At 35.1% G+C, this 72,089-nt stretch overlaps 1 protein-coding gene and 1 pseudogene across 4 annotated transcripts; both read right to left on the bottom strand.

Annotated features, from left to right (window-relative positions):
* Positions 1 to 17,512: 17,512 nt before the first annotated feature.
* LOC141697242 (uncharacterized) lies at positions 17,513 to 27,112 on the bottom strand. 4 transcript variants are annotated; one of them, XM_074501522.1, is made up of 12 exons: positions 26,855 to 27,111; positions 24,783 to 24,986; positions 24,516 to 24,697; positions 23,707 to 23,833; positions 22,974 to 23,171; positions 20,823 to 22,373; positions 20,403 to 20,476; positions 19,681 to 19,732; positions 19,472 to 19,552; positions 19,345 to 19,385; positions 18,399 to 18,485; positions 17,513 to 18,274 (listed from the first exon to the last, which is right to left on the bottom strand). In XM_074501522.1, the coding sequence occupies exons 1-12, from the start codon at positions 26,945 to 26,947 to the stop codon at positions 17,842 to 17,844; spliced, it is 3,123 nt and encodes a 1,040-aa protein (XP_074357623.1). In that variant the 5' UTR covers positions 26,948 to 27,111; the 3' UTR covers positions 17,513 to 17,841. The 4 variants fall into 4 exon arrangements, with proteins under 4 accessions (XP_074357623.1, XP_074357625.1, XP_074357624.1 ...); XM_074501524.1 differs by having other exon boundaries at positions 22,977 to 23,171; XM_074501523.1 differs by having other exon boundaries at positions 17,513 to 18,271; positions 26,855 to 27,110.
* Positions 27,113 to 46,843: 19,731 nt separating this feature from the next.
* On the bottom strand, positions 46,844 to 65,055 carry LOC141696202 (glyceraldehyde-3-phosphate dehydrogenase B, chloroplastic-like; annotated as a pseudogene).
* Positions 65,056 to 72,089: the final 7,034 nt, after the last annotated feature.

Raw genomic sequence — 72,089 nt, 5'->3', positions numbered from 1 at the left:
ATGCACTCTTGACATCCATCTGATAGACTTTGAAATTGGCATTAGCTGCATAGGCTAGAAAGATTCTGATGGCTTCAAGTCTTGCAACTGGAGCAAATGTTTCATCAAAATCTATTCCCTCTTGTTGAGAATAGCCTTTAGCAACCAATCTGGCTTTATTCCTTATGACAATGCCATTTTCATCCATCTTGTTTCTGAATACCCATTTTGTGTCAATGGAACTCTTGTTCTTTGGCTTGGGTACCAGCTTCCAAACTTTGTTTCTCTCAAATTGGTTCAGCTCTTCCTGCATAGCTAATATCCAATCTGGATCCATTAAGGCTTCTTCCACTTTCTTAGGTTCCTCCTGAGATAGAAAACTACTATACAGACATTCATTTTGAGTAGCTTTTCTTGTTTGCACTTTAGATGATGCATCACCAATGATCAGTTCAAAGGGATGATTCTTGGTCCATTTCCTTTGAGGTGGAAGATGTGCTCTAGATGAGGTGGCCTCAGTATTGTCGTGATGTGAGACAGAGTGTTGATCAGTTGAAACTCCCCCTGAGTTGTTGGTCCTTTGCAGGAAACTTGGAGTTCTATCAACTGATGATGTAAATCGATTATCCGTTGATGAACTATGATCAACGGATGCTTCATTATGTACTTCAACGGATGATGCACTATGTCTTTCAACGGATACTGCATTGCCTCTTACAACGGATGCAGAATTCTGTGCATTATCCAAGGGCATATCTTGAATCCCTTTTGAAGTGTCATCTCCATCAATCTCCTCTTCACTATCATCACAATATATCTCAATGTTGTCAAATTTGAGTCTTTCATGGTGTCCCTCATCTGTTAGTCCATCAATCTTTTTATCATCAAACACAACATGCACAGATTCCATAACAATGTTGGTTCTTAGATTGTAGACCCTATAAGATTTTCCAGCTGAGTAACCAACAAATATCCCTTCATCGGCCTTTGCATCAAACTTCCCTTTATGGTCAGATTGATTTCTCAGTATAAAGCATTTACATCCAAAGACATGAAGAAAATTTAGAGTTGGTTTTCTTCTCTTGAACAACTGATAAGGAGTCATGCCTTTAGCTTGATTGATCAAAGAAATATTCTGAGTGTAGCAGGCACAATTAACAGCTTCAGCCCAGAAATATGTTGCTAACTTTGATTCTTCAAGCATTGTTCTAGCAACCTCAATTAAAGATCTGTTCTTTCTTTCAACTACCCCATTTTGCTGAGGTGTTCTTGGAGCTGAGAACTCATGCATGATTCCATTTTCTTCACAGAACAGCCTCATTGTCAAATTCTTGAACTCAGTTCCATTGTCACTCCTGATATTCCTAACCTTCAAGTCAGGATGATTATTGACTTGCCTGATGTGATTGATAATGATTTCACTTGCTTCATCCTTTGATCCAAGAAAATAGACCCATGAAAACTTTGAGAAATCATCTACAATCACCAAGCAATATCTTTTTCTTGCAATTGACAATACATTGACTGGTCCAAACAAATCCATATGTAGCAGCTGTAATGGTTCATCAATTGTTATTTCAAGCTTCTTTTTGAATGATGCTTTCCTTTGTTTGCCTTTCTGACAAGCATCACACAAACCATCCCTTGAGAATTCAACAAGAGGAATTCCTCTAACTAAGTCCTTTTTGACTAGATCATTCATTGTCTTAAAATTCAAATGGGATAGCTTCTTGTGCCATAGCCAACTTTCAGCTGAACTTGCTTTGCTGAAGAGACAAGTAATAGATTCTGCATCTGTAGAGTTGAAGTCAGCTAAGTACACATTTCCTTTTCTAACTCCAGTTAGAACCACTTTGTTGTCTTTCTTACTGGTGACAACACAGGCTTCTGAATTGAAGGAAATTGTATTCCCTCTATCACATAGTTGACTGATGCTCAGTAAGTTGTGCTTGAGACCATCAACTAATGCAACTTCATCAATTATGACATTCCTTGTTGAAATCAAGCCATATCCCATAGTAAACCCTTTGCTGTCATCTCCAAAGGTTATGCTAGGGCCAGCTCTCTCCTTAAACTCTGTGAGCAGGGAGAAATCTCCTGTCATGTGTCTTGAACAGCCACTGTCCAAGTACCATAGATTTCTTCTTTTTCCCTGCACACCATAAAATCAATCAAGTTGATTTTGGTACCCAAGTTTCCTTGGGTCCATTCTTGTTAGCCTTTCTCCTAGACTTCATTCCTCTTGCATCTTTAGACTTAGGTAACTTTGAGTCAACCTTGATCTTAGATGTAGTTGGTTGAGGTGTAGGGTTAGTCACAAAATCATTTAGCACATTTGGAATTTGATAAGGCATGGATTGTGCAAGCATGTTATTCCATATTGGCATATTGTATGGCATTTGAGGCATACTAAATGCAGCAAGATAAGGATTATTAAAATATGGCATGTTTGCAAAATGTGCATAAGGATTCTGTTGAGACATAACAGGCATAGCATGCAGAGGTGATGCAGACATATTAGGCATGGAAGAGGGCACAGGTATGGGAGTTTTCTTAATAGATTTGCAATTAGCAGATAGATGATTAACACTACTACAATGCACACAGCTTTTTCTAGGAGCATACTTATCAGGTGTGTAATTGTTATGTTTGTTAACCCCTACCTTCCCATTTCTATTAGATTTCCTTTTAGTTTCCTTTTTATCCTCAACCACTTTGAGCCTATTCTTTAACTGTTCTAAGGTCATGTGTCCTATATTCACCTTACTGAAATCTTTGGATGTGCTTGCTTCTTCTTTGACAAAGTTCTTGGAAGTTGAACCAAACTTTTTGTTGAGTTTCTTTAGATTTTCACTTTTAAAAACATCTGCCTGTTTTAATTGAGGAACCTTCAACGGATGCTCCTTTTCTTCCTTCAACGGATAATTTTCATCATCCGTTGATTCCACATCCGTTGACAGCCCATCAATTAATTCCATTTTCTTTTTGTTTTTATCCCAGGCAGTCTCACAAAATGATTCAATTCCTTGGACCTTGACAATTTGAGCACTAATATCCCTAGATGTCTTCCAGGCTTTAATCACCTCTTGCTCTCTCTCTAATTGATTGGAAAGTATTTCTACTTTCTTAACAGATTCAGCTAGTTCATTTTCAACAGATATACAATGTAGCTTAGTTTTCTCTAGGTCAATCAACTTATCTTCTAACACAGCATTTCTATTACTTAAAAACAGATTGTTCTCTTTAATCCTACTATTTTCTTTAGCAAGAGATTTAAGAGACACACGTAAATGATACAATTCAGTAGACATATCATTAAAAGCATCATTGCACTCTTCTTTAGTAAGCTGTGTTAAATCAGTAGTGATTACATGGTTGCTTGATGAACTAACTTCATTTTCCTCAGAATCAGCCATGAGAGCCAAGTTGACATATTCCACATCTTCATCCTCTTCTTCTCCATCAGCTGCCCAGTCTTTTTCTTGAGTAATGAAAGCCCTCTCCTTTTGCTTGAGCAGATCAAAATATTTCTTTTTGTAATCTACTTGGTCAAATTTCTTCTTTTCAGAAGTTGGCTTTCTGCACTCACTTGCAAAGTGTCCACTTATACCACAATTGAAACACTTGAACTTGGATTTGTCCACCATATTCTTATGAGGTTTAGTGGCTCTAGTGTTTTTCCTAAATTTCATCTTTGCAAATCTTCTGGACAGAAATGCAAGATGCTCATCAATACCATCAGAGTCATCTTGGCTGGAGTTGTCTTCATTCTCAGCAACTTGCTCCTTACCCTTGCTTGATTCTGATTTGCTTGTGCCATCTTTGGAGTTTAATGTTGATCTCACAGTTTCTTGTCTGCATTCTTTCTCATTTTCAGCTACCAAGGCAACTGAACCTCCTTTCTTTCTTCCCTTCTCCAATACCTCATCCTGTTCCAGCTCTAGTTCATAAGTCTTCAAGATTCCATATAATCTTTCAAGAGTGAAGTCCTTATAATCTTGAGAGTTTCTCAAGGAGACAGTCATGGGTTTCCATTCCTTTGGCAAGGATCTTAAAAATTTAAGATTTGAATCCTTCACCTGGTACACTCTACCATACAGCTTCAGTCCATTCAACAGCTTTTGGAATCTATTGAATGTGTCATTTAAAGATTCATTTTCTTCAAAATGAAAATACTCATACTGTTGAATGAGAAGCTGCATTTTGTTTTCTTTTACTTGTTCTGTACCTTCACACAGTAGCTGAACTGTGTCCCAAACCTCTTTGGCAGTTGTGCAATTTATCACATTATCAAACATATCCTTGTCAAGACCATTAAACAAAATGTTCATAGCCTTCTTATCCTTGTGGACTTCTTCTGTGTCTTCCATTGTCCATTCTGCTCTAGGTTTTGGAATGGATTGACCAACAGCAATTGTGGCCGTAGCAACTGTGGCTACTTTGTGGGGAATGTGAGGACCATTCTCAATGCAGTTTACATAACCTTCATCTTGGGAGAGTAGATGAAGGTGCATTTTCACCTTCCAATGGTGATAACTGTCTTTGTCAAGAACTGGGATTTTTACTCCAATATCCTTCTTACTCATCTTTGTTAGTTTCCAAGATCTTTAAACTCTTTGTGTGTCAAGAGCCTGCTCTGATACCAATTATTATTCCTAATGAACTAACAATGAGATTTACAGAAGGGGGGTTGAATATAAATCTCAAAACTTTTTCAAGTTTTGAGCAGTTTCAAAGGCTATGTGTTTAAGATAAACAAGTGTATGAATTGCTTTAAGCTAATACTGACAGATATATATTCAAACACTAATGTAAAGAACACAACAGACCTTAAAAACTTTTCTGGTGGATTGTTGTTCCACCAGAGATGGTATTTCAGAAAATCTGTGATTCAAGAAGTTGATCACAGCTGCGTCCTAGTACAAACTAGATAATTTTTCTCTCAAGATTTTTCTAAACAGCTCTGGAAAAATTCTCTTCTAATTACTAGCTGCTACTTGGTTTATATATCACCAAGTTTACAAGTGAAGACAAAGATAAAAAGTACAATAATAAAATAAGTTCTCCACTTGTTTCTTCTCCATTTTACTCCAGTGCATTGTTGACTATTGCCTCTTTATACTAGAGTAGAACAGCTGCTTTTTCTGATGTTCCTGAAATAGGCTACCACATCTCAGTTGTCTCTGTCAACCCATGTGCCTCTGTTTGTAGGTACAACTACCACTTGTCAACTGCTATTTAACAGAACATCCGTTGAAGCCTTCATCCGTTGATGGCTTTATCCGTTGATGTGTTAGCAGTTGAAGCTCTATCCGTTGATGCACTCATCCGTTGAAGGATGTTATCCGTTGAAGCTTTAGAGACATCCGTTGAAGCTTTGTTTCTCATCCGTTGAAGGTCTTTAAGTTATCCGTTGACACCATTTCATTTATACAAAATTACAAGGCATGAAATACTTACAATTGGCCTTCCTATCTGCATATCCTCTAGAAGTCAACATGACTTATAATTTCCCTCAACATTTAAGAATTTATATCTCAAATTCATAGACTGAAATGTGCTACAACACTAGACTTATTTCTAAGTAAAGCTACACCATCAACGGATAGCCAAAATGGTCTTATCCGTTGAGGCTACAAACACTAGATTTCTACTTAAGTGTTTTGTTAAACATATCATCAAACTAATGCACATATATTCCTAACAGGGACTTAGAAAGGAATTGAGTTATCTATGTGATGTAGTTACTAAGGTATTCTCTGGTAAAATCAGTAATTTTAATTCTGTCAATATCTCTATGCTTAACATGCTTTACATGCTTGTAACTGATAAGTTCTTTAACTTCAGTGATCTTGTTTTATTTGAGTTGGGATTTAAGTTAGGTGAGTTAAATAAGAGGGGTAAAAATATTTACTATGCTAAATTTTTCATGATGTTAGCTAACCACCTCTCTGAGGGAATTGTGCTTGAGAACCCAACCAACAAACTAGATTGTTGGGTTCAAGAGAGAAGAATTATTGCAGATTTGAACAGGGAAAACCATCACAGAGAGGTGTCACTCTTCTATTTCCCTGTAATGGAAGCACCTCAGGTAAGTGAGGTAAGTTCATCTGTCTCTACTATTCCAACCTCACAAATTTCTTAGCATTCTAGTATAGCCATGGTAACTGTGTCAATGACCCAACAGTTGCCTACACAAGCTACCAAATCCAAAATTTCTAAATCCAAGTCAAGGAAAGCCCCCTCCTGTATCTCTCAAAAGATGCCAGTTGCAAAATTCACCAAATCTAGAGAGGGGAGTGTGAAGGTGGGTAAGGTAGGTGAGGGACAGGGTGAACATAAAAGAAACCCTAAGGATAAGGTTGGAGAGGTGAGTGCTTCCCAGCCCAGCCACACTACAGTTTACCAATAGACTGTAGTGCTTAATAAGGAAATTAGCTCATTACTAGTTGCATCCTCCCAAAAGGATGTGACTATTGAACAAAGCTCTCAGCCAAGAGCACATGCCAAAAGGGTAAGGGACACAAGCTCATCCTAAACCTATACTAGAAAGAAGAAACCAAAAACCCTTGGGGATGCACAGGGTTCACACACTGTGCAAACTGGTGCTAAAGACACAGTCACTGCATATTTTCAAAGTCAGTTTGATGTGGCTCCAATAAATGTGGAGTCATAGCCAAAATCTTTAGTTATAGAAGCACCCCAAACACCAAATTCTCCCACAAACTCTCTGGATGTGGATATGATCAACACATCAATTCCTGATTCCCCTTCTTTAACTATGTTGGGGAAGCCAAAATCTAGTGCAAGTGAGCATCATCTTTTGGATGATTTGTTGGCTCACTTGCCAATTCTTTCAGGAACTGTTGAGACATTTGTGCCAAAATTTTCATCAATCTGCACAGAGTCCACAATAGTTTCCACTCCTAACTCATTTATTCCTACTCTCTCGATGGATATTGTTCATCCGTCGAGTAGTGATTGTATCCCGGTGGATAAGCTTAACAGCAGTTATCCGTCAGATAGTCAAACTGCCCGACGGATATCCCTTATCCGTCGAGTGTCTCTGTACAACTTCAAATTTCATCAATTATTTTAAGTGCAGAAGACTTAGTAGTAGTACAATCACTCCTAGGATTGAGGGAAGAGAGTGTTATAAGTGAGAGTCTGGGTTGCTCCCAGGAAAAAGGAGAGGAAAAGAGTGAAAATATACAATTCAGTTCTTCAGGATTGGCAAAAGAGAGTGTGTGGAGTCCCACCTTAGACGGTGAAGGTGAGGGTGTGAGGGTGGGGAGCCAAGGTGAGACCTTGATGCAACAAAAGAGAGATTATGAGAGAAATGCAGGTACAGGAGCTATAAGGGTGGATGTCATTGCAAGTGAGTTAATGAATGTTCAGGATGCAGATAGGGAGGGAGTATCTCAGCAACCTCAAGTTGTTATAGATTCTACCTCCCTTGATGCTGAGACATTTACTCACCCTGTTCCGGCATATCAAATTCTAACTGAACAGGGCAATGACAATGCAGAAAGGATACTCAACTTGGTGCACACCACACAGTCAATGCTAAGAGCTAAGGATGTCATCACAGTTTTGCCCTCTACAGCTGGTGATGTTGATTATGAGACTGGTGGTTCAGAAGAATTCTTTGGAGGTAAAGGTGGAGATAGTGAAGAAGAGCCATTGGACATATGGGGAGAAGTAGGCTCTAGTTCAAGATCAGGCATGCCATCTTGGGCATTTTCAAAGCACTGTGATGAACACTACTTCAAGACAACCCTGATCCAACTCATCAATCAGACAAATTCTGCTCTTCAAACCATCACAAATGCCAACACCAAAAAGCTCCTTCAAGCACATCTTGCTTCTCTGCAACTACAACAAATTCAAGGTTTTCAACATGCTCGAGATGTCAACCCTATCAAAGGTGATATTGATGAGATAAAAAAGGCCATTTCTAACAAGATGGACTCTAAACTTCCAGAAGCTACAATGCTTGACATTAAGAGACAACTCAGGAAAAATTATGATCTTGCCATAAAGATAGATGTCTTAGATACAAGAATGACAGCAATGGAAGCATCTCTTACAGCAATTCATCTACACCAAGCTCAACAGACAGACTTGCTTCAAAAACTGGTGGTTGCACAAACCTCATTTACTCAAATTGCTGATAACAAAAGGGGGAGAAAGAGAATTCTAGGAGTGAGGGGGAGCAAAAAGTGCTCAACATTGAAGTTAGCAAAGTAATTGTGCCTTCAATTACTTTCACCAAGCCACCAACCAAAAATAACATTGATCTGATAAATGAAGCAGCAACCAATTTAAGAGCAGCTGAAAAGGAGCAGTTGAAACCAATCAACTGGGAGAAGATTGATGAGGACATTCAGAAGAATTTTGGGCTAGCAAAGAAGCCATAAAAGTCAGCCATTCATCACTCTCAAGTCAGGAAAATCTCTGCGAATGAAATGAGCATGAACCATCTGGAAAGAGGACAGCCATCCTGCATCAAATCTTCAAAGGCTGAAGTACTTTTGAAGCCAAGGGTGAACTATCCAAAATCTTCTCTAAAGAACCCTTTGGATACAGTGTATGAGACACCAAAGCCTGATGAGAAGAAACTGTTGTCAAGATCCATTGCCTTCTACAAGGATCCAGTTGATTCAGCTTTAAAAAGGAGAATTGTTAAAGTTTTTAGGAATGGTAAAGAGATTTGTGTGGTGGCTGGACATCCTCAATTTGCTGAAGCAAAGAGAGAAGAAAAGGCAAGATTGAAGCAAGAAAAGAAGCAAGCTGCTCTAGATGCTAAAAAGGATAAACAAAAGAAAGAGCAAGCTGCTATCTTGGCCAAGCTACAAGCTGTGAATCCAACACAACAAATTCCTGCTCAGCCATCTGAAATCACTGAATCTCAAGATCCAAAGAAGCAAGTTGAACCTCAACAGAAGAAATCTCAAAGATACAAGAAATTGGCCAAAAGAACCAAAAGGAAATTGAACTTTGTTGGTAAGGAATTGGGGGATCAGTTTTCCAAGGAATCCACTCCAACTACAACTCAAGCATCAAAACCCTCTGTGATATTTGAAGACATTAAGGTGGTGGATCCTTACAGGAACATTCATGGTGAACCTATTGTGCCTAAGGATGAACCAATAGACTGGGAAAGTCTACCAATTCCTGACTTCAATTTGTCAATCCTTAACAAGCCAAAGAGAACAAAGTCTAGAGCAGTCAAGAAAGTGAAATTGTCCCCTCTCAAATCCAAATCTCTAATCAAAGCTCAATCCAAAGTCAACAAGGGAGATTACATGTACTTATGTGACATCAAGGAATTCTCTGATCTAAATCTCTATCTAGATGAACTGGAAGAAGTGAAAGAGATTGATGCCTACAGGAATCTACCTGAAAGGTTAGTTTTCAAGTATAAGGGAGGAAGGGAGATTCAATGGCCACTTCACAAGATCCTTTAAGAAAGCCAATCTGTGCTGATAAAGGTTTATTCATCATTCAAGAAGAACTTTGGATTCAATGTAACTGCAAGAAGACTGGTTCTAAAGAAGATTGAAGAACGGAGGAGTATTAGAGCTAAAGATGCACTCCCAAAAACTCTAACTATTCCTTATACAGGGATAGGAGTGCATCTAAGGCCCTACTGGCTGATGGAGTTCATGGATGACAAAAGAGTTAGAAGATTTTTCAGATTAGAAGACCAATTAAGCATCTCTAGCAATGAGACTCTTTTGGAGATGCAAGAAAAGCTAAATCTATCAGAATCTGATGAACTGGAATTCCACAGACAGCTCCAAAATCAGATAGAAGAAAACAACAGAAAGCTTGGAAAGAGATCCAGACCCTCAAGGAACTAGATAAATCTGCTCAGGCTAGAGGAGCACCTTGAAAATGACTGTGAGCTAATCTTTGTATATTTTGTTATTTGAAGCACTTTACAGTTTTATCTACATACTTTTGAAGTTGTATTTTTAGGGTGTTTTGTTATCATCAAGTTTCTCTTAATTTATGGCTACAATTCCAGTAGACATAAATTGGGGGAGATTGTTGTGGATATGTTGTGAACTTGATGATTTCATTAACAAAACACTTTAGTAGATTTTACTTAGTGAAAAATGTAGCACTCGACGGATAAGGAATATTGTCCCAACGGATTACTCAATATAGTCCTGATGGATGATAACTAATTATCCATCGAGTGAGTAGCTTATGTAATAATGAGTCTGTTGCACATTTCTGCATACACCTTGTTTAGATTCTGTAGTAGCACTCAAATCATGTTGACTTTAATTAGATATGCAGAATAGGTTGATTAATTGTACATAGATGATGTCTTGTAATTCTGTATAAATGAAATGAAGTCGAGTGCCAGATTGCTACCCGACGGATAAATAACAATGCCACTCGACGGATGATCAACAAGGCACCCCGACGAATGATCATGTACCCGGCGGATAATCAATTCAAACATCAGTTGACAGTGACAACACAGTCACATGCGTCGAGTGTATGCAAAAGGAATGTGGAAGCCTATTCAACTGGGTTTTAGAGTACAAAGAAGCATTGCCATTTCCATGCTATTATGAAGATATTCAAAGATACTGGAATAGAGTAATGAAGCAACATAGTTTTAGATTTGATAGGTTTTGTTTTATTATCTTGTCTTATTACTTTGTAATCTTGGTAATATATAAACCAAGAAGTAGCAAATAGAACAACAAGAACACTAAGCAAGAAAATTCTCAGAGAAACATTTGTAAGCTGTATTCTTAGCATTTCTCTGCAAACTTAGTTGTTGATATTTGTAAGCAGCTGTGAGCAAATCTTGCTACACAGAATTCTCTTGATATAATATATATCTCTGGTGGATACATTCAAATCCACCAGAAATGTTTTAAAGACTTATGTTTTTAATTACTTGTGTTTTGATTTTACTAACTTCTTATTCCGCACTTTGCAAATCAAACACTTATATATTATTAAGATAAAACATTTTATAAATTTGTAAAAAAGTTTCAAGAATTCCATTCAACCCCCTTTCTGTAATTCTTGTTGCATTGTTAGGGACTAACAAGGGGTATGCCTGATGATTGAAGGCCTCCTCCTGTATTGAACGGGTGTCCTCGTTGGGGATGCGGGGTTAATTTTGGTGTGTGTTTTGAGAACTTTGTTCTTGTATTCAACGGGTGTCTTAGTTGGAGAACTTTGGAGTCATCCTGCACTTTGCACCCAAGAGCTTGAGATCACCTGTCCTGCTATCTAGTGGGTTATCCTCATTCGGGGGACAGGGACGCGTCTGGTATTTGGGGTGAACCGTGGTTATACCTGTGTTTGTAATTCAAGGGAGATAGATGTAGCGGAATATTATTCTTGCGCAGGGAGATATATTATCCATGAAGTTCTGTGATTATAAACGAGCCTTGGGCCTTCACGGTTGTGTCTCATAGGTGGACATTCCTAAAGCTAGCGGAAGATGGATTCTGGACCGGGCCTAGGAATAAGAAGTTTAAGCCCATTAGATTTCTTGTTCCCAAGAACTACGTGGGCTTGATTCCCTATAAATAGGGATACGTAGGCAAATTGTAAGGGGTCGGAAGCGACAGTCATAAGGAGCCATCACCAACCCTAAGCAATCTCAGCCCCCAATTTATCATAACCACCACACTGCGCTCACTTTTCAGGAGAAAAACCACCATCGTGGATCTTGATTCCGACGACGAACCTCAAACTTTGTTGATACCAAATTCTTCCGTCAACACTTGTAAATTTGCTAAATTCTTGATCAGAAGATATCAGATCCAGTGGAAGGGTTGTAAAGAATCTCGTAATCTGCACCCAAACTGTAATGTATATTTATATATGTTTCCTAACTACCGCCTGATATTTTTCTCTGTCACAAATCAGTATCTCAACCAATTACTTCCAATTTCTTAAATATGTAACCATGGTCTTAAGACAATACGCTTAGTAATAACATGATAACAAAGACAACCGGGAAAAATTTTAAAAACATAACAAAACCCATGACCAAAACCAATGTAAATGACAAACATTGTTGCCAGATAGTCTGGTGGAGTCTAGCCTAGGGCTGAGCACAAAAACGAATTAAAACCGAAACCGAATTGCAGAATGAGGGTATTGAGTAACACAATTGCAGAACGCCAGAAGCACCCTCCTCTTCTAACTTGTCTTATTCATGAACTACTCGACCTCCATCGACAGTTGTTCAATCTCAAAACAAAAAGTTCGAGAATGTGACTCCTCAACTTCATCAGTCCCAGCACCATTTCATTGGTGGTGGTGGTAACATTTCAGAAAACGGTGAAACCATTAATTTCTTAAAATAAGGATTTACTATATATTCTTTACTTATCATCGCGGGTTAATGTTTTTTGTTCTTTTTCTTGGATTTGAGAACTTGTAATGGCTAGAAGGGATGCTGCACTAGCACAAGAGTGGAGAAAATATGAATTAATGATGACGACAAGTAACTCTGCTACTACTATCAGTGCACAAAGAGTGAATAATGAGATAAGGTTTCCTCAGGAATGGACCTATTAATCGATCAAAAATACCATGACGGGTCTATGTTCCAGGATATCACATCATCACTATATTTTCAAATTATTATAAGATAAACGCATCAATTTCTTCAGCGTTTATCTTAGTTCCGGAGTGTGTTGCTTTGGTTACATGGTCTTGGATACATCTGTTGTTGCTCCTTTGTTATTATATTGACAAACACTTTCTTAAAGTGATTAAAAAATAGAACAATGATCAGACTGTGAACCTAATTAAACATAACAGGCATGTTATCCTGCCACTCATATTTCCAGCCTTAGTAAACAATGTGCATAGCCACCAAAACCAGGCTGTTCTTAACCAACTCTCAACATGACAAAAATGTTCTCAGAGATGGATGATGAGCTGTTTCTACTCTGTCATTCTAGTTTCATGGGGGAACAACTCAGACCAACATCACAGACAGAAAAGCTGAAAGAAGCATGGAAGCACCTTAATAATGTAGCTAGTCGGCGACCAATAACTGGAAACACAGCTGTTTTGGTAACCCTTGGTAATCTAGGTCATCTTTTAAAGAATTTACCTTTTTTGTTATGTCAAGCCACATAACTTGTCTTATTCATAAACTACTCAACCTCCAACTAAAGTATTCAATCTCAAAACAAGATGTTTGAAAATGTGACTCCAACTTCAGTCCCAACGCCATTTCATAGGTAGTGGTGGTCACATTTCAGGGAACTGTGAAACAATAATTTCTTAAAATAATGATTTACTATTTATATTCTTTACTCATTTATCGTTGCTTACTGTTCTTTTTCCTTCTTTTTTTCTGGATTCAGAACTTGTATTGGCTAGAGGGGATGCTGCACTAGCACAAGTAATTCTGCCACTATTACCGGTGCAGAAAGAGTGATAATGGGATAAGGATTTCTCAGGAATGGACCTATTAATTGATCAAAATACCAAGACGGATCTGTTCAGGAATATCAACTTCATCAAGATATTATTCGAAAAATTGAAGATAAACGCAACACTTTTTCTGCATTTATCTTTGCTCTAGAATATCTTACTTGGTTACATGGTCTTGGATACTTCTGAAGTTGCTCATTTCTTATTATATTGAGAAACACTTTTTATAGGCTCAATTTTTTTCGTCTGAGGTGGCTGAGAGAAAAACTTTTCCTCTGGAATAATGATCAGATTATGAACCTAATTGCCCATACAGACATGTTATCCTACCACTCATACATATTTCCAGCCTTACTAAATAATTTGCATTCTAGGTTCATGGAGGAACATACCATTCTGTTCTTAACCAACTCTCAACATGAGAAAAAATGTTCTCGGAGATGGATGATGAGCTATTTTCAATCTTTCATTCTAGGTTCATGGAGGAACAATTCAGACTAACATTGGAAACAGAAAAGCTGAAAGGCGCGTGGAAGCACCTTGAGAGTGCAGCTAGTCGACAACCAATAACTGGAAACACAGTTGTTATGGTAACCCTTAGCAATCTAAGTTATCTTTTAAAGAATTACCTTTTCTAGTGTGTCAAACCACATAAATGGAAGAACGCGCATCTCTTACATGATTAGGTTAGTACTTTTTGCTTGATTACCTTTTAGAATTGTTTGGCTCAATTCTTGTCAACTTAAATGCTATTCAGTTTCCAGTAAAGAGCTATCTGAAAGCGGGTTAACAAACCGACATCCTTTGGTATAGATCTCAGTAAGAAATTTTAGAATCCCTGAAATTAACAGTAGCTATATGTAAACTAAATGAAAAGTGCAGGATTGCCAAATCAAAAGCAACAAAACTGGAATTTTCATAAACCTGAAAGACTGGAGAAAGACAGATAAGAAAAAGAAAATGCTGGTAAATTTGCCAACTTCTTGATTAGCAGATACTAGAGCCAGTGGTAGGGTTCTAAAGAATAGGATAATTTCCACCTAAACTTTCATTTATATTATATATATTTTCGAAATACCACCTCATATTTTTGTGTCATAAAACAACCGGGAAAAATTAAAAAAACACAACAAAACTCATAACCAAAACCAATGTAAATGACAAATGTTGTTATTAGGATAGTCTGATAGAGTCTAGCTAATGACTCTTTGTATTAAACCAGAAAAAGAGGGGGTGAGCCACACAATTGCAGAACCCCAAAAGCACCCTCCTGGCCTCCTCTTCTAACTTGTCTTCTTCATAAACTACTCAACCTCCACCAAGAGTTGTTCAGTCTCAAAACATAAAGTTTGAGAATGTGACTCCTCAACTTCAGTCCCAACACCATTCCATTGTTAGTGGTGGTCACATTTCAGAAAACTGTAGAAACAATAATTTTATAAAATTAAGATTTACTATATATTCTTTACTCATCTCATCGTTGCTTAGTGCTTTTTTGTTCTTTTCCTGGATTCAGAACTTGTAATGGTTAGAAGGGATGTTGCACTAGCACAAGAGTGGAGAAATTATGAATCACTGAGGACGACAAGTAACTCTGCTACTACTGCCGGTGCAAAAATAGTGAATAATGAGATAAGGCTTCTTCAGGAATGGACCTATTAATTGATCAAAATACATGTTATTATATTTCAAACCTTTGGAAACATTGTGCATAGCCACTGGAACCATTATGTTCTTAACTAACACTCAAATAAGAAAATATTCTCAGACATGGATGAAGAGCTGTTTTTAATCTGTCATTCTAGTTTCATGGAGGAACAACTCAGACTAACATTACAGACAGAAAGCTGAAAGAAGCATGGAAGCACCTTGAAAGCGCAACTAGTCGGCAACCAATGACTGGAAACACAGCTATTATGGTACCTCTTTTGCCGTGTCAAGCCACATAAGATGGAAAAACGCACATCTCTTACGTGTTTAGGTTGTACTCTTTGCTTGATTACCTTGCTTGATTGTTTGGCTCAATTCTTGTCAACTGAAGTGCTATCCAATTTCCAGTTAAGATTGATCTTAAAGTGGTATAAGAAACTGACATCCTTTGGTAGCTTGGGTGATTGTTTTTTATCACTCTGATTTGAATTCACAAAGAGAGTTTTGTTTTTTTATATAGGGCACACATTTGTCAAAAATTAGTTATTTTTTCAAAAGTAGTAATCTTTTTCAGTTCCAAGTAAATAAAAGGATTTTGTCATTTGCCCTTCAGTAAGATTTTTTTTGTTAATTGATTACACACGCGCACGCCGGAAGTCACACTCCTGACCTCCCGCAAGGGGTATAAAAACTCAACCACCGCAACAACACCTTGTTGGCATCAGTAAAAATTTTAGAAACCCTGAAGTTAATAATAGGTTTATATCAACTAAATGAAAATTGCAGGATTGCCAACTCAAAAGCAACGCAAGTTGAATTTTCATAAACCTGAAAGACTGGAGAAAGACAAATAAGAAAAATAAAATTCTTGTATATTTGCTAAATTCTTGATTAGCAGATATTAGAGGCAGTGGTAGGGTTCTAACATAACTGACATGTGATCCTGCCACTCATATTTTTAGTTTTAGAAAACTTTGTACATAGCGACTGGAACTCTCAACGTGAGAGTTAGTACATTTTGCTGGATTACCTATAAGAATTGTCTGCCCCAATTCTTGTCAACTGAAGTGCTATTCAGTTTCCAGTTAGGAGCAATAACAAAACGGGTTAAGAAACTGATATCCTTTGGTAGCTTGGCTGATACGCCTAGAGTCTAACCCTCTACCACTTTTGAAAAAACCCCTGCACGACCACACCAAACCTTTGTTGATTTCAACAAACATTTATATGTCAAACATTAGTCATCCCTCACAAAATAGTAATCTTAATAAAAGGTTTCTGGCATTTCCCCTTCAATTTCAATTTCAAGTATTTAATATGTTAATATAATCATCCAAATACTTCTTTAATTTCGTAGAATAAAAGTCTTATACAGGAATATATATTGAGACATAAATATTTACAACCTTATTCGGTGTTGACCCAAAATGTCACTTTCTGGAGTCAAGACCCTTAATGTCACTTTTTAAATTATTGACCTTAAATGTCACTTGAAAATGGAGTTTCGGTTGAAATTTTTCAAAATAGACGAAAAACGCAGTCTCGTGTTGAGTTTTTCTATAACATTTTTTTTTAATTTTTTTTAAATAAAAAAAAAACGCAGTTTCGTTTCGTGTTTTTATGTAAAAACGTGGTTTCAGACTGTGTTTTTGATGAAAACGCAATTTCAGAAATTGTTTCAGTAAAAAACGCATTCTCGTCTTGAGTTTATGGATATAAAAACAGCGTTTCAAACCGAGTTTTTTGTAAAAACGCAATTTCTAACAGAGTTTTTCTCAGGATGCAAAAAAAAATAATTCAAAACGCAGATTCAAAATGAGTTAATATGAAAAACTCAATCTGAGATTACGTTTTGCCCCCATAAACATGAATTTATGGATATAAAAACAGCATTTCAAACTGAGTTTTTCGTAAAAACGCAGTTTCTAACCGAGTTTTTCTCAGGATGCAAAAAAAATAATTCAAAACGCAGATCCAAAATGAGTTAATATGAAAAACTCAATCTGAGATTACGTTTTGCCCCCATAAACATGAATTGAAATTGCGTTTTCAATTTTATTTTTGAAAAAAAAATCAATTTTCAATTTTATTTTTGAAAAAAAAAATCAAAACGGAACACGCAACTCCGTTTTTTATTAAAAAAAACTTCACCCGAAACTCCGTTTTAGAGAGACATTTGGAGTCAATTATTCAGAAAATGACATTGAGGCCATTTGAATCAAAAAAGTGACATTTGAGGCCTTTATTCCCTAATTCTTCCTTCGAAAATTTGTTAATTTTCGCACCGCAGAAGATATATCTACATCCTTTTTGGTTAAAAACAGCAACAATTACATACAACTAGACATACAATAAAATCAACACTGGAAATTAATTAAAGAAAAAACAAAAAAGAAAACAGCATATGTAAGCTCCCTAGCTGAAACTTTTTCAACTCATAATCTGATCTTCAACATGTCTATTAAGTTATAAAAACAAAACATAGCTATCCTTGGTTTTTGCTAAACCCTACCTATAGTTCTTCCTAGTCCAAAAGTTTTTAAATATTAAAGATACATATCTCCAACTGAAACAATAATATACTTGACTGCCATACTCCTACATCCATAAACTTGATAGATGGTAACCACCAAGCAAAACTATTACTGACTAGGAGTAAGCACACGATCACCAAATACAATAGTACACTACAGGTATATCGTCGTTTAAACTAAGATACAGACATCTGCAAAAGATGGGCAACAAGATAAATACAGAGTAGCTGCACCAGCCTCAACCATATAATCCTCTTAACCGTTTCTTTCCACTCTTTCCCCCACTTTTTCTAGCCTTGGATGTATTGGCTGACTTCCCTTCGGTGGTTTCTGGTGCTTTGCCAGAGCCAGATAACTTTTCCTTCAAATTACTACTTTCTTTTGGCTTTGACAAACTAGAATTTGCTTTCCCCGTGCCCTTAGCTGAGTTGCCACTTTGGGGTGATTTACCCTTGCTCTTGGTAACAGATTTTGGAGTTTCAGGCTTAGACTTGGCTTTGATCTCAATCTCTTTTGATTTACTAGCTGGCCCCGGCCCATCATCCATAGATCGATAATCACTTTCCGAGTTGTCTTCAGATCCACCAGTGGTCTTAAATTTACTATCATCTTTTCCACCAGATTTAGTAACTTTGCGCTTTTCAGTGTTCGTAGCAGCAGCTTCATGTCTGCTACAAAAAACCGCAGTTACATATTTAAAGCACATGTCAATCTTATCTTTAACTAACGGCATAATAGAATACAAATTCAAAATGATTATGATGACGAACAAACATTCTAGGTGATCCACCCAACCTTCTAGATGATGCACCCATTTGTTTTTTCTTTGATGATTGCTTTGATGATTGCTCCGGATTCCTTTTAGCTTTCTTCAAACTACGTCTGGTCGCAAGAGAAAGGACATAATTAATACAAAATTAAAAATGTAACTGTATTCACGAAGGCAGAAACAAACACACTCTTACGAACCACACAGAGTCAAGAGCATCGACAAAACAACAGCATTTGTGGACGTTTCTAAAATATATCTGCTTAGCAAAAGCAACACCATTCGGAAAAGGTCTGGAGAATATATAACACACGCGAAAAATTAAAAAAAAAAAAAACCAATCCACCTACAGTTCATGTTCTACTGTGGCAGTCATAAGGATCTACTAGTCAGCTACTCTCCCAAGTCCTATCAATAAATAAGTCAGAGGCTATAGAAAGCTGCTTCAATGTTATTAAATATTTACTTGAAAAGGAGAAAATCTACATAAAGCAGATTAAACAGAAAAAGTTAATTGAACGTCTATATATGCCAAGAGGCCCAGGACTAATAATACTAATAGTATTTGAATTACCTATTTACCCATAAAGGCCCGTTTCTAGTGGTGGTGAACCTCATATTAGCCTTTGCTAATAGGTTTACTTTGTGTTGAGAACGTAATAAACCACGAACTCTTACATATTTCTTTGTATTAACAGTTTATTTTACAAAAGCAACATCGTGTTGTCACAGGTTAGTCAGAAGAACAATGCAAACAGTAAAAATAACTGTTCATAAGCTGATTAATCCTGGTTACTTCTCATATAAATAGCCTGCTTTATGTTTAGACCTGCTGGGTAGCACCAATAAGTAAACACTGAAGAAAAATCAATAGCACAGACGCAATCTGGACTGTAAGCACTCAGATTCAACTAATATCCCTGATAAGCAAAATACTAAAGTTTATAAGTTAGCTAACAATGAAATACTTACAATTTCGCAGAAGAACTATTAGAATCTTCAGTCGCTTCCTCCTGCCATGTAGTCCACCATTAAAGTTTTGTAGCCATAAATTTAAAAAATAAAAATAAAACAACACATGTAATATCCACTAAATCACCTGCACTGTTGCATCATCAGCAAATTCCCACTTCTCCTTTTGCAAAAATAGCACTTCTTCGTCGCCATCAGTATATGATACCTATATTAGGATAATTTTTATAAAAGGAAAGGAACGAGTAACCAGTCAACGTAAACCAGACAAAAAGGCAACTTCAAGAAAACATGGTAATAAACCAAACAGCTCAAATTCATTTACTGGACTCTTACCTTGTGTTTCTTCTTCTTAATATCAAATGATTCAATAATACCTTCATAGTACCTGCACAAATATTAATTAGCCGTTTTGTACATGGTGATATGGACAATCATTTCTGATAGTAGTTATGAGAACCAAATTGGTAGGTGTAAGTATATAGATGAACCTACTAATTCGGTTCATCTACATAGTTACACCTACATACTCAGCCTTATCTTTCCTAGATAGATGAACCTACTCATTCAGTTCATCTACATAGTTACACCCACATACTCGGTTTTTTTTCCTAGAGACCTGCATACTTAGCTTTAAGTCAAACAAATAATTCCAACTTTCAGAAACGGCAGTCGTATGAATTCATTTGCAGAAATAATAAATCCAAGGATGTAATGAGTCAGGTTGTATCTCCATACATATATGATGCAAGTTGTCTCAAAAAAAAATAATAACATAAGTTGGATTTATCGCACTGCAATCTAGTAAACATATGTGTACAAACATCTGCACCGCATACTGTATTCATTCCAATTAATTAACAAAATAGCCTGTTTTTATTTTTCTTAAAGAAACTACTAGGCACTGTCAGAGGTCGTTGGAGATTAATTTCATCCCTGCTCGAGGAGTAAGTCCTAAGGTCAAGTTAGGTTATAGGTGTAGGACAAGGAAACTAAAATTGAAGGCAATATACTTTGCTAATAATGTACCTGTTTTACTACAAAAGTTAATTACTTACTGTTTGTCGTCTGGCCACCATATTTTCACTTTCGAACCAACTAGGTTGGCACCATATTCTATGTCTCCGGAAACCTAAATGAAACCAGAACGGGGGATTATTTAGCAGAAGAACTGACAAAGCATTTTAAACAGACATCAAGATCGAGAAAACCATTTATATAGCCTGAAAGATCAAGAAAACCATTTCCATAGCCGACACGTACAGTAGCATGGAAAAAATACTTTTTCCTTATCAGGAAATAGGCCCAAGAGCTACTGGTAAGCAGAAAAAACTGAAAATAAAAGGTTAACTGGAAAGATACACCGGACGAAAAAACGATTAAATGGTTTAGTTTCAGTTTTTATTCAAAACAAAAACAAAATTAACAGAACCTCTATACCATATATTATATAACATATGATAGCTTTGAAGGAGGACCTTTTCTTGAGGTGTTCGCTTCCTCTTGGAGTGCACAGTCCTTTTGCTATAATCATTCTGTGGAGAATCTTTTTTCACATTGGTTTTGTCTTCCTTCTTACCTGAAAGCTTCGCCTCTGACACATGCCCCTTACCCAACTTTTTCAGGGGTTGTCCCACGGGTATGCTGGTATCCTCCTTGCCTGATTGCAGCAATGCCTTTGTCTCGGAGCCGCTTTCATTCTCATCTGCCTGCAAGTCGCTTCCATTTCCCTCGTTGGTTGTTTCATGCTTTTTATTTGACAGGTTTGTCTCCCGCACATCCACCTTATCAGACTTCTTCGGTGCTCCCCTGCGGCCACTTGTTATCTCCTTACCTGATTGCACTAAAGGCTTTGTCCCTGACTCGCGAAAATCCCCCTCCTCGGAAGACTGTGTCGGTTCTTCCTCTTTGTCACTATTCTCCTCGGCAGCAATTTTGGATTTACCTTTTCCCTTGAGCACATCCCCCTTCATAACGGAAGAAGTTGCCTTCTTGGTACGAAGAGCTTTTTTTCCAGGTCGCCTTCTTGGTTTATCTTTAAAATCACTGAGTTCATCATCTACCTTCGGCGAAACAGGTTCTACATCTTGCAATAAATTTACTTTTTCCTTACCAGACTGCTTATCCGAATCACCACTTCTATCTGATAATTTTGGGGAAATAACTTCCTCAGAAAGTTCATCTTCTTGGCCTGAATCCCCTTTATTTTTCATAGGAAGCTCTTCGGCATTAATTTCCAAATCACTGTCCCCGTCTGCCGCTGCTGCGCGTATATTCTTAGATGACTCATGTTCTTGACTAAAGTTTTCTTTCTTTTCGGGTGGCTTAATTTCTGAGTCAGTGTTAACATCAGCTGCCTCTGCTGGAGCACTGTCCATTGACAGTGAATCTTCTTGAGCCAAATTCAGTTTTTTCTTTTCCGGGTGCCTTTCCGGTTCAATTTCCATACCGTTCGTTCCATCAATTGCTTTTTCAAGAGCAGAATCCACTGATGCAAGTTCTTGAGCCAAGGCATCTTTCTCCATTGACACACCAGCCATCTTTGAAGGACTCTTTTCAGGGACACTGTTGTTTGGAGACAAGGAAGATACATTAACTTCACCATCCAACATTTCAGGTGAAGGAAGTGGTGGCTCTTCTTTATCTAGAGACGCACGTGAATCCCCATCCAACAGATCATGGGTATCCTTGCGAAGGACTGGTAACCCATCAGTTTCTTTGTCACTTGCCTTCTGACAGATATCCTCAGCTTCTTTGTCACTGTCAATACAAGAAGGTTCAGAAGCTTTTGTAGAGCAAGGTTTGCTTTCTCCTCTCTTTGCAGTTCCTTCTTGCTTAGCATCTACTTTGACCAAGCTTTCAGTATCTAAATCATCCTTGTCCACCTTCTCCGTATTCATATCCAAAGGCTTCGCACTGAGACTGCCCTCGTCGGGCTTCTTTAGCATGTCAGAAGCATTTAAACTTTCTCCATCAGTATCTGTCACTCCATTACTATTAATTGACTTCACAGAGACATCTTGAGGAACCTGCATTATCACATTAGAAGATGTAGTAGTTAATTTTATCTCTCCAGCCTGAAAGATGAATTTCAGGTATTGAATTATCTGTGCATGTGTAGACATACAGATGCAGACAGATTGAAATGGAAGGATGTAGGAAATGACATCATCCAATAGGGATGAGTTCTAAGTAATGACATTTCTCAACCCAGTAAAACAAATTAGGAAAAAAGCAGCAATGTATTTTGAATTTTTGATCCAGGGCCACTTTGATCTCATCATTCTAAAAGCGGCAACACAACTATACACACTGAATAATGCTACCACACCCAGCCGGCCCCTCAATTCAACTGTAACCTAAATTAACTCTTTAACACCCCACCCATAGACAAAAAAAACATGAAAACCCAACAAATTAGAAGAAAGAATTGGGCATAGAGATGCAAGAATATATATTACAAACAACTGCAATTACAGCCCAACTACATATAATCCTTCATTTTTAGAACCCACGATAATAGAAAGTAAAAAATGACAAGAAAACTTGCCTAGACAATAAATTCAAAATAAGATAGAGTCTATTTCGAGAGGATTTTATATTAAATAGAAACTGCATTAAATACAAACCACCTGGTCTTCTGAAACATTGACATTGTCGAGCTCAACCTCACCATTTGATCCATTGCATATGGTAGCAACAATTTTACTATAACCATCTAAAGAAAGACCCGAGAATTCTACAGCTTGTTGAAGAAAAGACTTAAGCTTGACTGCACACTTTGCGAACACACCCTCCCCCAACTTACGAGCAATGGTTGGAATTTCCTACAAGAAAAAAGTATGATAATTAGCGATTGTCAGTAGAAATGCATAGATCACAAGCATCCATTTAAATTCTACTAATATTTATAAGCTGAGTTATTTTAACATCTACATATATATTTACATCTATCACATATTGCTTTTTATTGCAATTTTTCTTTATGAGCTGTATCACTTTTAGCACCTATACATTATGTGTACATGTGTTGAGACTTGATAAATTATGGGTTTTGCTTCAATGAAGCATGCAGGTCGCATTTGTGCGCAGCGCTTATGTTTCCAGATGGCTCTATGTGCTTCACTGCAAAATGCGCGTCTAATAACCAAGAGTGTAACAGTCTGAAAAACACACTTTAACTAACTTCAACTATCAATTTAAATTCATTTCCCAATTTATATAATCTTTAAAAAAGGATAATGCAGATGTCGCGATGTCCGAAACAACATGGAGAACATTCCTTACAAGGTGAAGCAGGAATAGATAATTTCGTCGCAGATCTTCATATTAAATTTTAAGATGCATCAAATAGTTGCTTACCTCATTTTCCTTTCTTAGACTAGTCAGTATAGGCATCAAAAGCTCAACGGGAACATCTTCACTTTCTTCAAGTACCACTGTCATTATTGTTTCCATGGATTCGAAGATAATTTTCGGATGATCATCCCTGAAATAATTAGTGAAAACAATTGTAAGCCTAAGCTGTCAAAGAAAGTGAACAACATATACCCTTATCAACTTTTAGCTAATGTGCTGCTATACCGGTCAAATTTTACATTGTAAATTGACACTTGACAGTAAGGAGCTTTATTACTTCAAGTCACCATCAGAGCATGCGCAGTTCATTATAACAACCATGTCAGAAAAAAGTCTAACAAAAGAAAGGAAGTTCAAAAGCCAAAGGTGTAATGGATACTCAAGTGTAGACAAAATCTAGGTGGATATATTACATATAAAAAAATACAAACTCACAATATCAATATTAATATCAAAATTAACAATAATATTGGAAATCGTTTATTTATTTCATTGTCAAACATGTTGATAACAAACAAGAGTTTTAACGCCCGTAGTATCGAATCACATAGGCACGTGTAGCTTTGGTTAACGTTTTTGGTGAATGGCATTAAAAAATCATTAAAACTCAAGCTGAATATATTAACATTTTTGATGCTGATAACTAAGATTATATATAGCAATGAAATAAAGAGGTGATCATAAAAATGACCAATGCAATACTGTAGTTAACAAAGCAGCTCCAAGTATGGCAAGTGTAGTATTATGACCCTAATGGCACTATCATCTATACCTAGAGACCTTTGCCAGGGGACTTTGATAAGCACAAATACCTTATGGAGCTTATGAAGTGCTGAAACATCTCAGCGATAAGCCTATCACATTCCAGGTCTAGCATAACAACACATGACCTGATTTTCGCAACTGTTTCAAGAATAGAGGCCCGTTTGTCATACGATCGGCTTGCCTTGTTAGACAAGTCTGCAAATGACGATACAATCAGCTGAAATACTTCCTGCATGCCATAAACATAAAGGGCCTAAGAATTAGGAATGTGATGAACATAGAACCACAGAAGAATTTTAGAAAAATGTAGATACCTTCATCTGGTCATCTCCATATGGGGCTTCTGGGGCAGTTATTCTAGTAATCTCACTGATGCACGATGCAACTGAAACCTGAACATCAGCATCCGTGTGTTTTAGGAGTCTTTCAGCCAGCAGCGCTTTCATTAATTTAGAATAACCATCTTGTATCGATTCTGAAGGCGACTGATCTACCTTTTCAAGTAGATTCTCAATTTCCTAAAGGAACGTAAGAACCGTATAAAGCATTAGACAAATTAACGATATAAGCATGTTTGAAGTGTCAGGGAAATTTGATTGAGCTCGGAACAAAGAAGGAATATGCATTAGAGTTTCTGTTATATTTTGAGATACTTTTAACTGCTTTCTAATTCTTTCATAATTATCTATGCCGGCAGATCAGAATACAAAAGTGACACCGCATAGATCATGAAATTATGCTTGCAAATGAAATGAGATAAAGAAGTTGGTGTATAGTACACATTAATATACGCATATACATACATACATACATAAATACATATGTACTAAAAAGTTTACAATCGAGAAACTGCCTATATGTTTCTTGGGTGGTGCCTTTGATTCAATAGGGCAGAGCAAAAGTCCTTGAAAACCCTGACAAGTTAAGGTAGTAGACGACCTCATTGGCATATGGGGGTCAACGACAATTTAAATATACATCAGTGACCGGAATCCACTGGCATAATAATCAAAAAGAATGTATGATCAAAAATCAAGTGTCTCTAGTATCCACAATTCCTTATTTCACCTCCTATCTCCGTGTGACCGTTTCCGACAGTCAAACATGGATTTGGACACTTAAGACACTATTTTGGGAGGCAAATTAAAATATTGCTGAGTCCAACAATTGCACGTGTCCCGGTTGGACATGTTCAACAAAGTCTGGGTAAAAATAGAGCATGTGTAGACAACACATCTCCCAGAATAAAATATACTGGTTTAATCATCTAGATAACAAAAGGAGAAAGTACCAATAAAAGTAAAAGATACTAACCCAAAAAAATATAATTAAAGTTGCACAAATAAAAAATCTCTATCTGTATCAGTTAAAAAAAACAAAAAGGAGAAACCCTACCCATTTTGTCCAAAGAACTTAAAGATGGAGGTAGTAACACAGAAAAATCCCAACTACTGAAAATTCAAAGGACATTGCAACAAAAATAAATCAAAGCATATTTAAAATAACCAAAAGTTACGTACCATATCCATATATTATATGAACAAAAATAAGAGTTGAATCATTCAGAAGTAAATCTAGGGCTTAAAACCAAGTTGAAAGATCTAGATAAAGAATTAATAATCCCCAAACTTACTAAGGTAATTCAAACAACAAAAAGATTGGGATAGTAAAACAACAATATCCGAAAGGAGAAACAAGATCTTCAAAATTTAAAGGACATAAACAGTTGACTGATTAGATATATAGTGGCTAGTGAAACAACAGTTTAACATACACATATGGAAATAAACAAAAAGAGCGAAATAATTAAAAACTTAAGTGGTTAATAAGACCAAGTTTTCCAAAATCAGTATATCAGCCCGTCCTCAACAAGTAGTAGGCATTTAGGGCATAAATTATGCAAGTACCAATAAAAATATCAGTATAGAACAAAAAAACCCCAATTAAAACAGCGCAGACAAATCTTTCTATATACATCAATTCATACTCCCAAAACCTAATCATATAATTCAAAGATAACGGATAGTAGCTCACAAAATTTCTACATAAATTCACATCACACACAAATCATATCTTAACAAAAGCAATTCACATAAACCAATACACACACACATAGACATACATAAATATAGTGAAACAGTTAAATAAGTCATATTACGACACACATACAGACATAGTGTAACAACAGCTGAACAATTCCACACACACACACACATAGTGAAACAAGAGCTAAACAATTCAAATTGATGCAATTATACATACACAAAACATCAAATTATTCAAATTGAAACAAGCAAACACACAGTTAAACAAACAATTAAAATACATGAATATAAACAAAACAAACATAAAGCTTGAAAATTGAGTAGATCTAGAAGAATTTTACGTCGAGAAGAGACAGAAGCTGATCGACATCAGTCGAACAGCGCTCCAGCTTATTTCCAGCTTCTCGAAGCTTCTGAGCGAGCTCCTTCTCCATGGAAACGTATAATGATTTGCGGACTCTAATTGTGAATAATTGTAGATCTGCTACTTAAATTATGAAAATCACTCACTTAATTGAGTGAATTGAAGACTGTTTAAAACCCTAGAGAAATGAGAGTGTGAAATTTGGGAATTTCAGTGAGTGACAGTTATGACCTGACAGCTGACGGTGGTGACTCATTTTTATATGCTGGATTGACTTGTTTTGGTGGACGTGTAACCTTACACGTGTACACCCCCTCTGTTTTACGTCCTCGTTGTCATATTTACCTTTTACTGTTATAAACCGCGGGAGCATAAATGTAAAACGGTCTTTTTTAATGTGTGCTCAAAAATATATAATAAATATTAAATTTTATGATTTTTGTATATTTTTATTGATGGAATTGTTACGAGGTACATTTAATAGAAAATCGATTTAAATTCCCCAAACTCGAGGAGTTAAGTGCTTAATCTAAAAAGGAATGTAAGTTGAGGATTTTTGTTATAAAATATAAAACTTTTCCATGATATTATAGTATAATTTTTATTTAAATTATAATTATAATATTATATCATTTTTATGAAAAGTAACATCTAATATATAAATTGTCGCACTGAATATGATTTAATCCTTCCTTTATCTGTATAATATACCAACATTAGTATAAAATTCGTAAGATATTTTATTCAGTTGTAATGATTAATTTGCCCTTATATCTAAAATTTAGTTAAAAAATGTGTTGTTGATTGAAATCAAACTCGAGCATGTACATTCACAAATACATATTCATGTATATATACCATATTGTCACGTATGTTATTAATAATACACATAATATGTGAGTGTCGTATATAATAAGTCATTTTATTTTTCACTTCAAACATAATTAGTAGATAATTTGAATAGTTAATTATAAAAAAATCATTTATCATGCTATCTATTTATATATCTATTCTTCGTACATCCACGTGTATCAATGTGTTAAAAAAATTTATAAGGCCAAATCAATAAATAACGTATATTAAAATTGCTAACTGACCCGATTTTTCAAAAGTACTCGGTATTTTGTCCAGATTATCGCACGATCGAGTAAATTAACGGGCTTTGTATCCACCCAACTTTTTTTTCCAAATTCCGCTTTGTTAAAATAATTTGTACATGAATATCAAAATTTAAACAATGTGAAAATGACTTTTTTTATTAACGGTGAATTTTTAAAGAGCAAATTTTAAATTCTAATTTATTTTTCATACAAAATTAGTTTTTTTTTATTTTATAAAAAAAATCTAGCAGATAAATAATTTGAAAAATGTATTGATTTATATCAATAATTTATTTAAAATGTAAATTGAATATTTTTCATATAATTAAAATTATATATATATATATATTATAGTATGTGAATGAAACACAGTATTTCTTGTAATTATTTATTTGGTAAGAAACAGTTTAATGGTGAATTTCAATATATGAATAAAACTTTTGTAAATACTAATAATATGATTTTATTCGATCTATTATAAGTTAAAAATAAAAAAATAATTATTTTTATCAAAGAAATTATCGTACTATTTATTTCATAATAACATTAAAAGATTATAAATTTAATTACTAATATTTATGAATTTATTTCGAATTTAAAAAAGTTTGGCATATAAATTCAATACATAATTTTTGAATTTGTATATGAAAAAAGGTTGAAATCATTCACGGACAAAATGAATAACAATTAAAATAACACTACATTACTGTCTATATTACAAAATAATATGTGATCTAACACCAACACCACTCATGCACACAATGACATATTGTAAAGTGTATGTCTCATGCATAAATAAATAGTAGTAAATAGTAGGTATGACTATATTTGCTAAATAAACATTGTCGTGTGGAATTTAAAAACATAATATTGATACTTCAACATGAGAAATTTGGTTGAAACATCTTTTACTTCCTATGCAAAAAAAATTCATCGCATATTGGAATACACAACAATATATTTAACTCACATATCACATACAATAAAAATATATATTATCACCAGAATGGTCAAATCCTGAAAAAATAAGGTGAATAAATGTATCACAATAAACCATCAGTTAAGCGTCTAAATAATTATCGAGCCTAAACTACTTCCATTGCTATTTTTTTGTTCACTTTAGTTTAATAATTAGGAATTACATATGTTACTTTTTAACCGCAAAAAGCTAACATTTCAAGAATTTTATATACCGCTCTGATATTGCTAAAAAAAGGTCTGTGTCTCGCACGTGTTATTATGCTAGTTATATTTAAATATGCCAAATAATATATTTATAGTTGTATGATTGCATGAGTTGTTATATTATTAGTTTTTAGTTTATTTTAGTATTAAATAATCGGTTAATGGAACATGCAACAATCACATATTTAGTAAAAATTTAATATTTATTTAAAAAGCTACGAATAAATTAATAGTAAATGAAAATATTGATAATTTAAAATTTCTAGTATTTTATATTTTTATATTTTAAAAGTTATAATTAAATTCTTGTTATATTTATTTTATAATTGAATATCAACCACGTATGTGCACGTGCCCTCATGTAGAAAAGTAATGTTATTTTAAAATATATATTTTCGCTAGTATGATATAATTTATTTATTTACACTATAATTATAATTCTATATTAGAATGCATCATTTTTATAAAAAGTAACATTGTAGTAGATATTGCATAAATTGTCACATTCGGGATGATTTAATTCTCTTCAAATTTCAAATATGTGAAATAAGGTATTTGTAGTTTTATATTATTGCATGAATTGTTATGTTATTAGTTTTGTTGTAGTGTTAAATAACTAGATTAAACTAGAATAATAACTTGTGCGAGGCACGGGTCATTTTATAGAGTTTTTTGTGCATTGCAATTATGATATTTTTGGTTATTTAATTGGTAAATATTGTACATGTGGAACGTATATCAATTACAAGTTGATTGTTTATCAATGTATATTATTTTTATAAAAGACATTATTAACTTACACAATGTAGCTCATTATGCAAATTATATTTTTTCTTGTTTGTGTCGTGTAATTTATATCTACTGAAGAATACAAGCAAGTTAGTCAGTGTACGTTTGTAATGAAAAGTTTAAATTTAATCTGGAGAATGTCGTTAACATGTTCACAAAAAGTAAACTAAAAATCAATATATACGTTGAATGCAGAGTTGAGCAAAAATTTTGAATTTTGGTTAAGTAAACTATGAGTAATGAGCTATTATATTACTGAAGTCACTACTAACTTAAAAATAACATGCTCACTTTAAAAGATTAAAATGGGTAACTAAAGTTGCAAAAACTTGCAATCGGAATATTCAACAAAGTAAAATTTGCACTACTGTTAATATAAGTTGATTTTAGTGAAAAAATGATAGTTTTTCAAAGTTAAAGTTAGGTTGATATTATATCATTGTCAATGTAATAATTCATTATGTCATTTGTTTACCGATATCCTTTGTTTATAATCTATTGAACAAAGTGTTAGTTTTATAAGATATCAATACTTGTCAATATCATAATTCGTCAATATGAATTGGCCTAATTCACCTATTTTTATAACACACTGAAAAAAGATTCAAATTCAATTGATCATTTTCACTTTTAACACATAAAAAAACTCATGCTATTTTTTTCTAGTGTATCAATGAATGCGAATACAACATTAACATTGAGTTCAATTTCCACTACCAACATTTTTTATATAAATATTAAAACAGGAATAAGTTAGTACTTTCAATACATGAATAAAATGTCGCACTAATTTATATCCATGTTGGGCTATTATATAGAAGGATGCAACATGCAAAAATCACATATTTTATTGAAAAATTAATATTTATTTAAAAAAGCTACGAGTAAATTAATAATAAATAAATATTATGATAATTTAATATTTCTAGTATTTTATCTTCTTTTTTTGAATTTATAATTAAAACCTTGTTATAATTTTTTTAGAGAACTATTATATTATGTTAGGCTATTTGCACATATTTCGGATTAAATTAAGAATGCGTGTATGATGTAAATCTAATATTTATATAAAGAGTTGTATTTTACATCTATTAGATTTGTCCCAAAATTAATATTGTATACCTATTTTTAAAAATTGCAGTTTGCATCCCTCTACCCGATACAAATAACACTGCTTCTGCCTAATTTCGTTCATTGGACATAGAAAAAATAGGAATGTTGGATTGAAAAGTTAATCAACATATATTTTATATGTTTTAAATTGTATTAAAAATTGAATTATTTACTTATTTATTTGAATTTTTGAGTCATACTAGTAATTTCAATTTTAATTTTTATTATATGGTGTTAATTCCAAAAAAATTATAATTCCACTCAAATTAATTTTTATAATATATATATTTAAATATTAATTTTAATTGTGTATAAAATTTTAGTATTAAATTTGTTGTACCATTTTTTTAATTATTTGACGTTAATATTATTTTAGTGTATATTTTAGGGGAGAATACATTATTATAAATATTTTTAGCTTTTCTTGAATTATAGTTACAAAATTTATTTTCATTTTATATTTAAATAATTATTTTACCCCTCATTATTTTAGTTGTAATTATCAAAGGGGTACATTTTGCATACGAACTGAAAGATAAGGATATTAACTACAATTTTTGAGAACAGGTATATATTATTGATTTTGGCTCAAAGCGGATGTAAAATGCAATTGTCTCATTTCTTTAGTAACGGGATATCGACCATGTATGTACATGTCAATAGTACTTTTAGTTTTTTAGTGATAGTCATTCTCTCGTTAACTGACCAAAAACCAACTTCATGAACTAGCCAAGCTCTCTAGCCCGCTATAAAGTTATTTGACACAGCCATTATCCTGCTAATTAAATCATGTGAATTAGTTAATACAAATGAGCTAATTTCTTTATGAAGAAAATACTCATACTCAACTGTCCAAAATACCCTTAGTTTGAATAACGGTCCAAAATTGGGGGATATATATCATGTTGAGACACAATTCACTATTTCTCGTATTACATGTACACGTTGCATTACCTACATTAGTCAAATCTATTAAAAATTACTTCCAAACCAAGAATTAAAAATTACTCCCTCCGTCTCATAGATATCTCTATATATCAATTGGGCACAGAGGATGGAGTAGCTATTAAAATATTGAATCAGTGGAACAAAGCTGAATTAAATATAATACAATTATAGATTAGCTTTTGGGGGGAAGTGATTAGAAAACCCCGCCTAAACTAAATTAAAGTATCAACTCATTCCCTCTTTTTTGTCAACTATTGTACAAAAAATAAATACTAAATGGACAACCCTATACAAACATTTCTATTAGATATAATTGATGATATCTGGACAAGAAACTATCAGAAGTTCATATCTGGACTTATACCAGTATTTACTGAAGAGTGACATCATCAGTACTTATATCAGTACTTGATGATCAACAAATGATGTCATTAGGATTTGTCACTTCAGTTGATATTCGAGAAGGAAAAGGAAAGCAGGAATTCAAGGTGGTGAAGGACTTTTATCTCAGAAGAAATCATACATGGATCGGTTTCCTTATTGTAATAGTATAGGATTCCTTATTGATTGTGTAGTTGTGCTCTATATAAAGCACATATTAGGTTCATGCTATAAGTATTGTGAACATTGTTATATCATTCACATAACCTAACAGCTCTCAAGGATATTTGTTCATCCTTTTGAGAGAGTACTTTTGTGATCATTTTTTATCTGTCAATATAAAAACTGTTGATTCTGTTGAAACTTTGTCGAATTGATTGCATAAACTGTATTCACCCCCTTCTACAGTTAAATACGGACCTAACAATTGGTATCAGAGCTTGTTGTTGACGAACAAACAGTTAAAGATCTGAAAATCAATCCTTAATGGAAAACAAAGAAGAACCACAGAATCCACCACCACACCCCCCCAGCCACATCACAAATTAGTAGCAACATGAGTAGGTATGAAGCCATCAAGGTGCCAATCCTGAAGATAGATGAATATCCAATCTGGAAAGTCAGGATGGTCATGTGCTTGGAAGCCACAGATCCTGAATATCTAAGCAGGATTTATGATGGTCCTCATAAACCAATGAAGGTAGTTGTTTCCATTGTAGAGGAACCAGAAAAGATGGTTGACAAAGAAAGGAAGGACTACTGTCCTGAAGATCTTTCATCTATTATGAAGGATGCAAAAGTCAGACACATCTTGCACAACAGTCTTGATAGTGTTATGTCCAATAGGGTTATTAGATGTAAGACAACAAAAGAGATATGGGATGCTTTAGAAGTAAAGTGTCAAGGCACAACTGCTATCAAGAAGAACAGGAGGACGGTACTTACTCAAGAATATGAGCACTTTGACTAAAGAGATAATGAGTCATTAACTGAGATCTATGACAGATTTCAGAAGCTTCTGAATGGCTTGTCTCTTGTCGACAAGGACTATGATTTAGAGAACTCAAACTTGAAGTTCCTACTTGCTCTCCTGGAAAAGTGGGACTTTAAAGTCACATCAATAAGGGATAACTATTAACTTAATGACACACCTCTAGATGAGATCTATGGATTACTGAAAACTCATGAACTAGAGATGGAACAAAGAAGCAAGAGGAAAAAATCCAAGTCTAGAGCAGTAGCACTCAAATTTGAAGAGAAGCCAAAGGAGAAAGCTAGGAAAAAAGGTTATCCAAAGGAAAAATTATGATTGCGAAGGGAGATACCGAATCATCAAACTCTGATGATGACTCAAATACTAATATTGAAACAGATACTGATAGTGATCATGATAACAATGAAGACATGGAATAAATGGCTGCTCTATTGGTTAAAGGCTTCAAGAAGATGGTCTACAAGAACTTCAAGAAAAGGAAGAATATTTTCTCGAAAGGGTTCCAGTTCCTTAAACTCTGATAAGAGGAATAATAGAAGAAGTAAAATCTGGAAAAATTTGACAAGTCAAAGGAAATATGCTACAACTGTGATGGAATTGGACACTTTGCAGCTAACTGCAGAAAACACAAAGTTGAGAAGAAACAAACCTTGATCTCAAAGAAGAAAACTGAGATGATTCATTAGATTCAGATGATGGGATCAATTATGTGAAAGGAATATGTCCTAAGTCCAATCATGTATTAGGATTTAGGAATAACTTCCTGTGTAATCTGTTTTGATTTCATTGATATTAATAAAAGACTTGTTTTATTTTTATTACAGGCTTTATCTATTTAAGTGTTTAAATAAGATATACCATAGTTTAGAGTAAAGCTTTTTATGGATTATGATGAGATCATAATAGTGAGACCTAAAAGATGATAACTCTAAACTTAAATAGTTCCTAGTCGTAGGATTACTAACTGGTAATTAATAATCCGCAGAGATCGGTACATACTATGCTTGCTTCTTTTCTGAAGGATGTCTGTTCTCATAGACATTTGTGTGGTGACACTATAGCTAGTATGTAGGTGCTTATTATAGAATAAGTTCACTGAACATGACTCGCCCAGCTGAACAACTGATGGAGTTCACTCACGTGTCAGCAGTTGTTCACATAGTGATAGTTGTACAAGTATCCTTAGACTTGAGGTCATCATAGTCATCTTGTGTACACTGAACTATGCTTTGGTTTAGTTCTTAGTCTCCAGAGATAATTATTAGGGCTCTACTGGGTATAGGAATTTGTACACGAAGATAGTGTATGATCAATAAAGGATCTACCCCTTCCAGTGAAGGAAGCGAATGTTCAAGGCTGATCCACTTATGCTAGTTCAGGAATCTCTGGCCAGAGTAAATGAAATTAGAAAGGAGTTTCTAATTTGCATAGAACTAAGCATAGTAAATGGTAAGCAAGTGATTAAATTAGATAGGCTTGACACGAGATCCATGTCTTGTATTTAATCGGGACATTGTAGGGTAGAAGGAGTTTATTGTACGGTAACTATTCACTGAATAGGTTCTTGGTATTCTAAGCAGTGAATTCATATTATCCGGATAGTCGCGATATGCTGAAAAGTATCCCTCACGATGTAGAATAAATGTGATTAATTAATTAATCATATTTAATAAATTAGAGAATTTATATAAATAATAATAAAATAGTTTTATTATTATTTATTTCTATTACCGGCTTAATATTGAACCTACAGGGTCACACCATAAAAAGAAAATGATTTAATGGTGGAGGAATTAATTAATAATGGCTAATAATTAATTATTTATGAAATAAATAATTAATTGGCAAATTTAATAATTGATTAAATGAGATTTAATTGATTATAAATTAATTAGGAAAAGTTCTTAATATTATTAATTAAAGGATTTAATTTTTGAAAATTAAATCAAGAGAGAGAATTATTTCTAAAGTGTTTAGAAAAAAGATTAATAATTAAAAGGTGTTTTAATTATTAATGAGAATAATAAATGGGATAATAATAATAATATTTATGGGAAAATTTTAGCTGAAAATTTTGCCTATAAATATACTGTTATAAACCCTATTTTCATTCTAACCCAAAACCCAAAAGTTTTTAGAAAAACCTAATTCTCTCCACCTCCTCCTCCTCCTTAACGTCGTTTTCTTGGTGGATACCGGTGGAGTGCTTCACGTTTGAGGAGCAGCTGCTAAGGATCTCCGATCGATACTCTTGGATCGCATATTAAAGGTTAGTAATCGATCCCTATATTTTTACCACGATTTACATGCTTTTATTTGGATTTTATGTGTGTAAAAGTGTTTTACCATGCCTCCGCTGCGTTTAAAATACAACAATATGCTCTCATGGAAAATGCTGATACAGAGGCTGACAATGCTGAATTAAAGGTACCTCAGACTACTCCTACTTTTGATACTGATGATATCTGTGAATTAAGATTATTTCTTAAATCTCTCATGTTATTTATAGGGATCAAACTTTAGAGAATACTATAATTAAGAGTGAAAACTCTGAGTTAAAGAAAAGGAATGATCACCTAGAAATTGAGTTGTTTTCCATGCTAGAAATTCAAAAAGAAAGAGATAATATTGTTTATGTTAAAGAAAAATTGTTAGAAAAGCATGCTTATCTAGAAAAGGAGTTAGCTAAAGAGAGAGAGGTCATTAAACTTTGGACTAACTCAGGAAATTTTAGAGAATGGATATTGTGGATCAGGATTAGGATATGCTAATAGATCTAATCTTGATAAGAAAATTGAAAAAGAAACTGAGAAAAATAAACAAGTACATACTGATACAAAGGTCAAACTGTACAAGGTTCAGTTGAAGACCGTTAAGTTTAATCAAAGTGCTGATGTTGTTAAATCGGTTAATGAGGTAGGATCAACCTCAACACCTAGATCAAACTTATTTGCTGAAGAGAGTGAACAAGTTCACATAAAATCAGTAAATTTTGGTTTAATGACTCAGAAACAGCTTAAGCAAAAGCTGAAGGATTTACACATGAAAGAAAAGGAGAAAAGGCCTAGGAAAAATAGAAATGGCAAGGTAGGTGTTAATAAGAATGGAAATTATATAACTCCTCCCAATGCACCCAGAAAGGCATGTTTGAACTGTGGTAGTACTAATTATCTTGCTAATTCTTGCAGGAAGAATAAAGAGAAAAATATTGTTCCTTCTAAATCAGAGTTTAGGAATAGAACAGTTAGATATAAACCACAGAGTCCTTGTTTTTATTGTGGTAGTGTTTGACATTCTATTTATACATTCAAAGAGTATCACAGTTTGTATTATGATTATTATAAACTGAAACCCTCTTTAAATAAAGCAAAATCTGTTTCTGCATGTATAAATACTGATAGTAAGGATGTTAACATAACTCTGATAAGAAGTCTTCTGCTACGTATGTTAACAGACTTAAAAAGGCCAAATGATCCAAGTAAGTCCGGGTCCTTAAAAATACTAACTGATTTCAAATACTGATTGCAGGGTAACAGGAGGAATACTCTAGGCTTGGACAGTGGATGCTCAGGCCATATGACTGGTTATAAATCCCTGCTATCGGAATTTGAGGAGAAAGCTGGACCAAGTGTTTCTTATGGAGATGGCAACTTAGGAAAAATCTTGGGATATGGAAAAATAAAAATTGGAAATGTCATCATTGTGAATGTAGCTCTGGTTGCAGGACTCAAGCATAATCTGATCAGTGTGAATCAAATCTATGACAGAGGTTACCATGTGAACTTCGATGAGGAGCATTGTGAAATTGTCAGTAAGACTGATGGCAAGATAGTAATGACTGGTGTAAGACATGGTAATTTGTATGAAGCGAGGGTCTCCATAAGTACTGATGGATCAGAAGTTTGTCTACTTAGTAGAGCATCTATAAAAGACAGCTGGAACCGGCATAAAAGACTTTCTCATCTCAATTTCATAACAATGGGAACACTGATTCATGGGGAGTATCGGGACATGATAGTGGTACTAGTCAAAGAAATAACAGAGAGTTCATGGATCAAGGGGGAGGTTCTTCTTCAAGGAGTCAACTTCCATCTACAAGAAAATGGTTTAAGTCACACACGCCTGACTTAATCATTGGAAACCCTGATAGTGGTGTAAGAACCAGAATAGCCACTCAAAATGAATGTCTCTACCATCCTTTTCTATCTCAAACTGAACCCAAGTAAGTAGAAGAAGCTCTTCAAGATGCTGAATGGATTATAGCAATGCAAAAGGAGCTTAATGAATTTTAAAGGAAAAAAGTCTGGACTCTTGTGCTAAGACCAAAGAATAGATCAGTTGTTGATACAAAATGGGTGTTTAGAAATAAACCTGACAGTGAGGGCATTGTTACAAGAAACAAATCAAGACTGGTTGCAAAGGGCTATTCACAGCAAAAAGGCATTGATTATGATGAGACTTTTGCTCCAGTTGCAAGGCTTGAGGTAATAAGAATTTTTCTAGCCTATGCTGCTCACAAGAAGTTTAAGGTGTTCCAAATGGATGTAAATAGTGCATTTCTAAATGGAGAACTTGAAGAGGAAGTTTATGTTGAACAACCTCCAGGGTTCATTGATCCAAAGTATCCAGATCATGTCTACTTACGGGATAAAGAACTCTATGGATTGAAACAAGCTCCAAGGGCCTGGTATGAAACACTTGATCTATTTCTATTAGAAAGTGGTTTCACAAGAGGTACAATTGACAAAACTCTCTTTTATAAATACCATGGCAAGGACTTGTTATTATTACAAATATATATGTCGATGATATCATTTTTAAATCTACTAATGATAAACTGTGTGAGAGATTTGCAAAGCTAATGCAATCTAGGTATCGAATGAGTATGATTGGAGAACTGGGTTATTTTCCGGGGTTACAAGTAAAACAAACCGATGAAGGAATCTTCATAAATCAATCCAAATACACCAGGAATTTGCTCAAAAGATTTGGAATGCAGGATTGCTCAACTACATCAACTCACATGGCCACTGCAGCCCAGTTAGATTTAAATATTGGTTCTTCAGTAAATATAACTAGCTACAGAGGTATGATTGGCTCACTCCTATATTTGACTACTAGTAGACCTGATATCATGTATGCTACCTGTCTCTGTGCAAGGTTCCAATCCGATCCAAGGGAAACTCATCTGTTAGCTGTGAAAAGAATTTTTAAATATCTCAAAGGCACCATGAATCTGGGATTATAATATCCTAGAGATTCAGACTTTAAGCTAACTGTATATTCAGATGCTGATTTTGCAAGATGCAAAATAGACAGGAAAAGCACTTCTAGAAACTGCCAATTTCTTGGTGGTAAATTGGTTTCTTGGTATAGTAAGATACAAAAGTCAATTTCCACATCAACTGCAGAAGCTGAATATATTGTTGCAAGAAGTTGTTGTGCTCAGATTCTATGGATGAAGAATCAGTTACTGGATTATGGGTTAGACTATTCAGCTATTCCTATATATAGTGATAATCAAAGTGTTATTACAATGACAGGAAATTCAGTGTAGCATTCAATGACTAAACACATCAACATCAGGTACCATTTCATAAGAGAATATGTGGAAGAAGGTACAGTGGAATTGGTCTTTGTTCCAACAGATCAGCAATTAGCCGATATATATTCACCAAACCTCTCTGTGAAGCTACTTTCACAAGATTGGTGAATGAATTGGGAATGATATCTGGACATTTCTCAAACTCTGATAATTAAGAAATAAAATAACTACTGATAGTTGAAGCATGGTATCTTATTACATGTCAGTACTTGTTAGATACTGATTATTGTGTTAAACTCTGATGCCATGATAACATGCGATTAACTTCTATGAATCCTAACTGATAGCTGCATGTTAAACTACTGATTATGCGTATATGCTCTGATATTAGTTAAACTTATTTTGACTAATAGATCCTGACAATAGTTGTTAAATTCTGATATTGGTCAAACTAGTGTTGACTGATAAATCCTGATAGTTGTGATTAAATACTGATAATGGTCAAACTTTGATTGAATATTTAAGATATTCAAATATTCCTTTGATCGATATTGTAATTATAGGTTTGAAGTTAGCCACAAGTGGGGTACTCATTGCCTCTTCTTAAATATTAATGAAAATATCTTTTGTCTTCCTTGCTTTCATATTTGTATGACTGTTACATGTTTTGTGTGCCTAATCTTCGAATAACTGTTCATATTCTAATTGGTACTGAATGCTTAATTTCAGAAATTTTTCAATAATGCATGTGTTCAACTAATCCTTGTTTGAGTTGCATATGTTTACTTCAGTACAGATTAAGCAAATCATTACAGGAAGAAACTGATTTCACGGAAGAAATTAAGAAAAGGTTTTAATTCTAAAATGAGAAAAATTATGATCTTTGAGTGTACTTATCTATCTAAAATGTCTATTTAGGACATACTTTTGAAACTTTCTTTTTCTGTCCAAGAAAGTTGTCCACACTCAATCTCAAAATCACATATCTTATATCTTAATTTTCTTCTTACAACTGAAACACTTGAATCTATTTCTCAAATGTTGCCAAAATCAAGTAACATAGTTCTTGATATTATGCTCACCACTCAGAAACAACATTTAGTTGGTAAGAGACTACATGCTGAGGTAGATCTTTATAACACCAACAGAAATACAAAGGTTTCTTTAGTTTTTTCTGAAGACCCTGTGAAAGCTTTTAATAATACATTCAAGTGTCGGTTCTTTGCAAGAAGAACAAGGTTTGAGATCATGGTACATGACAATAACCTGATCAAATCCTCTCCAATTCAAATGGAGGTTCTCATGATTGGTGAACAACAATTGTCATAACCACAGTGTTAACTGTGAGTCCAATTGTGACTTCAGATTCACAAGGTATAAATACTGTTTTTACTTTATCAGTATTTAATTTAAATCTGATTTGGTATTTTCAGCATTTATTTTTCATGTTATAAATTTTGTTGGTATGATTATTTCAAAACTTTATTTAAGGACTACATTTAGTTGTATGACCACAGATAACCCTTCTTTAGCCACCTCTTATTTCTGTAGGACAAATTGTTAGGAGCAATTGATGATATCAAACAGAAACTATCAGAAGCATCGACGGATGATGACTGCATCAACGGATGATTATGACATCGATAAATGATGACTGCATCGACGGATGATGATGACATCGACGGATGTTGATAATCGATGGATAATGATATCAACGGATGATGATGTCAACGGATGATAAAATCAGTATTTGTCACATCAGTTGATCTTTGAGAAGGAAAAGAAAACAGGAACTCAAGGCGGTGAAGGACTTTATCTCAAAAGCAATTGTATAGGTTTCCTTGTTGTTAATAGAATATGATTCCTTATACATTGGTAGATGTGCTCTATATAAAGCACATATTAGGTTCATGCTATAAGCATTGCAACATTATTATATATTTCACATAACCTAGCAGCTCTCAAGGATATTTGTTCATTCTTTCGAGATAGTACGATTGTAATAAGTTTTTATGATCCTGTTGAAGCTTTGTCGAATTGATTGTATTAACTGTATTCACCCCCCCTCTAAAGTTAATTAAGGGCCTAACAATTGGTATCAGAGCTTGTTGTTAACATACAAACAGTTTAAGATCCGAAAATCAATTAACCATGTTAGACAAAGGAGAAGAAGAAACACAGAATCCGAATTCGAAGCCACCACCTCCAGCCATATCACAGATAAGCAGCAACATGAGTAGTATGAAGTAATCAAGGTGCCTATCCTGAAAATACATGAATATCCAATCTGGAAAGTCAGGATGGCCATGTGCTTGGAAGCCACAGATCCTAAATATCTGAACAGGATCTATTATGGTCCTCACCGACCAATGAAGGTAGTTGTTTCGCTTGCAGGAGAACCAGAGAAGATGATAGACAAAGACATGAAGGACTACTCTCCTGAAGATATCTCATCTATCATGAAGGATGCTAAGGTCAGACACATCCTACACAATAGTCTTGATATTGTTATGTCCAATAGAGTCATTGGATGAAAGACAGCAAAATAGATATGGGATGCTTTAGAAGTAAAGTGTCAAGGTACAACTACTATCAAGAAGAACAGGAGGACAGTACTTACTCAAGAATACGAGCACTTTGACTCAAGGGACAATGAGTCCTTAACTGAGATCTATGACAGATTCCAGAAGTTTCTGAATGACTTATCCCTTGTCGACAAAGAATATGATTTGGAGGACTCAAACCTGAAGTTACTACTTGCTTTCCCTGAAAAGTGGGACTATAAAGTCACTTCAATAAGGGATAACTATCAACTTGACATCACACCTCTAGATGAGATCTATGGAGTTCTGAAAACTCATGAACTAGAGTTGGAGCAAAGAATCAAGAGGAAAAGATCAAAAGTTAAACCAGTTGCACTCAAGGTTGAAGAGAAGCCAAAGGAGAAAGCTAGGAGAAAAAGCTACTCCAAAGGGAAAGCCATGATTGCAAAGTCAGATACTAAATCATCAAACTCTGATGATGACTTAAATACTGATACTGAATCAGATACTGAAAGTGATTATAATAACAATGAAGATATGGATCAAATGGCTGCACTACTGGTTAAAAGCTTCAAGAAGATGGTCTACAAGAACTTCAGGAAATGGAGAAGATTTTCCGGAAAAGGCTTCAGTTCCTCAAACTCTGATAAGAGGAACAATAGGAGAAATACTGACGGGAAGGAATCAAGATCTGGAAAACTTGACAAGTCAAAAGAGAGATGTTACAACTGTGATGAAATTGAACACTTTGCAGCTGAATGTAGAGAACCCGGAGCTGAGAACAAACAAGCCTTGATCTCAAGGAAGAGAAACTGGGATGATTCATCAGATTCAGATAATGGAGTCAATAATGCTCTCATGGAAAAAGCTGATGCTGAGGCTGACAATGCTGAATTAAAGACACCTCAGACTGCTCTTGCTTTTGATACTAATGATATCTATGAATTAAGATTATTTCTGAAGTCCTGCATGTTAGTTTTAGGGATCAAAACTTAGAGAATAATAGAATCAAGAGTGAAAACTTTGTGTTAAAAGAAAATGAATGATCACCTAGAAACTGAGTTGCTTTCCATGATAGAAATTCAAAAAGAAAGAGACAATGATGTTTATGTCAAAGAAAAATTGCTAGAAAAACATGCTTATCTAGAGAAAAGGAGCTAGCAAAAGAAAGAGAAGTCATTAAACTTTGGACTAACTCAGGAAAATCAACTCTAGAAATTCTAGAGAATGTTTGTTGGGGATCAGGATTAGGATATTCAGCTAGATCTAATTCTTATAAGAAAAATGGAAAAGAAACTGAGATAACAGAACCAATAAAAACTGATAGCAAGGTCAAAATGAACAAGGTTCAAATAAAGACCATTAAATTTAATCCTAGTGTTTATACCCTTAAGTCAATTCATAAGGAAGGTACTACCTCAGCACCTAGATCAAACTTAATTACTGAAAAGAGTGAACAAGTTCACACAAATTCAGTAAATATTGATTCAATGACTCAGAAACTGCTTAAGCAAAAGCTGAATGATCTACACATGAAAGATAAGAGGAAAAGGTCTAGGAAAAATAGGAATGGCAAGGTAGGTGTTAGTAAGAATGAAAATTATGTAACCCCACCTAATGCACCTAGAAAGACCTGTTCAAACTGTGATAGCACTAATCATCTTGCTAATTCTTACAAGAAGAATAACAAGATAAATGTTGTTTCTTCCAAATCATATTTTAGGAATAAAACAGTTAGATATAAACCACAAAGTCCTTGTTTTCATTGTGGAAGTGTATGTCATTCTATTTATACATGTAAAGAGTATCACAGTTTGTATTATGATTATTATAAAGTGAAACCCTCTTTAATTAAAGTAAAATCTTTTTCTGCATGTATAAATACTGATAGTAAGGATGCTAACATAAACTCTGATAAAAAGTCATATGTTGCATATGTTAACAAACTTAAAAAGACCAAAGGATCCAAGCAAGTCTGTGTCCTTAAAATCACTACTGATTCAAATTACTGATTGCAGGGTGACAGGAGGAATACTCTAGTCTTGGACAATGGATGCTCAGGACATATGACTGGTTATAAATCCCTGCTATCAGAATTTGAGGAGAAGGTTGGCCCAAGCGTTTCTTATGGAGATGGCAACTTAGGAAAAATCTTAGGATATGGCAAAATCACAATTGGAAATGTCATCATTGAAAATGTAGCTCTAGTTGTAGGACTCAAGCATAATCTGATTAGTGTGAGTCAAATCTGTGACAGAGGTTACCATGTCAACTTTTATAAGGATCATTGTGAAATTTTTAGTAAGACATATGGCAAGATCACATTGACTGGTGTGAGACATGGTGGTTTATATGAAGCCAGGGTTTCCACAAGTATTGATAATTCAAAAGTTTGTCTACTGAGTAGAGCATCTGTGGAAGACAACTGGAACGGGCATAAAAGACTTTCTCACCTCAATTTCAACAATATCAATAAACTTGTGAGGAAAGATCTTGTTAGAGGATTGCTCAATGCAGTTTTTACTCCTGATAAATTATGTGACTCATGCCAAAAAGCCAAGCAAAGGAAAACTTCTTTCAAGAGTAAAACTGAATCCTCAATTTTTGAACCATATAATCTACTTCATGTTGATCTCTTTGGTCTAGTGAATGTTATGTCAATTGCCAAAAAGAGGTATGCACTCGTAATTGTTGATGAATATACAAGATACACATGAGTGTATTTTCTGCACACCAAGGATAAATCTCCATCCATTCTTCTTGATCATGTGAGGGAGCTGGAAAAAGGATCAACATACAAAGTGAAGATCATCAGAAGTGATAATGGAACTGAATTCAAGAATAGCTCTATGGAAGAGTTCTGCAAACTCAAGGGGATAAAACAAGAGTTTTCTCCTCCTGGAACTCCACAACAAAATGGAGTTGTTGAAAGAAAGAACCGAACTCTGATAGAAGCTGCAAGAACCATGCTAGAGGAAACAAGATTGCCTACCAACTTCTGGGTTGAGGCTGTGCAAACTGCTTGCTTTACAGAAAATGCAACATTGATCAACAAGTATGTAAAAACACCATTTGATATGGTGAAAGGAAAGAAGCCAAATTTAAAGTTCTTTCATATTTTTGGTTGTAAGTGTTTTGTTCTCAAAACTCATCCGGAGCAGCTGACCAAGTTTGATCTGAAAGCTGATGAAGGAATATTTGTGGGTTATCCATTGACTACAAAAGCCTTCAGAGTTTACAATCTGAGAACAAGAACAGTCATGGATTCCATACATGTATCTTTTGATGACAAAAAGATAACAGGTCTAGAAGATGCAGATGACCAATGGCAAATTGAGATTTGAAAATGAAGTACCTTATACTAAACTTCTAAATCCTGACTCTGATACAGTATGTTTTGATATCACTTAAAGCTTTGAGATTCCACAGGACAGTGGAAATTCTTCTGACACTGAAGCATATGTTGAGGGGAAGCAACATAAATCAAATCCAGAGACTACAACAAGTGATTCATATCAAGAGACATTAGTAGAAAGATCATCAGACTCATCCTCTTTAAATTTGGATGAGTCAAATACTGATAACAATGGGAACACTGATTCAGGGGGAGCATCAGGAAATAATAGTAGTACTAATAAAAGAAATAACAGGGAGTTCATGGATCAAGGGGGAGGTTCATCTTCAAGGAGTCAACTTCCATCTGCAAGAAAATGGTCTATGTTAGGTAATGAATCACACACAGAAGGAGGTGAATGTATTTTTCTGATTTTAGGCTTTTCTTGAAAGATAATGGTTGAACAAAGTAAATTAAATCTTGTATAGAAAGGTGTTCATGCAGAAATTAAACTTGCATAAAATAAAAACACAGATCTTCAAAACTCACTTAATTTTTGTATTAAAAATTAAGATGCTTTGCTACAAAATTTCTAAGCTCTTTGAAGTTAAAGAGCTCAGCTTCTTCTCAAGAGTGTTACAAGAATTTTTGGTCTAAATTGTTACCTCTAACTAGAGGACCAGTGTTAACTTTATAGCTCAGTTAACTGCTGGTTTGCACAGTACATAATAAACATGCTATTAGCTTTTCTAAATTGTCACTTGTCATTTCTATTTATAGAAAAGCAAATCTTTCATTTCTGGCTTAGCATATCTTCAGCATCCCGTGTTTACTTTAATCTTCCTCTGTCAGTTAATCTTTACCATTGATCTTGCACACTCTTCAAGCTGCTTTTTGTAGACTTGTCAATCTAGCTGTTGGATTGTTTGTTAATTTTTTATCTTGGATATTAAACTGATCTGCAATTTTGTACTTTGAGACTGTACTTCGAGATCTCCAGTTTAATTCATTTGAACACTTGATATCTCGATAAGTATTAAGGCTTATCGAGATCTCTAGTACTCCATAATGAGTTTGGCTTGTAGAGGTATTCAGCTCATCGAGATCTCTAGTCTTTATAACTTCACTTGACTTGTAGATATCTCTGAGTTCTCGAATGGATATAGACATGTCGATAACTCTGAGTTCTCTAGTGAAGGAATGACTTGTCGATATCTTTTTGAGTTTTCGAGTAGCTTTCCTGACTTCTCTACTCCCGGTGGATATTGCTTATCCGTTGAATATATATTGCTTATCCGTCGAGTAGATGTTGCCCATCCGTTGAGTAGATATTGCTCATCCGTCGAGTAGATGTTATTCATCCATCGAGTGGATATATAGCTCATCCGTCGAGTAGATGTTGCTTATCCGTCGGAACTCTCTGGAGTTTGAATGACTTCTCGATAAGTCATTCTGGAGTTCTCTAATGACTTCTCTATAACATTAAATCTGTGACATGTAGAGATCTTGACTTAGAATATTTTTCTCCAAACATATTTATTCAACTCCAAACTTCTTCAAAATTCTTATGAGGCATGATCTTCTTGATCTTCTTCCAGATAGAATCCTTAGGCTTGATACTGTTTTAGGAAAAAGACTCCAGTCTACTCCTTTGTATTTTTACAGACTTTAAGGGTTACAAGTACAGAATACAAATTTAGAGGTAGAAAGTCAGATTCTTTGAAGCAATTACAGATGGCCCTTTCAGTGACTTCCACTTCCTTTACAGGCTTGACTTTCTTAGACTTTCTTCCCACAGATTTGAGATTAAATTTTAGTGAAGGTTTGGCTAAAGGTAGGGTTGTTATTTTCTTGAAGTTTGTGAGGCTTGAGGTGATTGGAATTTTTAGGAAGGAGTTGACAGTGTGTCTGTAAAGAAATTTTGGCTTAGGTGTTTGGGAAGATTTGATGTTAGAGATAATTGATGTTGTGAGTTGACCTGAGGTTTGAGGTGGTTGCGTTTGGATATTTAGGGTTGTTTGAGTTTTTGAGTGATCATGAGGTTTTCTTCTCTTCCTTTCCCTTTTTTTTCTTCATATCTTCATCTTTCTTGTCATCCTTCTTCTTCTCTCCACCCCTGCTTCCAGATGGCTTAGTAGACTGACTTGAATTTAAGCCAAAAGAATTTTGATCATCTTTCTTCTGCTCATCATCATCCAAATCATCTTTGTTGATTTTTGTTTTAGGCAAGTTTGCTTCTGCATTATCCAGATATCTTCTCAACAGTTTTATCATCTCCTCATCTTCAACAGTCTTGTTCCTTTTTACTTTCAGCTCAGTTTCAAGAGTCATGATGAGCCTTTTGTTTACCATGACACATTGTTTAGGAACTTAAAAATGTTTGAAATGTTTGGTAGTAGAACAAATGTATGCCACTCCCTTGCTAGGCTGTAGATAAGCTTCTGGGAAAGCAACTACTTGTGCATTCTTCAATTCTCTTAGCAAGAGAGTATCTTCATGAATCACAATTTTGACTTTGCTTATCAAAATATCTAATTCAGATGCCCTCCTAGAGATAAGATAGTAATGGGACACCTGCATACATCTGTCTACCCATAAGTCATTGATGTTGACCACTATCCTTCTTTCCTTGAAATTGTCTTTAGTTACCAAGATCACTCTTATTGAGTTTATTGTCATGTCCAATGTTTTCTTTTAGGTGAAGAAATTGTTATTGAGAGAAACTCGGAGTGCCTTAAGCAGTTCATCAAATTCTCTGCTTTGACTGGGACCCTCAGCTGCTTTAAGAAGTCTCTCCATTCCAATATCAATTTTTCAATTTAAACTCACTTCAGCACTTTGGACTTGTTGAGATGACCTTGAATGTGCCAACCTAGCCTCTATCTCCCCCTTAGTCTTGTTGACAGACATGAGAAGGGGAGTAGGGATTTCAGGTCTTACTTGTTCAGGCAAAGAAAGTAGTGGTATGTTGAGTTTACCCATGATGGCTCCTAAAGCTATGGAATTTTGCATTTGAAGATGCTTATGGGAGTCCACCAGAGTTTTGATGTCTGTTTGTTAGCTCTTGACAAGAGATGTCAAAGCCTGAACTTGTACAGTGAGAGAGGAGTTGGAGTCTTGCAATGCTGTGACTTGATCTTGTAGAGACTGAATTTGCAGATTTGTTGAGGTGGATCCAGGCTGATAAGAGCTGCTAGATGTGCCAAAGTGTTCTCCTACAGCCTCTTTGATCCCTTCCATCAGCAATGCTGAAGGTTTATATCTGCTCTGGTGAAGTTGATCCAGGTCTCATTTGAGTGAGTAATTTGTTGCTGGATCACTGTATGGAGATTTGTGAAGGATAGTTTGAGATTTTTGACTTCCTTCTCAATAGCGGCAAGGTCCATCCTAGCCATTTGCTCAAAAAAATGCTTGAATTTTGAAGAGATCTGCTCTTGAGATTGTATGATCATGTCCATTTTCTCATTCAACAGTTTTCTGATTCTATCTTCATGACTAGTGAGCTTGATTTCAAGAGCCTTACCAAACAGATGAAATGCTTTGAGCTGAGCTTTGTATATATCTGTAATGGCATCATAGACAGCTTTTGGACTCAAGTATTTTGCATTACTGCCCAGAATAGTAACATACTCTTCTCTAAATCTGGCCAAAACTTGATTCATTTCCAAGGCAAAGTCCTCAGACAACCATGCATCCACATTCCCATCTGGCTCCGCATCATTGACAATTTTCTCCTTTTGCTCCTCAACTTCTTCATTATAAGCAAGAAAAATGGCTTGATAATCTTGGTTGCTCATGTTTGAAGTTAAAAGATGCTGTGAAATGTTTGCCAGTCCCGTGTTTACTTTAATCTTCCTCTGTCAGTTAATCTTTGCCATTGATCTTGCACACTCTTCAAGCTGCTTTTTGTAGACTTGTCAATCCAGCTGTTGGATTGTTTGTTGATTTTTTATCTTGGATATTAAACTGATCTGCAATTCTGTACTTTGAGACTGTACTTCGAGATCTCCAGTTTGATTCATTTGAACACTTGATATCTCGATAAGTATTAAGGCTTATCGAGATCTCTAGTACTCCATAATGAGTTTGGCTTGTAGAGGTATTCAGCTCATCGAGATCTCTAGTCTTTATAACTTCACTTGACTTGTAGATATCTCTGAGTTCTCGAATGGATATAGATATGTCGATAACTCTGAGTTCTCTAGTGAAGGAATGACTTGTCGATATCTTTTTGAGTTCTCGAGTAGCTTTCCTGACTTCTCTACTCCCGGTGGATATTGCTTATCCGTTGAATAGATATTGCTCATCCGTCGAGTAGATGTTGCTCATCCGTTGAGTAGATATTGCTCACACTACTAGAAATATGGGATCAGACATCGGTTTAGAACCGATGTTAAAAAAAATCTGAACCGATGTCTTCGTGTGTGATGTTAAATGTCATCAGCCTTTGACATCGGTTAACAGCCGATGTCTATTACAGTGTTATACATCGGTTTTAAGATTAAATGTGATGTCTTTGTGTTAGGTCCCAATTTGTTTGTAGAAGGGGGGTTGAATGCAAACAATACCGTTTAATCGAATAAAATGCGGAATAAAAAGGTGAAACAAAATTCAAGTTAAATAAAACTTTTATTAAATTTGAAAGGTGTTACAACAACGGTATCTGTTACAAGGGATTAATCTCAAATCAATTATTACAAATCTAGAATAAATTCGACATGAACTTTTTCTATTTTTGCAATGAAAAGATCAAATGCTAAATGCGATTTGAGATTAAGTTCTAGGGATTTTAATCCGCTAGATTTTTACACAAGAACAAGATAAATAATTCTAGTGGTTTGGATTTAACTTTACAATCTAGAATTTTGATCTTGAAATAAAGCAGATGAAAAATGAAATAATTTTCTTTTGTTTCTGCTGAGTTCTTGACTTGTGTGTTCTGTTGAATTATTGCATGAATGTCTTCTGCTGTGTTTTTTGTTGTTTAAGTAAACAAAACAGTCATGTTGAATCAGCAAGACTTTCGGCAAGACAATCAAATGAACTGGCATGACAATCCATTTGAACTGGAAGGACTTTCGGTGAGACTATCCATTTTAACTAGCAAGACAATCCCAATAGCTAGCAAGACAATCAGAATAAACTAGCAAGACTTTCGGTATGACTATCAATTGTCATACCGATTGTCATAGTAGTTCAAATCAAATTGTCTTACTGAATTATTAATAGATTTTAATCTAATAACAATTCTGAAAATCCCTAATATTAATTCTGAATTAATTAATCAATTAATTCAATTAATCAATAAATTAATATTTGCAGATATAATTTATTTTCTTAATTAAATTATTTGACTTAATTAATTAATAGAGAATTAATACTAATCTTGAGCAGCAACCATTCTTCTGAAAATCTTCTGAAAATTACTGTCAATTATGAATCAATTCCACCAATTCAATGTTGACACTCGATGTACTGTCTGGTTCATGAGTGACTAACTTCCGTGACGTTTCTTCAAGCCTTGACCTTGATACTCTTGATTTTCTTCAGACTAAATCCTTGTAATTAATTGATACCCTGACGAGATCTCTGTCACTTGATTAAATCCACAATCTTGATTTATATCACTGAGGCTTGATCAATTTCTTGAGCTTCTTCCAGTGAATTAAGTCTTCAAGTCTGTAGATAAATAATGTTTCTTAACCCTCTGACAGATGTTACTCTGTGAGATCTCTCTGACGATAGATCCACTATTTACTTATTACATTCTTATTTGAGTTGAGTTAAAACCTCGAATAAACAAATAGGCTTAACATATGCCTTTCAATCTCCCCCTATTTATTTGTTAGACAATAACAACAAATACCTAGAGGATAACTCAACTAACAAATAAGAAAAAGATATAAACAGTAATGCAAAGTAAATAGCAGAAAAGTTCTGGATTATATTTAACATTTTCCAGATTCCAAAAGAAATTTACAAGTGAATACAAGATAGATGTTCCTCTAGCCTGAACATATAACTACATTAGTCTATCTTGATTCATAAAGCTCTAATCATATTACATTGAGTTTTGAGCTAATTGACTTCAGTTGTCTTCTCTTCTAACTTCACCTTCTTCTAAATCTTGAAGCAACTCCTTGTCAAAGACACGTTCCTTTTCTGAAGTGAAGCTTGCTGGTCTGACTGGTTGAACTCCAACTGACTTCAGCTTATTCTTGATCTGATTGTACCTTTTAATATTATTTTCACAATAAGCTTGAATCAAATCAGCAGCTTGAGTCTTCGACATGGATGAGTATCCAGCAGTTCTTAAATGATGTTCCATCCAGACCAGATGCTTAGCTGAGTAGTCTTTAAGAGATTGTACATCTAGCTGACAGATTTAAAGACAATCAGACTTAAAGAATCTCACCTGATGAGGATTGTTGACCACTTGAGGACTAGCCCTGTTGGCAAACTCTTTAAGCCTTTCTCGAAGAACTTCATTCAATTCTGAGCTTCTTTTTACTTTGTTGAGAAGAACCCAAGTCTCTGACAAAGAACAATTTTCAAACAGATTAAGTGACACCTTGAAAGATCCTTCACTCTGACAATATACAAAAATGCTCATCTCATTTAGGGATCTGTCAAAAGCAGTTGTGATCATTGAGACTTCAGTCTTGATAGCATTCATGTACATGTCATTGTTAGGATTTGAGATTTCCAGCTTGTCAAGAAGATGTAGGAACTGCCTATCATTGTTAGTGCTCAGCTGAGGCATATCAAGTACTCTCCTAGCTTCATCCCATTTTTCACCAATCTTCAGTCTGACATCTCTTCTCCTTTCTTGAGCCTTAATGTCATGAAGACGTTGCTTTTGAAGAGTTTCTGTTCTTTGAATGTCTTTCCTCATGTCAATGATCTGGGAGACCTTTTTGAGTTCAGCTTCTTTTCTTTTCATCTCTGACTGCTGCTGCTGAAACTCTTTCTCAAAGATAGGATCCACTGTAGCTTCCTCTTCCCATTCTCCAAAATCACTTACCTCTTCAGCTTCAAATACACCATCTTTATCTTCCAAGACTGGTTCAGTGGGAATGTCAAAAATATCAAAGTCATCCTGTTCTCCACTGTAGTAGACATCATCAGCCTTTCCTTTGTCTCCAGCAGAGGTATCTTTTTCTTTTCCCTTTCCACTACTCCCTTTCTTCTCCCCCTTAGTTGAGGGATCCTCTACTGACTTTCCTTTAGAACCTCCATGACCTCCATCACCTCCAGAGCCTGAGCCTCCACCAGACGGCCCTTCAAAATAGGTTATTTGTTCTTCATTAGGGCAGTGAGAATTCTTGATCATGAAATACAAGTGTTTCATTCCTTCATTAAGATGTTCGATGCCCGTTTCTATCTTTAGAAATCTGGAGGAGTCCAGTGCATGATTCATTTCAACCAGGTCTTCAAGAGAAGTCATTCTTGTATGTAGAGAGCAGAAGTTAGAAATGTCATCAGCTGATAAAGTTGGAGTTTCCTGAATGGAATTGAGCTTTGGTGTGACAGTGTTCTTGAGATCTGAGATATCATTCCTGATGAGTGCCAGCCGATTGTTGACAGAGGTGGAAGAAGAAGACCGTTCAACCACTTGTGCTTTGAATACTTGTGCCTCAGCTTGGCTTTTAGCAAGTTCTTCTTTTAGAGCAGCAATTTGAGCTAACAGGTTTTCAGTATCTGTGTCTGTGTGTGCTCTCACCTGAATTTCACTCGTGTTTGGTTCACTCACCTCACGTGCTTGTGTTTCTCTCAATATAATTGCTCGTGAGGAGTCTTCCTGTTGCTGTTCTTCTGTACCTGCAGTTAAAATCACCCTAGCCTCTTCAAGAGAGGTCAGTGGTGGTGCAATGGGAATTCGTGAGTCCCAATCCTCAGTCAAACCTATCATTTCATGTGAAATAGATGTCTGAATTGCTTCAGGGATAGATTGACCGAGTTGCCCTCCACTTTCTCCAGATAAATCTGTGAGTGGAGAATCCCGTGAGGGAGCCAGAGGTGTTTGATCTGGGAGGGGAGAAAATGACTCTATTAAGGGTGGCTGAGAGTCAGATTTTCCCTCAGAAGCATGTGACTGCTCTTCTGCCGTAACTATGGCAGGCACTGTAACAGACTCTATGTGCACTCCTTGCTCTGTTTCCTGAGTATCATCTGTGGGTATGTATGGTTCCATTGTGAGTAATGGAATTGTGCTTGACTCAGTACAAGATGCCATGACCCTATGGCGAATTTCAATAGATTCATCCTGTTGAGAGAATGTCTTTAGTAACTGTTCATTGGCCATTTCAAAGTCCATGTCCTGTTGGGAGGACAAGGATGGGCTTTCAGATGCCTCAGTATATGTTCTTTTTTTCTTGGGAGGAGGCAGAGCTGAGGGTTCACTCACATTCAACAATACACTACTTCCTATTAACCTTCTGGGTAACATTTTAGACAGTGGGGGAGAGGTTGAGATAGGTTGTGACTTTGTGTTTGGCTCTATGACCTGGGATTGAAGCTGTGGTTCTACAACTTCATGGTCAGTCCTATCGACCACTAGGGGTCTTTCAACAGAAGTAGGAATGGAGTGAGAGTGAGGAATTACTACCTGTAATGGAAGTGCATCTGATGTTGGAGGAGCCTGGGTGGCTTGAACCACTGGAGGTTGAGGTTGCTGTTCATGACCGGGAAGATTGAAAATAGGTAAAGGAATATAAGTGGCCATGAAAGCAGATACAAGTACTGGAACTTGCATGAATTTGAAGGTTGTGTCTTGGCGGGTGTAAATCTTTTTGCTTACAGGAGGGGGTTCAGTTACTGCAGAGTTAGCAAAAAGGGCTTTGTGCTCAGGTGTGAGAAGATGATCTGCTATAAGCATGAGAAAACGAGCATAGTAACATGATACCCTACGATTTGTAGAATGATCACGTAAAGCAGTAGTGAGACGTCTCAAGAGAATGGGAAAAAGTAGTTTGCCAAAATTGATCCTTTGATTGAAAACAACCGCAAGACCAATATACTGCAGAGTGGAAGTGATGTTGTGAAAGTTGGATTTAGTGCAGTTGGCAAACACTTTAGAAAGTGTATCGAAGAAAATGTCCCATTCAGACACCAAATTGGATTTTGAAAGTTTGGTTAAATTGATCACCCCCTGATAGTGAATAGCATGGAAAAATTTTGTGATATCATTTTCAGAGGGCAAATTACAGAAATTGTCCAATGGAAAATTTAACGCTTGATTGACGACTGTTTCATCAACTACATACTATGTGTTTGCCACGGTGAATGAAAAAGATTTTGAATCATCGGCCACAGTAGAGGTTGTGCAAATCAGTCTAAGCAGATCGACATTTAAAATCACATTTGATTTAATAGCAGAGGTAACAATCGAATGGTCATTTAAAAATCTAATCCATGGCTTAAATTTTTCCACATCACATTTTTCTGGATTAAAATAACCAACCTGATTATGCGCGACAATTTGGAAATTGAGAGCCATTTAAAATAATAATAAGACACACACTTTCAGAATTTTAAGAATAATATTAAGAAAATTCGAATTAATTAAATTAATTTAATAATTCGAATTAAATTAATTATAATCGAAAAATTTAGACAGAAATGTATCTTGTTAAAATTCTTAACTCACAAACGCAGATTTGAAAAGCCAAAAGACACAAAACAGAAATTAAAATTAAAATTAAAAATACCCAAAATCAACAAACACAATGATTCGAAAAAAAACAGTTTTGAAAAAATTTTGGCAGCACTCCTGTATGTATATACTTGTATGTATATATAGCAGGAGTGATGTATGCTGAGTAAAAACTCGAGCAAGGAAAACAACAATGGCGATTGATTTGTGTTTGATCGGAGAGAGAGAGAGACAGATAACTGTTGGAATTTGAAAAGAAAGAAAGTGAACTGATAAAATAAAACAAAACAAAAAAAAAGGTTAAGTAGTAGAACTGGTATGACAATCGGATTGTCATACCGATTGTCATACCGATTGTCCTACCAGCTTAAAGACAAAAAAATAATTGAAATAAAATTAATAAACACTAAATATATATAACTGGTATGACAATCTGATAGTCATACCGATTGTCATACCAGTATAAAATAAAAGAAAAATATTTATATATAAGGTTTATAACTGGCAAGACAATTGATAGTCATACCGATTGTCTTGCCAGTATAAAACTATACTGATAACCAAAATAACACAATTATATACTGAAATGACTTTCAGCAAGACAATTTCAATTGTCTTGCCGATTGTCATTCTGGAAATAAAGCAATTTATAAGCAGAATTAGTATTAACATATTTATATATAAATATGTACTGAAATGATTTTCAGCAAGACAATTCTAATTGTCTTGCCGATTGTCATTCCAGTAGAAAGACAATTATATACTTACATAAAATATTTATAAAAACAAAGACAGTATTTCAGAATTAATTATTTTTGTTCCAAAAATAGATTTCTGTTGAATTTTAGCAAATAAAATTCATAGAAAAATATTTTTAGAGAAAATAAAATATTCTGAGATATTTGAAATTAACAAGAAGAGTAAATAAAATAGATAAGATAATAACAATTATAGAGAAATAAGCAAGAAATATGATAAAATGATAAAATAAATTTGCAAATGAATTTTTCATTTATGAAAAATTCATTTGTAAATTCATTCAAGAATAGATCTTAGATATTAACTAGATTAATCACTAAAACTATTCAACATACCCAATTTACCAACTAATCTGGTAAATATGGATTTATCAAGTGGTTTAGTGAAAATATCTGCTATTTGTTCTTCTGTTGGAACAAAGAATAGTTCAACAGTACCATTCATGACGTGCTCTCTAATAAAATGATACCTGATGTCAATGTGCTTTGTCCTCGAGTGCTGCACAGGGTTGTTGGTGATGGCTATTGCACTTGTATTGTCACATAAAATAGGAATTTTGTTCAATACAGAGCCATAATCTCGTAGCTGGTTCCTAATCCACAAGATCTGAGCACAGCAGCTTCCAGCAGCAATATATTCAGCCTCGGCCGTTGATTTGGAAACTGTTTGCTGTTTCTTGCTGTACCATGAGACTAGCCCGCTTCCTAGGAATTGACAACTCCCTGAGGTGCTTTTCCTATCAACAACACTTCCTGCGTAATCTGAATCTGTATATCCAACAAGGTTAAAACCAGATTCTTTAGGGTACCAAATACCTAGATTTGGTGTTCCCTTAAGATATCTTAAGATTCGTTTAACAGCAACGAGATGAATATCTCTAGGATCCGCTTGGAACCTTGCACATAAGCATGTAGCATACATAATATCTGGTCTACTTGCAGTAAGATAGAGTAACGAGCCAATCATACCTCTGTAGCTTGTGACATCTACCTTAATGGAGTTTTCACATGGTCCAAGCTTGACAGCTGTAGTTGATGGAGTCCTTGCTGATGCAGAATCCTCTAGATTGTACTTTTTGAGGAGTTCCTTGAGATACTTGGATTGACAAATAAATGTTCCATCTAACCTTTGATTTACTTGTAATCCAAGAAAGAACTTCAGCTCTCCCATCATGCTCATTTCAAACTTGCTGTGCATTAACTTAGCAAATCTCTTACAGAGATTATCATTAGTAGACCCAAATATTATATCATCCACATAGACTTGGACTAATATAGTATCATTCTTATGTTTTTTAGAAAAGAGAGTTTTGTCTATGACACCTCTAATAAAGCTATTTTCAATAAGAAATTCAGAGAGAGTGTCATACCATTTTCTTGGAGACTGTTTGAGCCCATAGATAGCCTTGAAAAGAAAGAAGACAAAATCCAAATGATCTGGATCTTTAAAACCAGGAGGTTGCTCTACATATACCTCTTCATCCAGCTTTCCATTCAGAAAGGCGCTCTTGACATCCATTTGATAAACTTTAAAGTTTGAGAATGCTGCGCATGCCAGAAATATCCTGATGGCTCAAGTCTAGCCACTAGAGCATAGGTTTCATCATAATCAATGCCTTCAGCTTGAGAATACCCTTTTGCTACCAGTCTTGCCTTGTTTCTTGCAACCACACCATCTTCATTTAGTTTATTCCTGAATACCCACCTAGTACCAACAACTTTCTTGTGTGTAGGTCTAGGTACCAGTTTCCAGACTTGTTGACTTTCAAACTGATTGAGCTCATCTTGCATAGCAATCACCCAATCTGGATCAGTCAGTGCTTTCTCAATCTTCTTAGGTTCCATCTCAGAAAGAAATCCTGAGAACAGACACTCATTTTGAGTAGCACGTCTAGTTCTGACTCCAACATCTGGATCACCAATAATCAACTCAAAAGGATGAGCTTTATTCCAGACAGTCTGTCTTGGAAGATTTGATCTTGATGATTCGCCTTGAAATTCATTGGGATGTTGTGTCCTACTAGATGATCCTTCAGCATCTCCCCCTGAGTTGTTGCCATGTTGACTTGAAGATTCTCCGTCAGTAGCAGTGGTATCTCCATTGTTGCCAAAGATTCCATCACTATTACCTTGAGTATCATCATGATTAACAGGTTCTTCACCAGCAACAAACTCAGGTTCTTGACCATGTTCTGATTCTGAATCTGACATATCATCAAACTTCAGTTTCTCAGAAGGATCTTCAGTTTGGATACTAGGGAGTTTAGTGTCATCAAATGTAATATTGACACTTTCAGTTACTTTGTGTTGATCAATGATATACACTCTGTATGATCTTCTTCCATATCCAACAAAAATACCCTCATATGCCTTTGCCTCGAATTTACCACGACGATCATCTCCATCCTTGAGCACGAAGCATCTGACACCAAATACATGAAAGTATTTGATAGAAGGTTTCTGTTCATTCAAAATTTCATAAGGAGTTTTCATGAAGTCTTTGTTGATTAGAGTTCGATTCTAAGTATAACATGCAGTATTGACAGCTTCAGCCCAAAAGTACATTGGAAGACCTGATTCACTTAACATTGTTCTTGCAGCTTCAATCAATGTACGATTCTTCCTTTCTACCACTCCATTTTGCTGAGGGGTTCTAGGAGCTGAAAATTGTCTGGTAATCCCTTTGTCTGTACAGAATCCATTGAGAAGTGAATTCTTGAATTTTGTTCCATTATCTGACCTTATTGCTCTAACAGGGATATTAGAATCTAACTCAATCATCTTGATATGATCAATCACAACTTGTGGTGTTTCATCCTTGGAGTGAAGAAATAAAACCCACGTATACTTGGAATAGTCATCAACTATCACAAGACAGTAACACTTCTTTGACATCGAAAGGACATTAACTGGTCCAAATAAATCCATGTGCAATAATTGCAGAACACCAGTTATGGAAGATGTGTTAGTGCCTCTGTGACTTGCTTTCTTTGACTTTCCTTTCTGGCAAGCCTCACATAGTCCTTCTGGAGAGAATTCCAGCTGAGGCAGACCTCTTACCAATTCTCTTTTTACAAGAGAATTCATTGTTTTGAAATTGAGATGAGAAAGTCTCTTGTGCCATAGCCAACTATCATCTGACGATGCCTTTGCATAGAAACAATTGACTTCAGGATTGCTTCCAGAGTTCATGTCAGCTATGAACAGATTTCCTTTCCGGATTCCCATTAAGGAGGGTTTTTCACTTTTCTTGTGCAGAATCTGACACTTCAGCTTGTCGAATAAAACATTGTAGCCGTTGTCACAGAACTGACTAATGCTAAGCAGATTGTGTTCAAGTCCTTGTACAACATACACATTTTCAATGATAACATTTCCAGCTAGCAAACAGCCATATCCCTCCGTTAAACCTTTGCTGTTATCTCCAAAGGTAACCACTGGGCCAACTTTCTCAACCACATTTGATAGCAGGGCTCTATCTCCGGTCATATGTCTTGACGATCCGCTGTCAAGAATCCACACTACCGGTTGTACCTGTTTAAAGCCCTGCAATACAAATGGATTAGACCTTCTTCGGAACCCAAGCTTGGCTGGGTCCGGCATATTTGTAAAATTGGCCTTTATCAGGCAAAACAACATTCTTAATTTTAATATTCTCAACTTTCTCAATGACTGGACATTTGACCTTGTAAACAGCCTTGATAGATTTCTGTTTAGGCTTAGGCACAAATGTCTCCTTTCTAGCTTTAGGAGGACTAGCAGTCTTAGACCTATCATGCTTTCTATTATTCACATGCTGACGAGGAGTAGTCTTATCATTAGAAACATGCTTACCATTAAAATAAGCATACATCAGATTAAAAGCACAAGACATACAATCAGGAACACCACATACTTTATGAGAGGGATTAACAATAGGCAACTTATGCATGGTAGACATGGCATTTGTGTTATCCAACTCATGTGTGTCTGAGTTAGTCTCAGTTGCTTTCACAACCTTGACTGGAACTTTTGACACACTTGACTTGGAGACAGCTTTCTCATTGGCATTATCTTCAGCACAGATTTCTTCTTGAATAATAAATGAGGTCTCATCAAATGGTTCAGCAATTGATTCTTTATAGAGGGGTTCATCAACACCCTTAAGCACATGTGGTACTTCCCTGCCTTTAGCACATATATGAGGAGGGGAGTTTATGCCTAATTTTCCAATAGCAGCATTGTAATCATAACCTATTCCAGATGTTTGATTAACAGCTTGCTTATTGTAAAACTCTTTGGACTTCGAACAAGAATTAAAGTAAGCTTTAACCTTAGCCTCAAGACCGGTGATCTTGTCTTTGAGAATAGTTTCAAGTTGTCTATAACAGTCAACTCTATTCTCTAGAAAAGATACTTGTTCTTTTAATTTATCTTGATTAATGTGCACAAGTCTTAATTCATTGACCTCTTTCTCAAGGTCTTTGATTTGTTGATTTAACAATTCATTATCACGACGAGCACAATCTAAGGAACCTCCTAGATGATAAACTAATTCAGCATCAGTAAATTTTACCTCTTTTCTTGACGATGAGGTGTTTGCATCACTAGCCATGAGAGCAAGATTCCCAACTTCTTCATCTTCACTGTCAGTATCATCCCAGCTTCTTCCCTTTGCCAGGTAAGCCCTTTCAGATTTACTCTTCTGATTAGAATCGTAAGAGTTCTTCCTAACTTGTTTTGGCTTCCTGCATTCTGTGGCAAAGTGTCCCAACTCATTGCAGTTGAAGCATCGAATGGTGCTTCGATCAACCATCCCTGTTTTATACCCACCACTGCTGGTGTTAGAGGATGAAGATCCACCTTTATGGAATCTGTTGTAGTTGGACTTGTACTTGAACTTGGGATTCCTTTTGAATCTGACATTTGAGAATCTCTTGACAATAAGGGCCATTGACTCATCCTCCAATTGCTCCAGTTCTTCCAAGGAATAATAATCATCTCCTGATTGATTTGTAGTAGGAGGATCAAATTCTGCTACTATCACATTTTCTTCAACCTTGGAAGACTGTACCATTCTTTCTGACTGTTGAGATTGTTGTTGATATTGTGGTTGTTGTTGTTGTTGTTCATCAGCTACTAGAGCAGTAGACGTGCTGACCACTCTTCCTTTCCCGTAAACTTCCTTCTGCTGAATCTGCTCCAACTCATAAGTCTTTAACACACCATAGAGCCTATCCAAAGAAATCTCACTCAGATCTCTTGCTTCTCTTATGGCAGTGATTCTATGTTCGAGATGAGTTGGCAGTGTTAAAAGGAACTTTTTGTTGACCTCCCTGATGGAATAGTATTTACCATTAATGTTCAGGTTGTTGATCAATGCATTGTACCTCTCAAACACTTCAGTGATTCCTTCTCCTGGATTGGATTTAAAGTATTCATACTCAGAGGTTAGGATTTCTAACTTGTTCTCCCTAACTTCCTCTGTGCCTTCATTAATAACCTCAATAGTTTCCCAGATATGTTTGGAATCTTTACAATTCATCACATGTCTATTCATCAAGGGATCAAGGGAATCTACTAAAATTAATTGAAGGCTAGCATCCAGGGAGGCTTCTTCTATTTCAGCAGGAGAGAAATCCTCAGGATCTTTCACATAAGTTCTCGCTTTGGTGATCACCACATCATTTTCTATTACCTCTGGTTCAATAACCATAGGAATTTTTGGACCCTTCTTTAACACTTGCAGATATTTGGGATTAGCAACTTGTAAAAATAGTAGCATCTTCTTCTTCCACATAACATAATTTTCTTTATCGAAAAGTGGAATTTTAACGGTTCCAACTTTTTGTGTAGTCATTATGAAATTTTTTTTTTGAGTGAATAAAAAATTCAAGGAGTGAAAGAAACACAAAAGTCTAGGATCTTGATTTGTACGTTAATCAGAAGGCTCTGATACCAATTGTTAGGTCCCAATTTGTTTGTAGAAGGGGGGTTGAATGCAAACAATACCGTTTAATCGAATAAAATGCGGAATAAAAAGGTGAAACAAAATTCAAGTTAAATAAAACTTTTATTAAACTTGAAAGGTGTTACAACAACGGTATCTGTTACAAGAGATTAATCTCAAATCAATTATTACAAATTTAGAATAAATTTGACATGAACTTTTTCTATTTTTGCATTGAAAAGATCAAATGCTAAATGCGATTTGAGATTAAGTTCTAGGGATTTTAATCCGCTAGATTGTTACACAAGAACAAGATAAATAATTCTAGTGGTTTGGATTTAACTTTACAATCTAGAATTTTGATCTTGAAATAAAGCAGATGAAAAATGAAATAATTTTCTTTTGTTTCTGCTGAGTTCTTGACTTGTGTGTTCAGTTGAATTATTGCATGAATGTCTTCTGCTGTGTTTTTTGTTGTTTAAGTAAACAAAACAGTCCTGTTGAATCAGCAAGACTTTCGACAAGACAATCAAATGAACTGGCATGACAATCCATTTGAACTGGAAGGACTTTCGGTGAGACTATCCTTTTGAACTAGCAAGACAATCCCAATAGCTAGCAAGACAATCAGAATGAACTAGCAAGACTTTCGGTATGACTATCAATTGTCATACCGATTGTCATAGTAGTTCAAATCAAATTGTCTTACTGAATTATTAATAGATTTTAATCTAATAACAATTCTGAAAATCCTTAATATTAATTCTGAATTAATTAATCAATTAATTCAATTAATCAATAAATTAATCTTTGCAGATATAATTTATTTTCTTAATTAAATTATTTGACTTAATTAATTAATAGAGAATTAATACTAATCTTGAGCAGCAACCATTCTTCTGAAAATCTTCTGAAAATTACTGTCAATTATGAATCAATTCCACCACTTCAATGTTGACACTCGATGTACTGTCTGGTTCATGAGTGACTAACTTCCGTGACGTTTCTTCAAGCCTTGACCTTGATACTCTTGATTTTCTTCAGACTAAATCCTTGTAATTAATTGATACCCTGACGAGATCTCTGTCACTTGATTAAATCCACAATCTTGATTTATATCACTGAGGCTTGATCAATTTCTTGAGCTTCTTCCAGTGAATTAAGTCTTCAAGTCTGTAGATGAATAATGTTTCTTAACCCTCTGACAGATGTTACTCTGTGAGATCTCTCTGACGATAGATCCACTATTTACTTATTACATTTTTATTTGAGTTGAGTTAAATCCTCGAATAAACAAATAGGCTTAACATATGCCTTTCACTTTGCAACAAATTTCAGCTTATATTACACTATTTTTAGGTGAACATGAGTATATTATGAGGTATTTATCCATTAAAACGAGAAATCTACAAGCTCTAAAAGTCATTTATTAAAATTCTTTTGAACAAACCGATGTGAAATGCTAGATCAGACATCGGTTAGATTAGTTGCCCGATGTGAAATGTTTGATCAGACATCGGTTATATTATCCCCCGATATGAAATGATGGATAAGACACGGGTGTTCTTCACGAAACCGATGTTAAATCTTTTTGTTTAACATCAGCCAATTTCTCTAATCAATGTTATTTGACTTAATATAGATTGAGTTTCTTTTCGGAACCGATGTCAAATGACTATTTCACATCATTTTTTTAGTTCTTTTTCGTTTAATATTATTTTACCTGATGTCTTTTGTATATTTTTTACATCGATTTACATTAATCATTATGATGTTAATGTTCTGTAAATTGCATGCCATCCTGGTACTATTTACAGCCACAGGGAACCGATTGCATCTACAACCAAAAAAACCAAACAATGCTAACATCCCAACAAAAAACATCCAAAAACATCCAACAGAAACATAAATATAAATTGATAGAAAATTTCTTAACATTCACTACAACAAACTCAATTCGTACATATATTCAATTCTATAATAAACATCCCAACCAAAAATAATAAAACCCAAATTCCCTAGTTATTATATCCGACATTATAAACATCTCTAATGCTTGCAAGTACCACTAACTGCATCATGATGTTGTGCGATTGCCAAAGTATCAGCCAAAACTGTCAGTTGTAGGCAGCCTGCTTGACTTCTTCCCTTCAAATGTTATAACAGTGAGTATGGGTGTGTATAGATCTGTTGGCTTCTAATCCAACCTGTGACAGTAAGAGTGGCGGTCACAGCAGATTTGTTTTATTAATTTTCATAAAAGATAGATTAAGAAGAATTATAATTATCTCTAATCAAATGCATAAGGATCAGCTACATATGGATTCAGAGATCCTTCTGAAAACAGATCACCTATAAGAAACAGTGAAAAAATCAACAGGGAATAAATCTTGCTAGAATGTCCAAACATACAGCTTCTGTTTGGAGGAAATGCTGAAGATAACCAATCAGAACTGTATAGCATTTAATACTACAAAACTAACACAGTACATTTTATAATTTGCATCTCCGAAGTACAAGGATGATACTGCCCCCAAGACGAATTCTCCAACTTGAGAAGTAATTGGCTGTCTAAGAGACTTTAGTGACTTATCAACTACCAAGAAGAATACACATGTCCACAAACCACAGTAATAACTTTTGTTACAGTAATTCAGTTCTTGGCTAATAACTTTTTTTGCTAGTCAATGAATTTCAAATTTGCTGACCTGACAATATTCGCAACATCATGGTCATATTCTTTTCCGTTTACTCCAACGACATATGTTGGAATATCAGCTCCTTTGGCTGGTGCAGTGATAATAACTTTCTTGGCACCTGCTTGAATTTGTTTCCCAGCACCAGGGCCATCCACAAACATACCTGTCCCCTACAATTCATATATACCAGTTAGTAAAAAAAAAGTTATGTTGTATGATAATCAGAATTTTAACAGAATATGATATCTGAAGTAGGGACAGTTCCAAAATTAAATGAAAACAAATATGGTACTCTTAAATCAAACAGATACCTCGATAACAATGTCAATTCCAAGCTCTGCCCATGGAAGCTGCAGAGGGTCTCTGTTGGAGACAACCTTGATGAACTTTCCATCAACACTGATGGTTTCATTGTCTACTATTTTAACATCGGCCTTGAAAGTACCCAACATAGAGTCATACTTCAGTAAGTGTGATGCCTACACTTGCAATGCAAATTAACTAGTCATCAAACTGTTAACAGATGTTACTATGCCAACTAATAAATTAACTTTCAGGAATCATCATAGTATGTATTAGAACTCTAAAAATACCACTCACAATCTTGACACCACTACTGTCATTAAGAACGACGACTTCAAGTGGAGAATTTTTGCGCCCATGCCAGCAGCGGAGAAAGTTTCTGCCTATACGACCAAAACCATTGATTGTAACTTTCAATTTGGCAACTGTCTCTCCTTTAACAGGTGACATTCCTGTAGTCTAATTCCAGAAAAGCAACAGAAAACATTACTGATATTGTCATTTAAGAAGAGAATTTTTATAGTCATGTATTGTCAAAATCATGGTTTGTTAAGTGTATGAAGGATATCAGAGAATAAATTTATTACTAACCCAAACTATAAGTATTTATGATTTGTAAATGTTTACAGAATAGTCTAACCTTAGGAGTAAGTTGGGCAGCAACCACATCAAAGAAAGACCCTTCCCTAGCACTCTTAGAGTATGTCAGGGAAACACTGGATCAAAGCCCAGAAAATTCAGCTACATCGAGTCTCTACATAAAGAAAACGCAACTAAGAAATCCAGAAAACTAAAAAACAAATAATTAACTGCTTTATGTATACTAGTAAAGAGAAAGAGAGAACCTTGGAGAAGCATTGAGTAGGGTAAAAACAAAAGTTATGACTGTGGTTTGTGGACATATGTATCCTAAATTTGTAATTTAAGAAGGATGCACTTCCAACAACATATGCACAAAAAGAGTGAAGTGCGAGAAAATTACCTGACTCATACCAGGCAAGATAACATTTGTAAGTTCATCATTGATTGATAGAGGCAGTGCCGGCATCCGGCTCATTACCTATAAGAAAAACACCATATAGACAGATTTGTCTATAAATTGATTACTTCTGTATCACAATACGGTTTTCTGTATCAAAAAAATAGTGTAGGTATATATAATTCATATATAATACATAAAATACAAGTATTGTATAACTCCAATTAGAAAGAAAAAAAGGCCACTTGTTGCTCGCTTGCCTTCCATCTAAATGTAATTTTTATAATTTCCATCTAAATGTAAATCCCTATCAGAGTGATTTAATCCTTATACTTTTCATCTAAATGTAATCCTCATTGAAGTCACTTCAACTACATACACTATCTAAAAGTAGTGTGGTCATAATTCATCAAGCATAATATACTATTCAAATATGGTGTGATCATAATTAAGTATAATTCAGAGTACCTATATCCGAAATAAATATCAAAAAGGGGGAATGAGAATAATTATATGAGAGTCGAAATGGAGCTGGTAATATTTAGCAAGGGCAATAATGGAATTGAGAGTAGCAGCACCGGAACCAATTCGACAACCCTGAGGATCAGGAACAACAAGAGTAATAGTAGAATGAGCAATACGAGCAAGACGCTTAGCACGGGAAAGCTTCCACTCATAGGATGTAATGGTTATTTTGTCTTGTTGAGCTAGTGTTATGATATGGCTCATCAGTAAGTGTAGACTGTTTCCCGTATAGTAAGTGTATAAATTTGAGACATCCCTCTCTGGTTCAGCTACTTTGCAAATTCTTGTAGAATCAATTACCTGCCCCACGTCACAAGAAACATCTGATATGTGGATATTAAAGACAAACGTTTAAGTGAAGGTGTAGCTACAATTGAATCAACATTAGAGAGAAATTTATTACCTAAACAATGATTTTTGCCTTTTTTGTTTTACAAGTGAGCTTCCTATACTAGGCCCATTAGCTATTACTGAAGGGATTGTGTCTGTTGAGCATGTGGATGAACTATCATCTATTACTGATGGACATTTTCTTTCTTCGATTTATACAGATGAAATACCACTAATCCCACTGCTATTGGCTACTGTGGTAAGATTAATTTCTGAGGTGTCAGTATTTCAATTAACGGGGCTAGATTCTCTATGTTCAGAATTGGCCTGAGGTAATTCAAGAGAACAATATATTGAATATGACACATCAGAAACATCTTACCTCTCTACTTGGAGAGAGGTTGCTCTCAGGACTGGAAAATGGGTGAACATAACATATATATCATTTAGCAAAGGCAGCTATACCTTAAAAATTCAAACTTTAAAATTCTAAATTATGCTCTATAGCTCTATTAGTCCGGATTTGAGAATATCACATAATTAAATACACATTCTTCCAAAAACAGAGCAAAAATGTAAAAAAAAATAGGACAATCCATAATAAAGAAACCACATTAAATGCAAACACAAACAAGCACAAAAGAAACCCCCAAAGAACAGAACATAAAACCCCATAAAATGTTTCTTATATACATGCACAAAAGAAAAGATATAAATAGGATATACTATTTCTTACATACGTTTCTTACTAGTTAAATCGTAAAAAAGAGGGATATAGAAGAATATCTTACAGAAAGTTCCAAAGCTCCAAATCTGTGAATCTCCTGATGCTCCAAAACCTCAAAGTTCCAGAGCTCCTTTTAAGCCCCAAAGCTTCTACTAAACTATATCTTACTAGTTTGAAGCTCAATTTGAAGCTCCAGAGCTTGAATTTGAATTGGGGCTTAAACTAGGGTTTATACCAAAGGAGAGAAAGAGATGATATATGAGTGAGAGTTTTAAGAGAGAAAGAGGGGACATATGAGTGATGAGAGAGAGATAGGTGGCGAGAGAGACGAGAAAGAGGCGGTCAGAGATATGAGAAAGAGGCGGCGAGAGAGATGAGGGTCGCGGGAGAGAGAGAGGGGGGAGGGTGAAATATATTTTGGAAAAGGGGGGAATAAGGATAAAGTATTTAATTTGTTAAAATTAAAGGGGGGAAATGTACTGAAATCGTGGGGGGAAAGAAAATAATTTTTTTTTTTAAAATGACCATAGACAACAATTTACAAAATCAGCCGATGTCAAAGTTAAAAGCATATATTTAGCCTTTTTAATTTCTGAACATAGACAACGCCTACTATGTGAAACCGATGTCAGTATTCGTATTCAACATCGCTTTTTTCTAAACCGATTTTAAATATGATTTTAACATCGGGTGCATTACACGTCGATGTCTAAGCACCGATGTCGTAGCTACTATTTTTAGTAGTGTCATACGTCGAGTAGATGTTATTCATCCATCGAGTGGATATCTAGCTCATTCGTCGAGTAGATGTTGCTTATCCGTCGGTACTCTCTGGAGTTTGAATGACTTCTCGATAAGTCATTCTGGAGTTCTCGAATGACTTCTTTATAACATTAAATATGTGACTTGTAGAGATCTTGACTTAGAATATTTTTCTCAAAATAGATTTATTCAACTCCAAGCTTCTTCAAAATTCTTCTGAGGCATGATCTTCTTGATCTTCTTCTAGATAGAATCCTTAGGCTTGATACTATTTTAGAAAAAAGACCCCAGTCTACTTCTTTGCATTTTTACAGACTTTAAGTGTTACAAGTACAGAATACAAATTTAGATAACAATACAACTTACTTAGGGTTGACAAGTTGTCTTAGTCTTGTTAAAGTACAAGCATGTCTTTTACAACAGTCTAAGTCACACACACCTGACTTAATCATTGGAAACCCTGAAAGTGGTGTAAGAACAAGAAAAGCCACTTAGAATGAATGTCTCTACCATTCTTTTCTATCTGAAACTGAACCTAAGAAGGTTGAAGAAGCTCTGCAAGATGCTGACTGGGTCACAACAGTACAAGAAGAGCTCAATGAATTTAACAGGAACAAAGTCTGGACTCTTGTGCCAAGACCAAAGAACAGATCTGTAGTTGGCACAAAGTGGGTGTTCAGAAACAAAACTGACAGTGAGGGCTTTGTTACAAGGAATAAAGCAAGACTGATTGCAAAAGTTTACTCCCAACAAGAAGGCATTGATTATGATGAGACATTTGCTCAAGTTGCAAGGCTAGAGGCAATAAGAATCTTTCTTGCCTATGCTTCTCATAAGAAGTTTAAGGTGTTCCAAATGGATGTGAAGAGTGCATTCTTAAATGGAGAACTCGAAGAGGATATTTATGTTGAACAGCCTCCAGGGTTCATTGATCCAAAGTATCTAGATCATGTTTACTTACTGGATAAAGCACTCTATGGACTGAAGCAAGCTCCAAGGGCCTGGTATGAAACACTTGCTCTATTTATGCTAGAGGGTGGTTTCACAAGAGGTACAATTAATAAAACTCTCTTTTATAAATACCATGGTAAGGACTTGTTATTTCTACTGATATATGTTGATGATAACATTTTTGGATCTACTAATGATAAACTCTGTGCGAGATTTACAAAGTTAATGCAGTCCAGGTATCAAATGAGTATGATGGGAGAATTGAGTTATTCTCTGGGTTTAAAAGTTAATGCAGTCCAGGTATCAAATGAGTATGATGGGAGAATTGAGTTATTCTTTGGGTTTAAAGTTAAACAGACTGATGAAGGAATCTTCATAAATCAATCCAAATACACCAGGAATCTACTCAAAAGATTTGGAATGCAAGAATGTTCAATTGCATCAACTCCTATGGCCACCGCAACCAAGTTAGATTTAAATACTGGTTCTTCAATAGATATAACTAACTATAGAGGTATGATTGGCTCACTCCTATATCTGACTGCTAGTAGACCTGATATCATATATGCTACCTGTCTCTGTGCAAGGTTCCAAGCTGACCCTAGAGAACCTCATCTATTAGTTGTGAAAAGAATTTTTAAGTATCTCAAAGGCACCACGAATCTGGGATTATGATATCCTAGATATTCATACTTTAAGCTAATTGGATATTCAGATGCTGATTTTGCAAGATGCAAAATTGACAGGAAAAGCACTTCTGGAAGCTGCCAATTCCTTGGTGGCAGATTGGTTTCTTGGTAAAGCAAGAAACAAAAGTCAATTTCCACATCAACTACGGAAGCAGAATACATTGCTCCAGGAAGCTGTTGTGCTCAAATTCTATGGATGAAGAATCAATTACTGGATTTTGGGTTAGACTATTAATCTATTCCTATATATAGTGATAATCAAAGTGTTATTGAAATGACAAGAAATCCAGTGACGCATTCAATGACTAAGCACATCAGTATCATATACTATTTCATAAGGTAACATGTGGAAGCTGGTACAGTGGAATTGGTCTGTACCAACAGATAAGCAAGTAGCAGATATATTTACCAAGCCTCTCTGTGAAGCTACTTTCACAATATTGGTGAATGAATTTGGAATGATTTCAGGACAATTCTCAAACTTTGATAATTAAGTTTGTTGATATTATTGAAACATGGTATCTTATTATTTGTCAGTACTTGTTAGATACTAATTCTTATACTAAATGTTGATGCCATGATAACATGCAAATTGTGCTAAATGATTTCATATGAAAACTGCATGTTGAACTACTGATTTTGCTTACATGTTCTGTTATTAGTTAAACTTGCTTTGACTAATAGTTTAAATTGTGCTAATATTCTGTTACTAGTAGTTGATAAGTCCTGATATTAGTAATTAAAATACTGATAATGATCAAAACTTGTTTGATTGTTATACTTCATTGATTATTTTGAACTTGTTCGAAATAAATATTTAAGCAGTATTTTTAATTATACAGTGAGATAGTGGAATATCTTTTAATTGCTTAAATGGGTTAGTTAATGATGCAAGTATCTTGTAACTTGAGGATTTACATTGGGAATAGGAATCTGAAGAGAGAGATTACTTTTTACTTACCTAGATACGCGTAATCGTGTATTTGCATTATGGTCAATTATTACTTGGTTAATCAAAGAGTCTCTTCATTTCTGAACTTCTTTTCTATAAATACAACCCTCCACTTTCAAAACTTCTCACTGACTTTTCACTCATAAATTCCAAATATACTCATTTTCTTCATTCAAAATCTATGGCCACCGTCTATTCCCTTTCACATGGAGTATATCGTCCAGTAGCAATTCCTGAATACGGAAGATTGTATTTCGACATTGGTCGACTTAGGGTAGTCTTCCACGGCCAAGATTATTCTCTCTCTGAGATTTCTCAGTCGATTCTTGATCAACTGAACTCATATGACACTCAGTCTCTTCATCTCTTTAGACTAGATGTCCGCTTTGAAGAAATGAGACGAGCTGATGTGGCTGCACAACAGCGTCTTGAGGAAGAACAACACCTCCTCGTATGGCTGGCATTGCAAGAGAATATCATTTCTCTTACAGGTTCTATGTCCCGGATCTTCCGTCAGAGTTCGATGAAGAAGTTGGAAGAAGAAAGGAAGAAGAAGTCCGAGTAGTTAGATTGTATTAGGATTTTTAGAATTCTATAAAAAAAATCTTGTACTCTGGTTCTTAATGATCAATGAAATATTCTATCTTCTTTGATTCTTATTTGATTACTTGATTACTTTCTTGTTTGTGTGTTCTTAAATGCTTTTACATGATATATCCAAATCAGTACTGCATGCTAAACTTCGAATGTTTTTAATAGTGCATGTGAATAAACTAATCTCTGTTTAAGTTCATGTGATCACTTCAGTACAGATTGAGCACACTGCAGGAGATAACTGTTGTTAAAGAAGAAATTTATGGAAGATTTAATTCTTAGTCAATAAGAATTATTATCTTTGAGTGTTACATTCTATTCAAGATCTTTGAAACTTTCTTTTTCTCATCAAGAAAGTTGTTCATAATCATTTCTTAACACTAAATATCTTATATCTTAAATTTCTTCTCACAATTGAAACACTTGAATTCTTTTCTCAAATGTTGCCAAAAATCAAGTGACATAATTCTTGAATTGTGCTCACCACTCAGAAACAACATTTAGTTGGTTATAGACTACTTGCTGAGGTAGATCTTAATGATACTAACAGAGACACAGAGGTTTCATCGGTTTTTACTGAAGACTCTGTGATAGCTTTCAGTAAACACATTCAACTGTTAGTTATTTGCAAGAAGAACAAGGTTTGAGATCATGGTACATGACGATAACCTGATCAAATCCTCTCCAATATAAATGGAGGTTCTCATTATTGATGAACAATAACTGTCATAACCACAGTATCACCTGTGAGCTAAATTGTGTATTCACAAGGTATAAATAATGTCATTACTTTATTAGCATTTATTCTAAATACTGATCTAGTTCTTTCAGCATTTATTACATTTTTTTTACATAAATCATGTGAGGAAGCACAACAGAGGCATGATCCTTCCTGGAAAAAGGAGAGGTAGATGAGAGATAGGATTTAGTAAACCTTGTGAGGAAGCTCTGACTATTAAAAGTCATGAGATGTGTGGTGTGAGGAGTAGTGAGACTACTTTAAAAGAATAGAGAGATTAAGGTTTATTTGCTATATGTTTGCAGGTGCTCAGAGTCCTAAAGAAACAGATGTTGAACAACAGTCTGTTGAACATCAAGAACACTCTGATACACCAAGGGCTATTAATCTCCCTGCAAGTCTAAGTACTGATACTTTCTTGTAGTCCATACATTCTTCTATTCCACCACATAGTACAATCCCTATTTTTGTTAAAAAACAATCCATTTACTCTACTTTACCATCACTTGAGGAAATCCCTGTTGTTGCTGAAGATGTAGTAGCACAACAGTCCATTCATAAAGTTTCATTCATTTCAGAATCACTACAGCATGTTACAACAACTGAAGTTCTGGAAGTAAATCTTGAAGCTCTAATTCATTTATCTACAATACTTGAAGATGTGGAGTTAACTACTGAAGGTGTGGAA

Source organism: Apium graveolens, chromosome 11, assembly GCF_009905375.1.
Source record: "Apium graveolens cultivar Ventura chromosome 11, ASM990537v1, whole genome shotgun sequence".
Taxonomy (NCBI): domain Eukaryota; kingdom Viridiplantae; phylum Streptophyta; class Magnoliopsida; order Apiales; family Apiaceae; genus Apium; species Apium graveolens.
Note: the sequence above shows the minus strand (reverse complement) of the source record. Positions and strands in the feature narration are given on the sequence as shown.

What these genes read in the sequence shown, in the direction of transcription:
- LOC141697242 (XM_074501522.1), bottom strand. Translation starts at nt 26,947, where the DNA reads ATGGAGAAGGAGCTCGCTCAGAAGCTTCGAGAAGCTGGAAATAAGCTG. An exon ending in CACTTCATAAGCTCCATAAG is followed by an intron (nt 23,834 to 24,515) that starts GTATTTGTGCTT and finishes TAATTATTTCAG; the next exon opens with GGATGATCATCCGAAAATTA. An exon ending in ATGTTTCAGAAGACCAGGTG is followed by an intron (nt 22,374 to 22,973) that starts GTTTGTATTTAA and finishes GTGATAATGCAG; the next exon opens with GTTCCTCAAGATGTCTCTGT.